The following is a 69,013-nucleotide window of genomic DNA, read 5'->3' as shown; positions in this document are numbered from 1 at the left end:
TAAAGAAACTGGTGTACATTGTCCTGTGATGATGGGATGGTCTCCTTAGGGATGAGATGCCATCCTGCCAGGGAAGTCTGAGTACAAAGCCACTTTTAAGAGAGGGGTAGCACAGGGCAATCCAAAAAACACCCTAAAAGTGGAAGCTGAACGAACCACATCCCAGCTGTAAGCTAATGGTATCCTTTGGTAGAATGCCATATAGGATTCAGGGCAGAGCCCAGACAAGGATAACAGAGCTCAGCTCAGGGTAATGTTTTGTGCTTCACAAACCCACAGATTTCACCTGCTAGAAGGATGAAAGAGTCCCAGCCTGCCCTCTGGGAGCCAATGTAAAGCTTAGAGAATCCAACCCCTTCTCACTGAACCTAAGCAAAGTAAGAAACTCTGATGAACGAACACACTAGTTGGGAGAGTAAGAAAACAAGAATGCTTTACTTGTGTTCTGTTTCAAAGGCTGTTCTAGATAAAGTAGTGCTTGTGCAAGTTTGCCCATTCGAAGCCCTTTGCTTTGTTGTTTGGTTGGATCTGTGAGATCCAAACCTTTAGAAGCACGCTGCTCTCCCAGGCTCCACAGACACAGCAGTTGCAAGGCCAAACACCCAGTCCTGTGGTCAGTGTGCCTCACAAGCAGCTCAGCTGGATGCTTCCAAGCCCAGGCTGCAACCTCTTCTCACATCCGCTTCTTCAGCTGAAGCAATCCTCGTTTGCTTCTTTGGGGGAAATGGTTGACTTTCCTTCTCTTTCCCTTTTGTCTGGTGTCATAGAGCCAAGGTGAACAGAGATGGGGAACACAACAAGCCCCAAAAGGTGCTGCAGTGCACAGAAAGTGCTTTGCAAACCTGCTGATGCTGATCTGCTGGATGGGTCCACCCACTGAAGCTGCCATCTCTAAGAAAGGAGATCTCTGTGCAGCACCAATGGCACTAGGAAACCACTCAGGAGAAGAAAAGATGAAAGGTTAAAATGAATATGAAAGACAAATGTAAAAAAAAAAAAAAAAAGAAAGGAACTGGAGGAAAACTCAACGATCTTGGGAGACAACTGATGGAACAAACTGCAGAGGACATCACTAAGCACTTGGGGGTCTCAACTTGCACAGAGACTGTCAGCAGAATGCATGGCTAAAAGAGACAAAGACATTGTCCTCTACTGTACCACCACCACTCCTTCAGTCATCACACAAAGGTAAATATGTTCTCCACATTACAGCAGCTCATCATCATTTTGTGTCTCCTAACCGCTCTCCGCTTCCAACCCAGAAATTTCTACCCCTGTGTGTAGTTCAGTACTGATGAAATGAAACCAGCAAGCAGCAGCCCTACAGCAGATTGCTTGCAGCCCCTGCTCAGTCTGAAAGCAGTGCCATGTCACAGTTATGAGCTGATTACAGAGATGCTAACCAGGTTTCCTACTATTGTTCCCAGACAGATAAAGTAGGGTCTTTCCGCACAGCGTGCTAACTTGCATTGGGTTTTAAACCTCTTCCACCCTCCCATGGTAACATCTCCTAATGGAAAGAACAAGAATTTACCTAAAAGAAGGCACAGTCATTCCAGACAGAAACAGTTCCACATTTCTCTGCTGCAACTTTTCAGGTGGATACCACTGCAAATCTTGACACTTCATCATTAAACAGCCTAATTAACAAAAGCTGCCGGTGGGTTGCTTTGCAAATGTCTCTGGATCCCAAGCATCACAAGAGCCAAGTTTCTTAACTATGGGTGTATCTGTCCTATGCCTCCTGCCAATGGGAGACATCTGAACCAAAGACTTTCCCACTGAAAGCACAGTATTTAAGGAGGAGAATTTAAACTGCTTGTAGCTGGCAACATTTACACAGCGTTGATGGCATGGGCTGCAGCTTTCTGCTTTAAATCAAGCAGATCCTAATAACCTTAGAGAATACACGTTGCCTCAACTTGCAGGCAGTTTGCAACATGCCTTTTTTTGCTTCATTAGTCGGTGCCTGTGTGCGAGCAAGGGGAGAATAACTTGCTCACAACCTCTTTGCAAAGTGACGCTGTGTCTGTGTCATCCCTCCCTCATCAAGACCCAGGAGAGAGGAATTAATGGAGTCATATGCCTTATTGCCAGCTCGTTAAGGCTCAGCACTGCACGCAGTGATGGGAGAGAAGGAAAACAAAGAGAAAAGAAGCGAAGTCAAAACTTCCAGCACGAGAGGGTTAGAAAGGTTTAACTCATCAGCCCCTTCCTCCCCAGACAGAATGGGTTACAGCACTGCGTTACCTGGGGATTAGTGGTAGGTTATGCTGGGGGTGACCTCGGTGCTCAAGTTCTTCTTTGGGGCTGAGCTGTCCGAGTGGTCCCCTCCGCGCTGGGAAATATCCCGCAGCCAGAGGAATACGCTGCAAGGAGCTGCTGCTTCCTGGCAAATTTCACTGGAGTTCGACAAGCAAACCCCTCCCAAGACCCAACCCCTTCAGCCTCGGCTCATAGCGGGTGATATCATGGGTTGTCCTGTAATCTGAGCGTTGCAAACAGGAGGGGAAAAAAATCTAGGCAGGATTGCAGGGAAGGAGGTGGGATAGGAATCTGAACGGCACATCCTTCAGAACCAACCAGATCCACACCGAGAGTTAACCCAAGCCCCTCAGTGTCCTGATCCTAAAGGCAATTCAAAACACATTTTTTCCTATTGTGAGAACAATGAGAAAAGTGCTCTGCAAATCTGTTCCAGAAAACACCTTGAAATTATGTTTTCTGACCCAAGTCTGGACAGCAGAACGTTCTGAAACGTCAGCATTTCCCAGTGAATGGAAATTTATTTTCTCCCCCAAAGTTTCAGCCATGTATACTTGAATCTGTGCTTAATGGGATTTCCATCCATCTCCAAGTCAGCAGAAAGTTGATAGGCACAAAGGTATTCACAAAAGCCAACGTCAGGGAAAATATCACCATTTGGTTCACTATATTCCCAAATGCAATGTAAAACTTCTAAAGGACTTTCTAGCAAATCCTTTATTTTGAAAAATTAAAGTGCTTTATCTCCACCTTTGGGTATATTTCCAGCATTTTAACACCAAACACTACAAGGACAAGTCTGCCATCAGACTTCTCCCATGTTTCCCCATCACTTCCTAAACTCTGCTCACCCTCCTGCTCAAAGCACAACCCCATTTCTGATCCCAAAACACAGGAGAAGCTGCATTAGCCCTCATTCCCAACTTCTCAGGCACTGATGTGCAGAGCTCCCCATTTTCTGATGCCACCATTTATGAGGAAAGAATATTTCAGTGAGTTGGGTGCCAGCATTGGAGGAACCCACAGCATGTCAGGAAGAGAAAGGAATCATATCATAGGTTATCCTATCCTAAGGGACACATAAGGGTCGATGAGACCAACTCCTGGAAGCTCAACTGGAAGTGTATTGGAGCAGTGTAGAATTTAAGCAAGGACATAAGCATCATGGAATAAACTGACAACACTGGAGGATCCTTCCTGCTCCCTATTGTGTTAAGCTCTTTGTGGAATGGATTGGTCCCTAACTGAGGATTCCTAGAATCACAACATGGCTTGGGATGGGAGGGACCTCCAAGATTCAGCCCAATACAAGAACAGTCTCATTACTTGCTGGCACAGCAGACTCTGAGATGACATCCACCAAGAAAAACTGTCAATGTGGGCAAGGAGATGCCAACCACATTCCCATGAGTTGGCAGGGCAGCCCTCCAACATCCATCGCATCATTAAACAAATATTTAGGGGTTGGACTTGATGATCTCTGAATATCCAGTCCAACTGCCACGATTCTTTGATCACAAAATAGGACAGTTGGCTTCTTGAAACAACTTCTGGAGAATAGCGAGATGTCAAGGTTTAAAGTTAGGAAACCATTCAGACAGAGCTTTGTTCTTCTTCCTAGGGAAACCAACAGCAATAGACAACGGGAGCAGTCCATCGTGCCCTAATTTTCCTGTAACAAAAACGCCACGAACGGTCCTCAGCAGAGCACCACCTGATGAGTCAAAACCTGGGGACACCAGGAGCAGAAACTCCACCAAACAGAGCTATTTCAGACCAGCAGGAAGCTGAAAGCAGTTTGGCAAGAGGAAGGAATGTGTGAGCGTCTGCCGATCAGGGCACGGAGAAACATGACAGCCTGCAGGAGGAATGCTCCCTGGATGCCCAGGTCGGGTAAGGATACAAGCAGCAAATGCCATGGAGGCTTCCAGCTGATGGAAGAGCTTGTGGGTTGCATAAAGTGAAGCGTTCGGGAGGAATTCAGCAAAGCATTTTAGCTGGATTCAGGGAAATTTGCTGCCCCCTTCATACCGCAGGAGGTTAAGACTAGAAGGCGAGCACTTCAGCATAAAGGTAACAAATAAAATAGGAAACCTCTCAAAAAAAATTAAGAAAAAGTCAGTCTATGGAGGTAAATACTGCTTAGATTGGATTTGCATCATCTGATCACATGCACAGAAAATAAGAGAAACCAATTAGACTTTCCCAAGTTGTGTGGTGTCCCTTCCAAGGATCAGCAACCCCAAACCCTGGCTCTCTTCTTACTGAAGAAACTTCTCCTAATACCCAAACATGACCAATTTCAGGGCCGTATCCTCAGGCCTGCTGCTTCCTCCTGTATCTGCCTGCAGCATACACCTTGCCATAAGGATAAGTCAAGACTGGATTTGACCACGCAGTCACAGTCATGGTCCGTGCCTCCAAAAATTAGGTATGCACTATTAGGTTCTATAATCTCCTCTAATCTTCAGTTCTTTTAAAAAGGGAAGGCTCATTGCCTCCACAAGCCTTATGCTTTCACCCTGTAGACTCTCTGGAGCCATTGGTCCAAATCTCACCCAGGTCAACTCGACCTTCTAAACACACAGAGCTCCATGAAGGTGCAGGCGATATCTGGGGAACCAAAGGACCCGATGCTCTCTGAGGTGTTAACAACACGTGGCAGCTTTCACACCCGTTGGCCCCACTGGAATACTGCTGCCACGTGTAATTGCAGAGGCAGAGCTCTGCTTTGGTGCTCACCACGTGGTGAAGAAACACCAGCGACTGTAGAGAAGTGAGAATACACATCTCACAATGAGGAATAAACCAATGTATTTTAGGTGATGTTTAACCCCTACTGGAGTTTCTGTGATGTCCCCATGAGACACAACAGTATTTATGTAGCAGGCACACACAGGAGCTCAGAAATGACACCGTAGCTCGATGCTTACACGACAGCTGCTGTTCTCAAGCAGTTGGAACAACAGAGCATCACAACCACAGAGAAAGCACGTATCTTTCTTCTACTTCTATCCTTAACCATTCAAAGAAAGTGAGAGAGACTAGTTAATACTGAAATTCCCAACTGGAACGGTAGTTACTGGTTTTCCTAGGCCAAGACTCAAGCACAAGGCACTCTGCAAGCGCTTCTCTTTCTTTATAAGAGAGATCCTAATTGCTTTTGAGCTCTGATTCAAGGATTCAGCTGCTGAAATCCAGCTTTCCCCCAGGCAAAATCCTTCCTCATACGTATGGGTTCTTGACAACTCTGTGCTACTCAGCCATTCAGGAAGAGATGGAGGTAGAGGAGAGCATAAGGAGTTTTGTCCCTAAAAGACATAAAACAAGTTTGAGAAGTTGGCTCGAGGCAGTGAGAGCGTGGTGGGAAAGCAGCAAGAGCTGATCCCACACGTACAGCAGAACAGCTCCTGCAAAACAAATCCAGGAAGGTGGGATGCACTTTGTCATCTCATCCTGGGGGATGGCAAAGATCCTCGAGCTTACCATCCCTTCCCACTAGATGGCAAGAGTCCCCCTTCTAGTAGGGGAGCACACACTTCTGTATGCAGAGGTCAAGGGCCACAGAAGGGACTGCTGGCCATAAAGAGCTCTGAGCAGGCAGAACTCATCTGCCATCCTCCTGCTGAAGAATTCATTCTAGTGTGACTGAGATCATATATCCAGAAGAAAGGGAGGAAGAAAGAGGAACTGAAATGAACAGAATAAGGCTGTTAAAGAGCATAAAGGGCAAGGATGCTCAAGAATGCAACATACCGGTCTCCACTACCCCTGTGCAAATGCAGCAGCTCCCTCCTCATCCTTAAAAGGCATCGTGGAAACATTTGTTTTTGTGCCTTTTATTTAAGGACAGAGACTGCAGCTGCTGAATTTGCAAGAGGGCTCACAGTAAGAGCAGGACAGGGCTGCAGATGGGAGCATCCAGGTAGGAGATGCATTACATACCAGGTCCTTAACCTCCTTCACACCTCTGCGGATCAGCAAGGAGCTAAGCATTCTGTTTTCACACCAGGAGGACCTGGATGTTGCATTTATGACTTCAGTGCATTTGCAAGTTGTCTGATACGAGCATGCTGAGCACTCCCTTTTGAAGCTTAGTGCCCTACAGAATGTTTCCAGTTCAGCAACATGAATTGCTCATCATCCACGAAGACACTGTTAACCCAGTCCCAGGCAGTTTCCTAGCACCACTTCCCACTGACCCAAAGATCTTCAAGCATGGGTAAGAAAGTCATTGTCATCCTTCCATTCTTTAAAGAAAAAGAGGGTGGCTTGAAAAACAGCCAGAAGGACCCAGTCCCCTGAATGCTACACACAGTAGCTAATGCTCAGGGAGAGGGACACAGCAAGCCCTCACGAGGCTCATTTCAGCTTTCAATGAGCTTCATGCGTTATTTGGTAGCAACAATGGCAGAAACAATGGGAGAAGAACAAGGTGCCCGTGATCAGGTCTGCCATCGAGTCACTGCTGTTGACTGTCCCCTTCACAAAGGGCTGCAGAGGTACAGAAAACCCTTTTGTTTCCACATTGGAGGAGCTGTAGGCCTCTTCCCCTCCTTACCCCAGGCTCTACATCTCTCTCCTGGGTATACTCTTGTCTCCAAAACACTTCTTCCATTAGGGGCCACCTCTGGCCCTGTTTGGATGTATTTCATTGCTGTGTTTTTTGTGTATAAGATGATGAGTGATGCATCTAAGAGGATGCAAAGCCAAAACCTTCAGCATCACACTCCTGCCCATTCCAGGTCAGTGGGGAAGGTCAAAGAGCAGCACCCTTGCCTCTCCCCTGTGCTCTTCTGCATTCTTACAGGCCCTAAGTGCACCTGGAGAAAGGACAAGGTGAATGGGAGAAGCAGGAGAAAGAAAACAAAGCATGTTAATGCAGAAACAGACACAAACAGATAAACATTACCATTGTGACTTGGAAACCTGAGCCCAGGAACAGGTATTGAGTGAAAACAGGTATTTCTAAGGCTCTTAAAGGAATCATGTTTCCTCTCATGCTTGTTGTTTAATGTAGTCTCTTGGGAGCAAGCTTGTCCAGGAGCAGGATGGGAAGGATTCCTCTTTATTTTTTCCTAAATAGTTTGGAACTGCAAAATAAAGTGGTTTTAGTCTACAAGTCACAAACACGTAGCAAATTTCCTCCTCCTCAGCCCCTGCTGCTCCATCCTACAAATCCCTACAGACAATGGGGAAGAACAAAACAACCCCACAACAGACACTAGTCCTAAGCACGAGGACCCTCCACGCCAGATGTTACAAAGGTAAGAGCTGAATTTGAGAACACTTGCCACAGGAACATTCAAACACTAAAAAGCACAGCAGCCCTGTAAACCCAGGATGAGGTTTGGAGCCCAGCTAGCTGCTTTTGGAAGTCAGCACCTCCTCCCTTGTGCTAGGTGGGCTTTAAGCTCTGTAACATTTAAAAGTACCCCCACGCCTGCCCGGATATTGCCATATCACACCCTGATACTTCCTCTCCACTTTAACCCTTTAACATCAACCCTTGGCCAAATTGAGGCTGCCTTATCTAAGCATGCAATTAGAGGCTCTGTGCTCAGTTTTAAGCAGCTCAGAAACAGGAAGCACAGGCTCTGTAACAAGCAGCAGTGTCAGTTTCCTGATAAGAATTATCAGCCTATGAGTGCCAAAAAGTTTGCAGCACAGTTCCAGATGTCAGAAGTGAGAGGTGTATGCAGTTCTAACCCACATCTCCTTTGCAGTCCACAGCAAAAGACATAACAAAAGGAAACAACAAAACAATTCAAAGCATCTAGATCTTTAGAGGAAGAAACTGCACCTGAAACATGACAAAATTGTACCAACGTCTCCAGTTCTTCAGCACTGAAAACTGCATGCTTTCTTCCTGCATTTTCACACCTGCTAAAAGAGAAGGAAATATTGCCACCTGGACACAGACAGTGAGGACAGAAGTGACTGGCACTCAGCAATAAAATACCTGCACACCAGCAGTTCATATAAATCCCACTTTTAATCATGGACAAATTTACTTTCAAGTAAAATTAACAGTTTTAAATAAAATATAAATTAACAATTCAGAGTACTTAAAAATAAAAGACATTGTGCAAGTCTACTCTAGCAGAAACAAAAGCCTAGGCATGTTCCAGTTCTTTCCACCATACTGGAGTTTTAGGGCAATCTCTGAATGACTACGAAACAGAAAGAAAGGATTAAAAAGTGGTGACTTGTGCCACGATGCAGATATGCATCCCAAGATAAAAGGGGAGACCGTCACATAGAAAACAGTTGTAAGCAGTTTTGTGGAAGCACAGCATCGAGTGCAATAGATTTTTCTTCTCCATCACAGTACTTATTCTAGAATATAAAACTGGAAAAGCTGATCTAAGAGATTGTTTTCTTGCTGCTTTTGGAAACCCTGCACTTTCCTCTGATTGAGGAGACTCAGCATTGAGAAATCAAGCAGTATGAATCCTGGAATCTGGAAAAAAAAAACCAACAAAACTCATTCATCCTAACTAACAGAATCTCTCACAATCTCACCCACAGGATGAGAATTCACACTCACTCTCTGATCAGACATAGCTTAAGCTGCTGCTACATACTGACAAGTCTTTCCTTGCCCTGTTACACACCAAAGTGCATTAATTAAAAAAATAAGGAATTTTTGGCAGATACTGTTTCATGACACTAAGACAAATCAACCCCACTTCCCCAGATTTCCAAAACCTAGCTGAATTCCACACTCTGGGCCAATTTGCTTCCTCAATGACCGAAAGGGGGAAAAAAAATAAAAATAAAGGAGAAACCCTGAGGCAAAAATGGCTTTTTGTGTAGGAAGTCCAAGAGTTGTCCTCCATCACAGCATCTCATAAGGCTGCAGAGATCTTCTGTGGTGGGAGGCCCTCCTCAATCCAGAGGGAAGTGGATGAGCTGTTACGCAGCATTCTCCTGTGGATCCTCCTGAGCCTCAGCAGGTAAAGCAGGATGGAGAGCAGCACGATCAGAAAACAGACAAAAAACAAATAGTGATTGTAAACAAAGGAGAAGCTCCTCCAGTGGGAGTGACTTCCACGGAAGTTTTCTTGCTGGATGTCTCTGAAAGGAAACAAGGAGATAACACAAGTCACAAACCAAGCCTTGCCACCAAAGCAAATAAAACAGAACCCATTTTAGTAGATGTGCTTTATCAAGCATTACTCGAGCTACTTCAAACACATCCTCAGGTTGCATACATGCACTAGAAGCAGCATCTTGTCTCTTTCTAACTGTCAGAAGCTTTGCTATCACTGCACATCTTCTCTTGCAAAAACCCCATCACTTCCACCCAAAAACTGTCCAGACCTTGCAGAAAGCCAGCAGTACCTCAAAGGCAAAAACCGTGTTCGGTACAGAATGGCTCCCAGTGTCCACTGCACCTCCTTGTCATACACCTGCAGAGCTGTTTTCAAATTGCTGTAGCTTGCAGGAAAAGAGAAGCCACTGTGAAATACTTCATATATCCAGGCAGACTTAAAACACTGGTACCTACAAAAAGAAAAAAGTGGCACATCATCAGGAATTCAATTTCTCAGCAGTTACAGAGTCCCAAAGGGCTGAGGAGCACATTTAGACACAGGGATAGCAGCACCTTTTATGGCTGATGCAATATTTAAGGTTAAACTCACACTTCCAATGATTTCACTAAATGGACCATTTGGACACGACCTCTTTCTGGCAACTCTGCATGAATGGATTTGCTGTACAAACACAAATACTTACTTCAATCTGTGGAGATCAGCATGTGATGCATAAAGACCACGGTCAAAACGCTCCCGTAGGACAGACCACTTAGTGGCACAATAATCCTTGAAGAAAGGGGAAAAAAAAAATGCCACTAGGTGAGATGCTCTGTAAATACCAAAGCTATATATAACAGCATCCCTTGCATTACTACCAAGTCTGACCACAAATTTCACTGTGTTTTGTGTACAGCCATTTTGATCCTTACATTTGGGGTTACACTAATATCAGTGGCACTTAAATTCTTCAGTCTTACACCTGGACATTAAACCTACAAGTCATATTCCTATAGGGTACACTGCAGCATGACCGCCCCCAGCAGACTGATTCCCTGTGAAACTGGCACAAAACACAGAAAGCAAGTGGAAAACAAATTCTTTTAAGCCATACAGAAAGAGAAGCAAGAGGCAGAAGAAACAAGCTCCAGTATCACCTCTTTTCTGCAATCTATTTCCTTTGGGGTATACTTTACTTGGGGTGTACTTTACTATTGTGCTTCAAAGCTGTATTTTAAAAGAACACCCAATGAGGAAGCAGAGATGGCTCATGATAGGCTATTACAGGATAAAAGAAGATTGAGATCCTTAAAGGAAGAGTCATGCTGCAAGATTTTCAGAATAAACCACTTCTGTAGAGCAGTTGTTTCAAACTAGAAAGAGTTTCACTGGAGAACATTTTACCTTCGCAGCTTTAATGAATTTAGCAGCATTGTAATCCCCTCCCATGCGTAACACGTCCTCAGTGCTGTAATAGAACTCTGAGAAACCATAGAATTCACTGTTCTGAAAGTGCACAGCAGGCTGGTAGACACCATTCAGAGATGTCTGAGTCTCATTGGTCTTATTCATGAAGGGCTGGATAATCTCACGACACAGATTAAAGTCTCCTGTTCCCCGCAAATACATTATCTGCCCATTCTGGTGGATCTCATCCTGAGCATCCACAGGCAGGCAGGGATCGAGGTATGGGGAATCCGAAGTCATGCCAGTCTGTCTGCCCAGCAGTCTGTTTAAGAAAAGCAACAGCATAAGATCAGAAACACCAAGCTCCAAGATATGAAAGCATCAAAATGAAATCCTTATTTAACGAAACTCCAACGTTGCACGTGGCACGCTGTATAAGCTAAGTTCTACATCAAGGCACTTGACTCAACACATTTGAGGGTTACAGAAGCTGTACCTCCAAGCAATTAAAGCCAGTTACCCATTTTTGAGTGCTGTGCTGGTAAATAAGCTGTTCTCATATCTCTGGCGTGCTGCATTCCCTCCAAAGCCAAGGAATGTTGCAACGTAGACTCTATACACGTGCTCAGTTTGATGAGCATCACAGCCCAGGTTGAATTCTGCAAGTAAGTTCTTGGCAACTTCCTCCTGTAGGAACACAAGGACTAAGATTAAGTAGGAACCACGTGAATCAGAACTTGAAGACGAGCACTTTGAAAAAGATGTCCTTGACATCTTTAAACATCCCTCCTTGTGCATCTGTTTCCTTTTCACAAGAGCACGTCGCTTTCTGTTAGAGCAAAGCACACTGCTTTCAAAGCACTGAGCTGCTATTGGTACTTCAGGAAATGCATAAACCAGGAGCTGCTATGAATAACACTGAGGTGTCTTTTCCTCTGGGAAAAGATGAGAAACAGCAGGAAGACTGTAAATGCCTGTTGCCCATTCTCTGTTTAGGAACCTGGAGAGGCTCCACACCAGAACACCTGCTTTGTATTGATCTGCATTCAGATAAAGCCACTCAGCCATCATCATCAGTTGCCTGCCACTCTTCCCTTTTCAAATTCACACTCGATTGGGGCAGTTTGTTCTGAATCTGAACGCTCCAACTTTTGTTTAGCAGTCCAAACTATTTGCTACACCACCTGTCTGAAAAGCAGTGTGGTTATTAAAGCCTGTTATAACAAAAGGCCATCATGCCTCATTACAGCAGTGCACTGAGACTCAAACCACACAGCTTTTACACTACTCCGACTTCAGATGATTTCTCAGTGATGTCAGTGGGAGGTTATCCAATCCTAAAGCTTCAGGCACTACTCTAGAGCTCAGTGGACTGCAATTAGAGCAAGTTACATTCCCTTTAAGCCTTCCAACAAAGAGATTTGCATCCTGTAACAGATGAACCGTAATGAAGGAGATAGTTTAACAAACTGAACTGTTACCCCCACGTCCTGTTAACTCTACCAATCCAGCTTATGAAGGAAAAAACCCACATCTTATTCTTAAGAAAGAGCTATAAAAATTCCATCTCTGAACTACAGAAGAGCCTCTTAGTACCACACATTTAAAGACTGCACAAGCACACATGCACAGAGAAAGAAAGCAGATCCACTTAAGTTAGTGACATGTTGTGCTAATTGAAATCAACTTTTTGAATGAAGAATGAAATGAAGTGCTTAGCTGATGAAGGACTCGTATTTGCCATCTTCTCTTGCCCGTGGTTTGGATGTGATGTAATGAAGAATAAGACTCAAAACAAAGAAAACGAGGAAGAAAAAAAAAAAGAATATGCATTAAAATAAACCAAAATGAAAAGAAGAAAGTTGCACAGATAATAACCTGCTGTGAAGAGGCAAAGCTTACAGTTTTAGGGACTTCGTATGCTATCTGAGTCGACACTCCACCCATGTCAAGAATACCCACTGTCCTCTTACGGAAGATGGCTTCCTTGTTTTCACTGCCTGGGATGTGCACCTCCACAATTGCCTCATCCTCTGGATAAAACAACAAAAAGCCATTGGGAAATGCATTCAGAATGGGCAGAATGCAACACTACACTATTTCTGTTGAACATTTCTTTCTTTGGTAGCAGTGCAGATCACCAAAATTTCACATCCATCTTAAGCATCAGCATCTACACATTGTGGTTAATTAACATCTCACACCATCAACCGCAGTGGCACAGCAATGTACTTTCACCCTTCTTAAAAATCACATTCATGGTTACATACCATCATCTGTATGTTCAAATCTTCCAAGAACAAAGTTGATGCCAATCCATGCATACACTCCTAAGCACACAGGGAAACATTTGGAAGTTCCAGGAATATTCTGAGTTAATACAACACATCACCACTCACATTTTATACAGTTCTTAAACATTCCCAACGCATTACTCCATGCCCACCTTGCCAGGTCAAGATTCAAAGAAAAATCCTAATTCAATACATTAAAAACAACTTCATGTCTGGATTTCAGGCCAAAGCAAGCTCCTATAAAGCTAATTTAAGACTCCAGCAAGCCGAGCAGAACAAAGCACTGCTCCTCTAGAAACCATTTTTCCCTACTAATGTTCTTCCATCATGAATGCTGTGTCTCATCCTCCTTCCTAAGCCAGAAATAGGTCTAAAATCACTGCTCAACACACATGAGTTATCATCACCACTAATTAGAAAACGTTTAGACAAGCCAGGAGATTGCAGCAGATGATTATCTCCACACTCCCATCTGTTGCCACTGAGGAATAATCCCTTACACCCAAAACAGAATTTTAAAAAGCAGGAAATAAATAAGATTCCCCCAAGTTGTACAACAGGAGTAATAAAGGTCACAGAGGTTGTGACTGCTTTTCTGAAATGCACCTACCTTCCTGTTTCCCTGAAATAACTTCTGCATGCGAGTCCGAAAACAGAAAATCAAAATGCACAGGGATATCAGTGACCAAATCTTCAAGTATTGCCTTCTGCTGGCTGCAAAATAACAGCACGAGCAGTTAAAAACAGCCAGAGACACCAGGCCCACTATCCTGAATGCAAAAACGAAGAGAGACAACGACCTTTCTGGCAGAATCCTCATTCCTGCAGTACACAGGATATAAAGAGGAGTCTCTTTGTGTTTTGTGCGGGGCACGTGTTCAGCAGCAAAGCTGAGAAGTGGAAAAATGTAATCGCTGACCTTCTCAGGAGAGTTTGCAAACTCTGAGATGCCTAGAGAAACAGAGAAATGTGAAAGTGAAGCAACACAAGGTTTGGTGATTTCCTGTCTGGAAAAGTCTCAGTGAACAACACACAGAGGAGAAATAACAACCCAAAGCAAGGGAATCAACTGAGGAAATAAGAACCTGATAATTGAAGCTAACACTCAATCATCCTCCAGACATTAAGCAAAAATCTGCATTAGAGACATCATCATAATCCTACAAGGAGAGGGAAAGTAGAGTGGTAATAGTGGAGTGGCAAAAGTCCTAGGCTGCAGCAAATGAAGACAAGCCTAAACGCAGCAACCGTGGACACAGAAGTGAAGGAGGAAAATGTACTTACCTTTTCAAGCCCTCACGTAGGCAGGGATCTCCAATGAGATGCCCCCACCTCCCCTGCCAGGCCCTAAATGAGGGCTGGGAAGGGATGGATCCTGGCTCCAACCCTTCTGGTCATTCATTTTGCATTGCATGCACCTGAGTTCCCCTGGGTTGGCCCTGCCTTCCCACCAGATGCTTAATTACTGCTTCAAGCCATGACTTAGCATTTCCTGCTACAATTACCTATTTAAATAGGTGGATCAAGTAGAAAGCAGATTATTTATTCACTAAATAAAATAGAACCAAGTTAACTGACAACTGAACCAGCAACTGTCTTAGCAGGCAAATCTCTCCTTCCTGCCCATCAGTGTCACATTGCAAGCTATAAAGATGAACAAAGCTCTCTGCAAACAATACCCAAAGAAAACCAAAGGAGTACCACACTGACACATGTGTTATCCACAGACACTATAAATGCTGGTTAGAGAAAAGCCACGTTTGGATACAAAGCTATCTAGACAAATCACATCTCAAAATAATAAATTTCCAGTACCTGGTTTAATTTTCATAACCACTGGTTTTCTATCTTTGTCCCTCATCTGTTTTATGTCCAACAGGTCGTGTGGATTACCATTGTGTCTAGGCCAACAATACACAAAAATCCGAGAGCCACTGCTACCACAGTCCACAACGATCCCGTAGTTCAGATTGGGGTTGTTTGTATCTGTAGCTTCAGTGTCTGTTACCCGGGCAAGATACCTAGAAGAAGACTTAGCATTACCACCTTGCAGACAAGCTCTGTGTGCAAGTATCACTTAACATCAGACTCAAAACAAGACAATGCTTTCCATCACAAGAAGCAGAGTTATCAGTATGGCGCTGTCAGTGAAGAGAAGCACTACACATAAAAGCTGAATTATTGATAAACTGAAAGCAACTTAGATAAGGAAAGCTTCAAAAACAAAGCACGGAGTTCACTCATTTTGTCCACCATTTATTTATTTCATCCATTCTATTTTCTTCCTGTCGATCTTTGTCTTCTGTGTCAAAACTGCATTTCTTTCCTTCCACCACAGCCTTTCTAAATCTCACCTGTGAAATCTTCTGTCCCTGGATGCACGCCCATACTTATTGCGGATGACTACCAGTGAGTAGTAGAGCAAAGAGACAGCAGCAGCAAGTATTCCAATTACCACAATCTGACGCAAAGTGGTGTTGAAAATACGTGGACATCCTATTGGAGAAATGCTGAAGTGCCAAGAAGCAGGAAGCAAACAAGAAACGCCAATCCTAAAATTCAAAGAGGATTCTGTAAGGCCAAAAAGATGCAGTCTGAAATGAGCCAAGGATAAACATACGCTCTGTAAATTTAGTTTGCTTCGTTCTAGCCCTGTTCTGCTCATGCTCATTGATACATAGTCAAGACCACATCTCCATCTTTTCATTCCTCACTAGGCACGGTGAGCAGGTAGCCAGCTCTACCCTCAAATGGGGTGTGAGCAGATTCCCAGCCCTTCCCCCAAACAACAATTTGACACACTTCCTTTGGGATTCTTACCTCCCCATTTTGGGAGAGCCAGCAGACAGGGAGCAGCTGGTGTCCCACAATCAGCCAGTCACATCCAGCTGACAAGGAACAGCCATTCTCAAAGACATTGCTCTTCCCTTCCTGAATTAAACAACAATAAGAGACACATAATAATCCAGACAGCACTGTAACAATCTGTACAAGCCAGCAGACCCTCCCCCACCATTCAGCGCTGGCAAAGCCACAGTGAAGCACAGAGTGCAGGTCTGAGCTCCCCATAATAAGACACACACACAGACACTGGAGATCACGCAGGGCCAAGGAGAGCATTAGTCCTGAAGCAGGGCTGAAAACTGAGAAAGCTTCGTCTGGAGAGGCGACAGCCCTGACCAACGCGTACAGATGTGCAATAGGAAAAAGAGGTGAAGAAGAAAGAGGCGGGCAGCCCCAGGCCCCAGGGCCCCCGCCTCTCCTCGCAGCTGAGGCCCGGCCCACTCCCAAACCGGCTCCCTAAGAACCGCACCCCCAGAGGCTGAAGCCCATCCCCGATCACAGCAGCAGCTCCTCCACCCTTAGCTGCCCCGCTCCTGCCCTCGCAGCCCGACCCGGACCACCTCACACCGCACCTACAACCGCACCGCCACTACTCCGCCGCATAGCAACCGGCAGCGCGTCGCTTCCGGGTGCGCCGCCGGATGTGACGCACGCACGCACACACGTGGCGCCGAGAGAAGAGGAGGCGGACTGGGAAGGGATTTCCCCGGGGGGCGTGGCTAAATGCGGTTGGGGCGTGGCTAAATGCGGTTGGGGGGCGTGGCTAAGAGCCGTTTTAGTGCACGGGGCTGATTGAATCGTTGTGCGGTTGTGGTTGTGCGAATAAAACACGGGGACCTGTAAATCTGTACGGAGAAAAACGTGTAACTACGTGTCGGATGTAATAAGTATTTATAGTGCTAATAATTCATAACGCCGGTATGGGTACAGCGACTATCCCAGGTTTGCCTTTGAGCGATCTGCTGTGCTTTGGGGTTTGTTATCATCACCCGCCCCGAAACTGAGCTTTGCTGAAGAGGTGGGAAATGGGGAAAGTGTATTTGGGTGAGAGCAAAGCGGTGCGAGGCGCTGCCGCGGAGTGGCGGTATTGTTCGGAGCGTCCGGAGCTGGGATGCAGAGGATGCACCTATAGCAGCCCCGGGCCGAGCTTTGCACACCGAGTTTTGCACGTTGGATCGTGCATGCCGGGTTCCGCCAGGCTCTGCACGCAGTGTTTTGCACAGCAGCTTTGCACGCTGGCTTTTGCACATTTGCACACCTGACTTTGCACCCCGGGTCTACGCATGGAGTTTTGCGCACCAGATTTTGCCTGCCAGGTTTGCACGCTGGTTTTGCATGCTGGCTTTTGCACACAAGGTTTGGCACATCTGTTTTGCGTACCAACTTTTTACCTTCTGATAACCGAGGTGGGGGTTGGGACTCTGCTTCCCATCCGGACTCCCCAAACTTTGCCACTTTGCAACGCACTGGGAGCAAAGTTCCTCATCTCAGAGTGTTCATCCCTGTTAGCTGCAGTGCTGTAATCCACTGATCACAGAAGCAATGCAAAGTCCTTCTGTCTGCTTCCTGCATGCAGATGCACTGCATCACAGCTGCAGCAACACCTTGCACTGGGTGCAGTGAGCACTTGGAGCACTGCAGCCATGCTGTGGGTGCACAGCTCTGCAGGACTGCCAGAAATTGGACTTCTTTAGAACGACTGCAGCACTGCAATCCTTCCTGCGTGGTACCTACCCTCGTTAGCTGATGAAAATACACAGAGCTGCCAATGCAAGTGGGCTGACAGAGCCTGCAAGCAGCACAAAATGGAGGCCCAGGAGGAATGCCGCATTGCTTTGTGCCTGCTGATTACTTCCAGATGTATGGGCTCTGCAGCAGAAGAAGAAAATCTTAGCATTTTGTGACCATATTTTGTGGCATTCCTTTGTGCCCGGAGCACACAGCACGATGCAGACCTGGGGAGGCAGCTTGCACTAGAACACTGGGGCATTTGCAAGTTCAAATGGAAGAGTTGGGGGGGAGACTGCAGCCCACCAGGTGCATCCCTATCTGGCAGCAGCACAGCACCCACCCTGCCCACACCCTCCCCACTATCATCCTGCAGCAGCAGCACCAGGGCTGCCAGATGTGGGGCTGCTGATCAGCTCCAAGCAGAATTCAGAATTCTTTTGGCATTTTTGTGGGGGATCTTTTTTGTTGTTAAAAATCCCTCTTTCAATAAACAAATAAGTAAATAAAACCCCACTCCAGCCGGCTTTCTAGTTGCTTGCCCATTTGCAGAGCTCCCATCTCATCCTCTGCAGCTGAATGCCAAGCGTTGCACATCTCAGTGACAAAGCTCAGGCAATGCAATGCAAAGAGCTGGTGGCAGAGCATTGCCACCTCTTCGGGTGCATCCCACATCCTTTCATTTTGCAGCTTGCCCAAAAGAAAGCAAACAGCAGAGCTGTGCACAAAGCCAGCAGCCCCCCTGTGCTTGCTACCGCTTGAAAACCCTACGAGCATGGCACAGGGCTGAGTGTTTCCCATTGTTTCCCAAGGGCTCCAAACCAGAAAGGCGAGTTGGTGAAAAAGATTGGGTCCAGGAAGTAAAGCAAAAAAGCCTCAATTATACCCAGGGACCGCCTCTCCCCGCTGCATTAATCCACTGAACGAGGTAAATTAGGTCAGATTATGGGAGCGCTGAAATAAAACCCATAGGCCAAATTCCTCACATCCACACCTCCCAGGCTGCAGAAATGCGACTCTGCCCATGCAAAGATCAGTGCCCAGAGTGCTTCGTTTTCCATTGCTCACCTCCCCGTAGCTGCAAATACATTGCACTGATGCTTGAATAAATGGGTCAGCCCACTCTGGAGACAAAACAATCCACTTTGCTTCATTTGGTCATTGAGATAACGAATAACAGGAGTGCATTGTGCTTGGAGGGTGAGCATGGCACAGAAAGTTCAGGTTTGATGCAGCACAAAAGTGCTCTTATGACCCATTTTGCCCACCAAAGGGCAAATCTACAGAGCAAACTCAAAGAGGTTGATGCAAGTTTTGCATCTTTTTAGGAGGAGCAAGGGTGAGAATCGTGAGCTGATGGCAATTTGTCTGTCGTGGGGAACTCACAATTCCTGTTGGCACTGCATCTGCAGCATGCAGGATGGGGAATGGCAATGCCTGGACAAAATGCCATGGGAGTTTCTTGGTGCTGGACATGAAGCTCAAGCATTGCAAATAAGAGTGCAAATGAGGTCCATTTGGTTGGATCCTTTTTTTTTTTTTTTTTTTGTACTGCACTGCTACAAGGTGCCTTTTCCTTGCTGCAATTAGAAGGCCAATTACCTGCACTTCATCACTCCAATTAATAAAAGTGTCCTGCAATGTGCTGCTGGAGGGCAACTCCCTTTGCCAGGCGTTCCCTGCCCACCCTTCAGACAGCACTGGACCCACGGTAGAAACTGGGAAAACACCCAAAAAATCAATAAAAAAAAATATATATGTATCTCTCTGGATCTGGTAGATAAGCCCCAGTTTCAGGTTCCCAGAAGGTGCCCGCCCATGAGTAGGACACTCCTGTCTTATCTACATGGGTGCATCTGCTCCATTCTGCAGCTCCAGCCCCGATTAGCACCCTAGTGGGCTGGGGGGGGGGGGTCCCACACTGGGATGGGAGCATCGAGGAGCATGTCACTCTTGGAGGATCATTTATTTCTTACTGAATGCTGTTTCATAGCTGTGGCAGGGTGCAGAGGCCCCATACCCGAGGTCAGCAGGAAGAACTCACGCCTTCTGGGGCTGAATCACTATGGCTGTGTGATGCAACGTGCGTGCAGATTGCAGCTGTGCACTTTGCAGGGACCCACTGGCTCGTGGATGAGCGTGCCCCGTGCAAACTTTCAGCCAACCTGAGCTTTTAGCAGCGTGGGAAGCTTCACCCTCTGCTTGTGCGCTACGCAGGCAGCAGAGCTGCTGCAGAAAGGATTCAACGCTGCTTGAGATTAAACTATAACCTGGAAACTGCTCCGTATTTCACTCTGATTCATCCCGTTTCTTATCAGGCAGCAAAAGCGAGGGCTGTAGGGGAAAGGGCTCATTATGGTCAATGACAACACAACTTCTCCACCCTGCAGGACGCACCGGGAACGGAGCACCTGTGGCTTACAGAGCACCAAACCTTAAGGGACCACGTGCAGCAGTGCGAGGAAGTGCTCCTGCCGAGCCCCACCTCGGCCCTTTCCCTGCACGAGGGCCGCGCTACAAGAAGGAAGTTCAGGAGCCCAGCGTTGATTTACGGCCACGCCTCGCCCTGCACACACGGGGTGATGCCGAGGGCACGCACGTGGGATGCGATCTGTGCTGGAAAGCAAGGAGGAGGGAGCAGCAGCGGTGCAGGGCTGCCTGTTCCCGCTCTTCCCGCGGCCTTTCCCTGTTCCAGGGCGCGCAGGACCGTGCAGCACGCTCACGCCAAGGGCTGCTTTACTCTCAGCAGCCCCATAAGTTTCAAAAGTAACATAAAATAGAGGACATCGATGGAGGGCCCGCGGTCCCGGCCCTCCCCCACACCGCATGCCCATAGGGCGCCGTCTTCCGCGAAAGCGCGCGCTGGCACGCGGGAGGTGCGCCGCATTCCAATCTCATCCCACCCCTCCTCCCCATTCGTCCGTTGCCCTGTCAATCTTTCCGGGCTGGCCTCTGTGTGACGTCACATACCTTTGCCCGGCTGTTCCCTTTACCCAATAGGAAGCGGCGAGCGGCGGAGGAGCGTTCCTATTGGCCAGCGCTACGCGGCGCAGGGCGGGGCGCGGGCGCGGCTTTAAAGCAGGGAACGGGAGGCGCGCGTTCCCCGTGCCGCGCTTCCCCTCCCCCCTCCGTTTCTCCGCCCCTCCGCGTTCCGGGAATCTCTTTTCCCGGTCCCTGCTCAGCTCCGAGCGTATGGAGCTGAGCTGCTCCGTGGGGGGCAGCACTGCGGCCCCCCCGGGGCCCGGGCCCCCAGGTCTGGTCCCTGCCCCTTCCCCTTCTATGCCCTCCCCGATGGAGGGTGAGGATTATGAGAGTTTGCCCAGCGGAGCCTCGCTCGGCACGCACATGTTGGCCGGAGCCGTGGCGGGGATCATGGAGCACAGCGTGATGTACCCCGTGGATTCCGTGAAGGTGCGTGGGCTATGGGGGCGGGGGCGGGGGGAGGGGAGTGGGAGGTGTCCTGGGACTGTGCTCTGTTTGCTGCTGGGGGATGTGCGTGGGATTTGGGGGTGCACAGGAGGTGTGCGTGTGGGGGGGGGGGGTTAGTAGTGCAGAGTTTGTTCGTGGGGTGTGGAGTTGTCAAAGTGGGTTCGTGCGAGGGGTGTGGGCGTGCGGAGGGGGTGTGTGATGGGGTATGGGTGTGCAAAGGGGGCTTGCGCGTGGAGAGTGGGGATGTGAGGTGTATTCATGGGGTGCAGAGTTGCAAAAGGGATCCATGCGTAGGTTATGGGGCTCCTGTGGGGGGTGGGCTGCATGCCGGGAGGGCAAGGGGGAGTCCTGTATAGGGTCTGGAGGGCTGCGTTCCTGGAATGCATCGAGTGGATGTGCACGGGGTAAGGGAGCTTGCAGGCAGTGCAGGAAGAGTGCGTGGACGAGGAATGGGTGTGGAAGGCAGAGGTGCATTCTTGGAGAGAGTGTGTGTGTGGGGATGTGTGTAAGGATCACGGGAGTACATGCGTAAGGTGCTGGGGGGGGAGATGGTGTGCAAGGAGGGGAGCTTAGAGAGCAAGGAGGGGAAGTTCCCTATGGGGAGTAGGGCTGAGTCAGGCTGTGAGCACCCCAGGGTGCTCTGCTGAGCTGCACTGTGCTGTCACTCCTCTCTGTCATGATATGGGAGCTGCACAGAGTCCTCCTGGGCAGCCCCAGCACCCCGTGCCCGCTGGCTTTGCGCAACTACAGTGCAAAGGTGTTGCACTGTGCTGCACTGTGTCCAGCTGTGGTGCAGCAAAGCAAAGTCCTCGTGTGTGAACTCGGGGCAAGATGCCACTGGGGAAGTTGCAGGAGTTGTGCTCCTTCTCTGTGCGAGCTTTCTCCTCCTGTAGCTTTGCAAACGCTGTGTGGTGTAAATATGGAGGTGCTGCTGGCTTGCAGCAAAGCTCTTTTTTTCCCAGCAACCTGTGTGCCTTGGAGTTGGTGGAAGCTGGTGCCTGCGGTGAGGGCCCCTGTTGGATCCTTGCACTCTGCGAGGAGCTGAGCCTAATTAAGCTCATTACAATGTCTTTCACTTTCTCAATGTCTCTCTTTTTCTTCCAGAAAGGAAGTTTGCTGTCCCTGCTCCAGGTGTTACTGGGATCAGGGCATGGCCAAGCAGAGCCTATGGGCGCTGCACAAAGTGGTGTCTGGGGCGCTTGGGCTGCTCAATGGCCTCCAGGAGGAAATGTTTTGGTCTCAGCAAGTTGTTTCCTCTCAGAGAGAAAAGGAAAATATTACAATTTGGGGGAATTGTTTGCTTCAGTTATTTGCACAGTTCCTGAGCATGACGTGCAGCTGTGATGCTGCTACCCCTCTGGGTCACCCCTCAGAGCATTACCTGGGGTCTGGAGCTGTGTGCAGGTGTTCCTGTGCAGCACCCACTGGGATCACCCCACTGTGACCTGCAGGTCTGCTGCTCTATGTGCTTTGGCACTATGTGAGGCATCCCAGCACTGTGGCTGTTTGTTTTGGGTGGGAGATGCAGTACTGGTCGTGCTCTGCCAGCTGGAAGTTGGGAGACCTGTGGTTATCGGGAGTTGGTTGGTGTCTGTTCCTTTGCATCATTTTCCTTCTCGTGGTACAGGAAGACCCCACTGCAGCTTGAGCCCTGCTGCAAGAAGCCGTGGGCATGCAGTCTGTCCCCAGGGCAGGAGGATGAATGGGTGAGATGGGGTTTGTTGCAGGGATGGAGCAGTTTGGGGGCTTTTCTGCTCGCAGCTCTGCTCCTGAAAACATGCACCTGGGTTGGACTGAGATCTGTGCTCCTGTAAACAGGTTTGGGATGTTTGGGTTTGGTGGTGAACCCATGGGTATCAGTGCATGGCCAGAAAGAGCAGTTTGTCCTGTTAGGGGGTGGTGTGGGTGCTGCCAGTCCAGTCCAACCTATCACCCCTCCAATGGTCACTTTGCAGTCACGTGTGGGGACCAGGTAGTGCTTGCTGGGAGCTGCTGCAAAGCAGAATGGGTAATTGGGAGCTGCTCTGTGTGTCTTGGTGATGCCAGCTGGTTTGTGCAGTTGTGCATCAAATTGGCGATGCTTTGCAAGGAAATGCAGAACTGAAGAGGTGTCTCCTGTTAACAGAACACTTGGCAGAAATCTGTCCTGGCCCCATGGCTTGTGCCAGCTGGGAAACTTCTGGGAAATGCATCTGCATAATGTCTGTGCTGAACTTTGTGCAGAGAGAGCTAGCAGCAGCACAGACACCAACTCAGTGCTACTGCTGCCTTGGAAGGAGCATTTCAGAGCTTTGTTGGGTGTATTTCAGCTTCTTTTCATCACACTTAGTTGCATCTTTTGGGGTGCAATAAGGATTGTGCTTAAGCATTGGGTTCCCTCCTTTAGGGAGTTTTGTACTGTGCTATGTGATGTGTGGGTGGTGGTAAGCACAGGAGCAGCTGCTCCGTGGGGATGCCATGAATCCAGAGCTGGGACTTTTGCTTTTGCTTCTGGTGCCCTTGCCACAGGTAGGGCTGCCTGGATGCTTGCTGCCTTACGCAACAGGATTAATTGGAGCATTTCTGGGCTGTTTAACAACAGGGGTGTGAACTCCTGGAGGAGCTTGCAGGCTGCAGATAAGTGTTGGGAGGGCTGTGCAGCAAATCAACTGTTCACAGCCTTTAAAGCTGCAGCTCTGATGCTGTGCTGCTGCGATAAATCTATCCTGGATGGGGGCTGGCATGCAGCTGGGTGCTTAGGGAAAACTAAGAGGTGGTTATGCATTGCTATGTGGAAGCAAGTGGATGCCCAGCAGGAATGTGGAGGTGCTTGGGGTGCTGCAGTATTGCACTTTGCTTGGGTGCTGTGCTGCTGTATGGCAGTGTGTACTCCCAGACATCTCTGATGCACCAGCTGCAGGTGCATGCTGCAGTTGCACTGGTTCTGAATGCATCCCAGCAATGCACTGGGCTGGGATCGTGATCAGTTCTGCAATGTGAAGGTGGAGCTTTGAGTCTGCAGCAGTGCACAATCCCAGCTGCAGCTGGTGGGTGCTGCTGAGTCACGGTGACAGCATCATCAGGACCTCGTGCGTGCAAAGCAAAGGATGCAAGCTACTCTACATTCATTCTTTAGGCACATAGCAAGATTCACAGCTATTGTTTCTTTCAGAGGAAAACTTCTGAGCTTTTTAGGTTTGTTTCTGGTGTTGCAGTGTGCTCTATGCCAGGAAGCTTTGTTTGAAGCAGCGAAACTCCATTCCTCTGTGCTAAGGGCTGTGGCCTTGGAGCTTTCCCCAAACACAGAGTTTGTTTTGCTGCAGCTGTGCAGCTCTTTGTTCACCTTGTGCATACTCAGCTGCAGCTCTGCAGGCGTCTGTGCAATGGAACCTTGACTTTTGCATGCTGGGGTAATGCATCTTCAGGGAAAGGCAGAAAGAGAGAGTTCATTCAGTTGCAGTGGTGACCACTGATGCTTGCAATCTGCATTTCACTTATCTGCTCACTCACCTCACTTTACAAATGTAATTCTTGTGCATTTTCTAGAATCACTACAGATGCAGTAGCTTGTGTTATCCTCACTGCTTTATTGCTCTTGTTAATAGCTTGGCTTGTGATCCTGGGTTAAAGTCTGCAGTTCAGCCTCGATCTCTTGATCTCAGAGCAGTGGCTGTGGAAGTGCCTTTCAGTTTTCAGCAACCAAAGGAATCCAAGGTCCAAATCAGCAGCACTTGGATTGGTGTGATCTCACCTGGAAGCTCAGCCCTGGGAGTGCTGCTGGTTAACTGGACCAGTGACTCAATGAGTCCTTGTGTAGAAGCATGGAGGGACATGGGGGCTGGGGGGGTCCTTCCTTCTGGGGCTGCTGTTTGCATGCCATTGCTCTTCTGCAGAGACAGAGGCATTAAAGCAGGGATTTCCTCAATGCTGGAGGGATTACTTGCAGCCCTGCTTGCTGTGTTGTTAATGCAGCATCAAATACTGAGTAGAAAATGGCTGATTTTCACCCCCCAACAAAATGGGTTGAGGTGTGAGGTTGGTGCAGTGCATTTCTGGACTTAAACTTGGTACAGAAGCAAAGCACTGGCTGCAGTGCTGAGCTTGTAGCAGCAAACCTGACCTTTGGGGCAGCCTGCTTGCTTATCTGCTGCTTATCACCTTGTTCATGAACTGCTCTGACCCTAAATGGAGGAACTGGGTTCAGCGCAGTGCAATGTGTCTGGGGGCAAAACTTTGCTTTGAAGCTAGAAGGTGTCCTGTGAAAGCTGATGGCCTCTTCGGAAAAGCAATTAAGAGGAAGAAAAGCTCACTGAGGAGTACTGAGGAAAGAGGCAGATAACCCCAAACCTGTGCAACTGGTGGCTGACCAGAGGGCAGATGTCCCCAGCAGCCATCCTTGGGTCCCCCTGGGGTCAGGGTGGGCTTCACCCACAGGGTCTCACCTTTGTGCCCTTCGAGGAAATCCATTTTCCAGTTGTTGCCTTATAACTCCATGTGGGTATCAAAGCAGTGAGCAATTGCAGGAGGAACACGCTGGGGCACAGACAGAGTGTTGCAAGCAGGAGGCAATTAGAGCCCTGGCTGTGTTTCTTCACCTTTGTCTTTTGAACAATTGCACTTAATTCCCTGTGCATAAACAAGAGCAGAGGTTACAGATCCACCACTGGACTTCTAAACGTGTTGGTGTTGCAATGGGAGCATGAACATCGTGGGGTTGTTCTGGCAGAAGTGTGAATAAATGGGACGTGGTTGCCTTGGGGTTCTGTGGGTGCTTTGGGGGCCCTAAGCAAAGAGGGCTCAGCAGTGAGCTAAAAGGAGACAGGACTTTGGGGTGGGTCCTGTGTGGAGCCGGGAGTTGGGTTCTTTGATATGTTTGGGTCAGTGGGGGCCCTTATGGGTCTGAATCTTGGAAGCCTTGCACGTTGCATTGAGCACAGGTGACTGAGACCTCTCCCTCCTGTGTGCTTTGTTGCAGACACGGATGCAGAGCCTGCAGCCTGACCCCAAGGCCCAGTACCGGGGTGTGTATGAAGCCCTGAAGAAGATGGTCCTGACTGAAGGCTTCTGGAGGCCTTTACGTGGGATCAATGTCACCATGCTGGGGGCTGGCCCTGCCCACGCCATGTACTTTGCTTGCTATGAAAAAATGAAAAAGTCTCTCAGCGATACCATTCAGCATGGAGGCAACAGCCACTTGGCCAATGGTATTAATTTATTTTATTGCATTAAAAAAAATCTTGCCATTTTCCTTCCCCTCATTTGCTTTGCACCAGGTCATGACATAGAGCTGTAGCAACAGGCACCATCCATTGAGGCATCCAGACAAGTTGAAGAGGTCGTGCAGAATATGCTGTTACCTCATGAGCATCCAGCCCATCCGCTTGCCTGGGCCACGTTGATTGACGAGGAATTATCTTGGGCTGCATAGATCTAGTTTGCACTGAAAGTAATGCCTTCTATTTATTTCCATGGAAACTATATCAGCTACAGTGAATGCAGCAGCTCTGCTTGATAGAGCAAATTCTTAGCTACAAAACAGTTTTTTTTTTCAACATAGTCACCACCAACAGTTGTGCATTTTCACCAGCAGTGATTAAGTGGTGCTCATCAGCCAAAACCTGCACCAGTGGAGGTGACTTTCTGTTGCTGTCCAGTGCTGAAGTGCCCCACCCACCCCTCCCTGTGCTCACACCCTGTTTGGTCTCTGTAGTGTCGATGGATATCAGTTAGTGCCTATTTTTTTCCCACTCAGATGTTGTTTTGTCAGACTGCTTCTCTGCTGCCATCTGTCACACAGCAATAAAATGTAATGGGGCATTGTTGGGAAGGTTCAACCTCTAGTGCTGTACCACTGATGTACACCTCTGATATTGGGAGCCAATGTCAGAAAACAAGAGGCATTACTTTTGGAGTAGCCCCCATAAAATATGTTTAATAAAGTCTATTTTTTTAATATTAAAACAGTAAGAAATAGTCAGTGAAGCCAGAAAACCAGCAGGATGTTTGAAGCTTTTGTGAAACCTATGCGTCCATGTCTGGTTTGATGGCAGTGATTTCAGTTCTTTGTAAGGTCTCAAGAGGTTCGTTAGAGGTTTTTATTTAATTTTGCTCTTCCTGTGCCTCATCCTTGACAGTAGTTATTCACAAATGTCTGTGCTGCCAAAAGTGATCACATGAATAAGGCAGATTGTGGAGCGAGGGATATTTTTTTTCCGTTAAGAAGTCTGGTAAAGAGACCAGATCAGATTTTTGAGTTGAATATCTGATTGCAACTCTGTACATTCTAGTTGAGAAAACATATATTTAGGTTAATAAAAATGGGACTGCAAGCACTGAATTTTTCTTTGCAGTCTTGAAATGAATTCACACATTCCTTTATCAAAGCTGGAAGGATGGCTGCTTATTTTTTGCTGTTCACCGGACTGTGTTTAGGCAGTGTATCAAAATGCATAATGTTATTTGCTGTGGCTTGAGTTGCTGTGATGTGGTGGCAGCAGTCTGCTGCAGGACCTACTTGACTTGACCTGACCAACTTAATAAAGAGCAGAATATCCTTTTTCCTTGTTGCTTTCCTGTGTCTGCCCTTCAAGTAGCTACAGGCTTTTGGTACCCATGGGAAAGCTGAGCCCTGCATTAGTGAAAAATGACTGAAAGTCAATGGAAACTTCAAAGGAGAAGGTGTGGCTCGAGGCCGTCCTGCAGAGTCATTAATGGCTGGCTAGATGTTTGCAGAATCTGTGCAATTAGTGCTTAAATGGCTGAAAATGCCTAATTAAAGATGAAGTGAGCCAGTTCTAACCATTGCTCATTCTTGAGTCCAGTGTAGGCTGAGTAAAGCTGGTGGTGTCTTGTGTAGGCAAAGCCCTGTGAGTTGTTGGGAACAGCCAACGTGACGCAGCTGGAGCTGGCTTGTGCTGGGCTGCCCTGCTCGGGTTTTTCCATGCTGGAAATCAGCTGTGTTAGTGAGTGCTGTATTACAGGTGCCCCCCTGCTCCCCAGATTGCTGAATGATGCTTTTGTCTTGCAGGTATAGCTGGGAGCGTGGCCACGTTGCTCCACGATGCGGTGATGAATCCGGCTGAAGGTAACAGTGACCCTGAGCAGCCTCAGAGCTGCCCCAGCCCTTTGCTTTGGGGCTGCTGCCCATTTTCTGAAAGGGAAAAATCCTGCCCAGGGCTGCCTGGCTGCTTTCATTGTAAGAGCCTGAGTCACACCATGCCCTGCCTGTAGCAGTGGCTGTGGTTTTTCAAAAGCTCTGGGCAAGCAGAGCAGAGCTGGTCATGCTGCCCAACCAGTAGAGCAGTAAAGTTCTACCAGCTGGTGGTGGGGTTTGACCAGCTGCTCTCCCTTCTTGGGGGATGTTGGTTCTTCATGTAAAGCCAATCAGCTGGACTGCTGTTGGATGTTAGTGTGCTCAGCTCCTGAGCTGGACCTAAAGCAGTGAAAAACTTCAGAAGAACTGCATAAAATCCTTTAAAATTGGAATAAATAGCCTTTTACTGAAGTCAGATGTTGCCAGACATGAGTTCTGCATTCTCATCTATCTGTCTTAATGCCTTTATAGGCCTGACATAATGGCTTCTTAATGAGGGCTGGGGAATGTGTTGACCCATGACCATGTAGAGCTATCAAAAAAGGGCTGAGCTGACCTCTTCCTATGCTCCCTGGGTTTTAGGGCAGGGGATGCAGAGAGCGTGTGGATCCTTGGGCTAAAAGTTGGCATACAGGGTGTGGATCACTGCAGAAATCCTTCTTCATGGGTTTGGAAGGGGACATGGGGTCTGCATGGCTGGTGCTTGGTCAGGGTGTTGGGATATCCATTGTCAAGGCCCTCTTCTAATTAATCTTTATTCCTTTGGTGCCGTGTTGGATGTTCCCTGGAGCAGTGGTGAAGCAGCGGATGCAGATGTTCAACTCCCCCTACAAATCAGTCTGGCATTGCGTGAGGACAGTGCGGAAAACCGAAGGCTTTGGTGCCTTCTACCGCAGCTACACCACCCAGCTCACCATGAACGTCCCCTTCCAGGCCATCCACTTCATCACCTACGAGTTCATGCAGGAGAGGGTGAACCCACACAGGGAGTACTACCCGCTGTCCCACGTCTGTTCGGGGGCCGTAGCGGGGGCTGTGGCTGCTGCTGCCACCACCCCGTTGGACGTCTGCAAGACCTTGCTCAACACCCAAGAAAACACAGCGTTGAGTTCACTTAACATCACTGGGCACCTCTCGGGCATGGCCAATGCCTTTAGGACTGTCTATCAGCTGGGGGGCATTGCGGGGTATTTCCGAGGGGTGCAGGCACGTGTCATCTACCAGATCCCTTCAACAGCCATCGCGTGGTCGGTGTATGAGTTCTTCAAGTACTTTCTCACAAAGCACCAGCTGGAAAAGAGAACATCCCTTTGAAGGACATAATATCTCCTCTACGTGTGCCAGGAATGCATCAGGTCCTCCTCTGGGGGGAGGAGGAAGGGGTCACAGCTGATACCTCTTCTCCATGGTCCTCAGCCACGTGTTCCCCTTGCAGCTTAAACAATAGTTTATGAAATACTTATAATAATATATATTTAATAACTTTATTTTGGAGAGCTGAAATAATTGATATATTTTTTTTTCTCTAAGCTTGAAGTTGTAGTTTACTCCTCACCAGAAATCTAGGTTGTACAACCTAGGCTGTTGTTTATTTTTTTTTTTACAGCAAAATACCCTATCATAGAACTTTTATATAAATATTAAATAGTTGGATAATGTTTATCCTTTATTTTTCTATATAGGTATTTGGTTTTTGGTCTTTTTTTAAAAATACAATTACAGCTAGATGCTGAGCTGCTTAAAAAGGGCTAAATTCTTCCATCGTGTGCAAGGAAGACATGAAAGCATTTATTTTTATAGCCAGATTGGCTTTAATTACACAGCATTTAGTCCTCAGGCAGTGGTATTGTGTGAGTGTTGAGGGACTTGGGAGCCCCTTGAGACTTTCTGAGGACCTGGGGAGAAGGGATGGGGACACCCCTGTGGGAGACTGAAGGACACCAGGAGGGGCACCCCAAAATACCTGGGGTGGAAAGAAAAAGAAATGATTTTATTTTCACAAGGAGACTCCTAAAGATGCAGAATATAAAAGAAGTATATTTTTCCAATGCTTTTCTAAGGGTACATTTTTATGGTGTGTGATAGCTGGGGCTGGCTTTGGTCCTCCCTTATTTGTATTTTTTTTTCCACTAAAACTCTGATTCCACTCACACGAGGGTGGGTTTGGGTTTGCTGCTGCAGAATGCTGGGATTCATGTTCAGCAATGTTGTGCCTGCTCTGAAGGGGATCTGCCTTATTGCTCTTCCCAACACATCCTTTGTAGAAATGCACATTTTTGGAGTACGGCCCTTGTGTGGGAGTGGAGAGCCCCAAAATTCCTCTTTCCCCCTTTGACAGGACAGCTCTACTCCAGGTTGGCTTCTCCCAGCTTGGTGCAGAGAGTGGTTTTTTTGGCTATCTCAACCTGTTCTCTGGGTCATCAGCAGCTGATGACAAATCCAATGAATTTGAGGGATTGGAGGACACCACTTGGCAGAGCTTGGTTGTACCTGGGGAAACCTCAATTGTACACGGAGCTCATCCTCCTGCAAGCAGCTGATGCTTGGGGCTGGTCCCATCCCCTCACCACTATGCCAGTGGCAGCTTCTGCTCTGCCACGGGTGTGTTTTCAGCTTGCTTTTGACTGGCATGGGTCCCATCAGCCAGGATGACACTAAGCAGAGCCAAACCTTCCTCTCTGTTACTTGGAGAACTTGCATCAATGCACAGCTCTGTGAGCAGTGCTGCGTGTGCCTTGTGTAATTACCATTACCTCTGTGCCAATGACACAAGGAGGTCCTCGATGCCTTTTTGTCACTTATGCTGAATGAATCACTGTGTTGAACTCACCCTTTGTCTTAAAGTGGAAAACTTAACCTCGATTTGTGAGGTTTTGGCTGGTGAAAGCCCCCAGCCCTCGTGCACACCAGGGTCCTCCAGGCTGGAGATGTTCCAGCCAGATGTCAGGTTTGCATGTCTTTTTTTTCCTTCTTTTTCTATTGACTTTAGAAACTGGAGAGTCGCTAACAGGAACCAGAACTGCATAACACTGTCTGTTGGAGGTGGGGTGGATGAAAATCTTGGGTCACTTTATTGCTGATTGTGGCATATCGTGGAGATTGACAGCTCTTTTTGAGCAGCTTTAGGTGGCTCAGCCCACAGTTCTTGATGCATCATCCTCTTCCTCTTGGGAGAGAGTTGTGGGTTTGAGGCTGAGCTCGTTGCATTGACTGTGTGCTGAGCATCCCAAAATGAGCTATCCATGTCTGTCACTGTCCAGAAAAATGTGAGCACGTCTGGTTCCCTCCCAAGTGCTGGGCAACCAGGTTGTGCTGGGAGCTTGCTGAGAGCAAGGAGCACTTGTATGTTCATAGATCTCTGCAGATCACATGGGGTATTGGGTAAAACCAGTTGGAAATGGGACAGCTGTGCCCAGTTGGCCTAAAAATTGCAGAAATTTAAGGGTTTTCCTGATGGATCCCTGCATTAAAGCCCCTCCACTGAAGCTCTTCATCTCTCCTTGTGTTGTTTGAAAGTTTTGCTGTGAGTCTGAAGTTCTGTTTTAACCTGGTCTGTGAATCATGTACTGCTGCTTTATCTGCAACAAACGCACATATATTTAAGGGAGGATGAGTAACTTTGTCTGCAGTTTTGTTATTGTTGGTGGGTTTTTTTGTTTTTGTTTGTTCGTTTTTTGCCTGCCTCGGAATTTAATGTGTTCTCTCGATGCATATTTAACATTGCAGGAGTTCATCTGTGAGATGCTGCTACAGTTGTATCACTGGAACTCAAGGAAATAATAATAATAAAAATATATATATTCTGATCTTTGTCCTCTGCTTGGTGAGTGTGGCTGTTCTTAGCCATGTGTGGGGAGCTGCTGCCTTCTAGTGGTGTCCTGTGGTGTAAAACTTCACTATAGTGCCTTCAAGGAAGCAAATCCCATGATTTATTTATTTGTTTGACCATCGTTTTGCAGCCTTAGCATGTGTGTGTGTGTGTCCTGTGGGCTGGTGCTCCTCTGGGAGCTGCTGGAGGGTTTGGGAATGGGGTTCCTCCTGCTGTACAGCGGGCTGCTGAGATTTGCAGGGCAGCAAAACAGAGCAGCTTTTCCCACGTGCAAGAAAGCAGATGGGTCAGAGGCACTGGGGAGCTGCTGGGTTGAAGGAACATCCATTTCAGTGGGGAATGTGTAATTTGCAGGGCAGTTCTTCCCTCAAGAAGATGGAGAAGATAAATTGGTTGGTGCTGTTTCTGTGACTCACTGTCATGCCTACACCTCTCCCCAAGATGCTGCTGTTGGTGATCTCACTGTGACTTCTAACCATGGGTTTGGCTTTTGCTGCTGTTTTTCAGGCATGGGAGGGCAGCTTTCATTTTATTTTTAATTTTAATTTTTTAATCTTCAGTGTAAATAAAGGAGGTGCAGCATCCCAGGTGTCCCAGGGTGGAGATGTGCTCATGAGACAAGATGGAAAGATAAAGTGCTACTGTCGCTCAGCAAGATGTTTCAAACTGCTTTATGTTTCTATTTGCATTGTAGGGTCAATATTGAGTCCCCTTTTCCCATGCATAGTGCAGTGCTGAGAGGTGAGGGTTTGGGTTTTGAAGAGCTGGTGGTGGTGGATGTTGAGATTGAGTTGGTGAATATTGAGAAAAAAATAATATATATGCACGTGTAATTATTTAGGAAGGTGGGAGATGTTTTGGAGCTGAGTTTTCTCTTGCAGCTGCAAGGAAGGGGCTGACAATTGATCTGATTCCACTGAATCTTCTCCTATACTTGGAGGAAGTATATCTTCAAACGTGCTCAAGTACAGCTGAAAGCATGATGGGTCATTAGTGAGACAAAGACAAAGCTTTTTTTTTTTTTTTTCCTGTAAAAAGTTGCATGTTCCAGAGAGGATTTGTTTCCCTAATTGACACTAATGGTTTATTTGGAACCAGTACAGATTATTGTGTAAATATCCTTTGAGGGTATTTTTGAAATACGTGCTATTTATCCAGTAGGCTGCAGCAATCCCTTGAACTTGTAGGATTTCCTGCAGCAAGGTGCCATAGGGTGGTGGATATCTGCTTTGCTCCATCCTTTCATTACATGGAAGCGTTGGGTGGGCACCAATAAATAAATCCCTTCCTCCTATGCAGTCTGTGTTCTACAAACTCCCAAACTAATGTCTTTTTTGGGGGTCTGTAGGTATGTGAGATAAGTAGAAAAGGAGAAAACTGCAAAAAATATCAGCTGTGATATGTTGGGTGATGGTGATGGCCATGGCCATGTCCCTATTGGGTGAAGTGCTTTGTGCCATGGTGCTCTGTACCCAAAGTCGTTGGGGTTCTCACTGAAGTCATTTGATTAATCCAGGATCTAGGCTGTGTTTGTTCACCGCGTGTGATTATCATCTCGTTTGCCCGATGCTTTGTTTCTCATCAAATATTGTTCCTGCTTTAAAGGGTAATGAACATAAAGGCAAATATCTCACCTTTTCCCTCTTGAAATCTCATTAAGCTGCGTGTTTACCTTGGATGACAAGATGCAGCACACGGACTGAAAGGTTTTCCGGCCACACCTTCCCTTGCTATCTTACTCTGTGCACAAAAGGAATAAAAACATTTGTATTTATCCACCAGACTTAACTCCTTTCAAAGCGGGGGGATCTGTTTTAAAGCATTTTCTGCTGTGCTCAATGGGTGTAAAGGTGTTGTAGAGCATTGCCAAGCCCTGGCTGCAGATGGATAAGGAGGTGATAATTAATTTCAGCCCCAAATACTGACCAATTTTGGTAGGTCATCCACCATCCACATACACCCCCCCAGTGCAGCATCCTCACTTTGCTTCTCTTACTAATGGAGAGAGACTCCCAACATGAGTTGTGTTGATGGGGGGCAGGAATTTGGGTTTTTCCTATTTTCTTTTGAATGTGCTATAATTTGCACAGCAAAATCTGGCTGAAATCCCCAAAAGTTGGAGGTCTGCAGTGACTGCCATGGCCCATGTGCTCTACAACACGTTGGGTTGAGCTGCATCTTCCAGAGGCACCATGAAGGCTCCCCTGGAGCTCCTAGACTACCGCTATGGTTGAAAAAGACCACTAAAATCATCACATCCTTCCACCAGTTCTCACTTTATTAATTACACATAACATTACTTTCCCCCCCCCCTTTTTATGTTTTCCCATTGCCTGTTCTGATGGGGGATGAGGTTGGTTTTAGGCTTCAGCTCTGGGTCCGAGAAGCATTGCTGTTGGCTGCAACGGTGACCACTGTCAGTGCCTTGTTTAATTAAGCTGATTGAGTGGCTGGTTTTGGATTGAAGTGGGAAATGATCTGAATTGTGCTGGATTTGGTACCTCTTCATGCTTGCGTCATCAGTGACATCATGTCGTCATTTTTAGTCATGGAACAAGAGGCAATGACTCTTAAGTTGTGCCAGAGAAGGTTTAGATTGGATATTAAGGGAAATTTCTGTTCTGAAAGAGTGGTAATGAATTGGATCAGGCTGCTCAGAGAAGTGGTAAAGTCACTGTCCCTGGAGCTGCTCAGGAACTGTGGAGATGTGGCACTGAGGGGCATGGTTAGCATGGTGGGATGGGTTGGGGTTGGACTTGGTGTCCTTGGAGGTCGTTTCCAACCTTAATGACTCTGTGACGCTATGGACGTGATGGAGATGGGGTGACAGTTGGACTTGATGACCTCAGTGGTCTTGTCCAGCCTTTATAATTCTATGTTTCTCACATATGCAGATAACCATCAGCCAGATGCGAGATTAATAATATCTGGTTGGTGTAAATGGAGCCCATGCTCTGCTCACTTCAAACCCAGTGGGTAGAAAAGCACGTTCGATTACAAAACCTGTTGCTGGCACCGCAGTGTTTGCAAAGCTTTCGGACATCCTCCCGCAGAGGAAGCTGCACTGGGTGGACCTGAGAGCAGTTCTGCCCTGTGCAAAACCCACAAATCTCCAACGCAGCGCCCGGCAGCCCTGGCTGCCCCCACCCAGGCTCTGTTTGCAGAGAGACTTGTCCTAATCCCTCTGCTTTCCGCCACGGCACGAGGAGGACCCCTTTGTGTTCACCTGCAGATGGGTGGAAAAGTACCATGGGAAACTGCAGAGCAAAGTGGTTCCTTGCTTCTAGCCTCAGTTTGTGCTCATTCCCAGGGAAAACGGGCTGACTGAGCCCTCAGAGGTTGCACTGCCGGGAGCAGTGGGATGATGAGAAGTAATCTGCTTTACTTCAAAGCTGCTTGCTGCAAAAGGCTTTGAGTGCATGGAGTTGGTGGGGAGCCCATGTGTGGTGCTGGCTCTTGGAAACCCTGATCAGGGCAATGGAGAAGGAACAAGTGGGAAAAGAACTGAGCCAAAGCGGCCACTGAAGCAGTGTAAGCATCACCTTATCACCTCTCCTTGCTATTAGGCTGTGACTTCTGCACAGAGCAGACAACATTCTGGCTTTGGGATGTTTATGAATGAAGTGCACGGATGCCCTTCGAGGGATTTTGGGTGCCACTGTGGTTTGGGGGTCCATGATGGGGCTGTAGTGAGTTGACACACTCCCACGTTTTTCTTTTTGGGATAACACAACAATCCAGGCTCCAAGTACATGGATCTGAAACCATTTTTTCTTTCACTTTTCCTCCAAATCTGGAGCTTTCCAACCCAAACATAACCCATTTATGTTCAGACCATAACAGAAAAAAGAGGAGAAATGCACCTTGGATGCTTTATTGTGAAAGACAACAATGGAGATCCACAACAGGAATGCCATGGGAGCCAAGCTGTGTTCTGCCACATCTCAAAGGGCTTTAATATTCGTTTGTTCATTCATTCATTCATTCATTCATTCATTCATTCATTCATTCATTCATTCATTCATTCATTTATCTATTTTCTCTCCCTCTCAGTTCTTCATCGTGATGAAAATCTCCATCACTCACCTGGATCCTTGCAAGGTGCATGGACCACACATAGACCATGCATAGTCTATCCCTCTGGGCAAGCTGAAATCCCAACACAGCGGCCAAAACTCACACGTTGGGGTGATTAGCAGTTTTCATTACCCCAGGGCAGACAGAACCAGCACATCCCATGTTCTGGTGGCAGTGATGGCATCGCCTGGGGTGGCTGCCTTGGGGCAGCTCTTAGTGTGGGCTGCGTGGTGCCCGCCACGGGACACCCTTACTGCAGAGTGGGATTAGAAGGAGATTAAGTGTTTCCTTGGATGACAAGAGCATCCAGAGTAAGAACAGTAAATATTGAATATCCTCAAAGGTTTAGAATATCCTCAAGGGTTTTGAAGAGCTCTAAATCCTGGTGCTTTGTGGGTTTGCTTGCCTCTCTGCTTGGGGAGCATCCACACTTCCCAAAACGTTTGCTGTTTTCCCCTCTAAAAGCACCTTCCTTACTTCTAAGTACTGAAACTGGGGGAACGCTGCTCTGACACAGCTCTGGGTGTCCTTGCATTCTGCATCCCCTGCTCACAGCTCCTTGAAGCAAACCCATTCCCACTGCTCTGCTTTGCAAATGTTGCGTAGGTCAAGCCGAAGATTCTTGTTGGCCTCAATCCCACGCGTCCTTGCCAAGTATGTGGTTTATTGCATGCAAATGTTAGTCAACAGTTACATTATCCAAAGGCAGCCCTATTTTTTTTTCCTTTTTTTTAAATTTTTTTTGTAAGCTTTAATAAATGATTTGGCACAAAGGAGTGAAAATGTTATGTCATCATTAGGCAGTGCTTAATCTTGATGGATATGTTTGCGGCGGAGCGTGATGCTAATTGACAGATGTTAAATGATGCTTTCTGTTTCTGGCCATGCACAAACAGGAGTTCTGTTTCGTTAGGGCTGATTAAAACTCCGTGTCTCCATTGGTTGGGTGGGATTTTTCTTTTCTCTATGGATCAAGGGGCTGGTTATCACCAGGAAACCTTCCATGGCTGTCCCCTTGGTGTTGGTGCTTGGAGGCTCGTGGGTTATTTGGCCATCAAAAGATTACGGCCCTATGGGGTGAGAGGTAATGGCCTTAAGTTGGGCAGGGGAGGTTCAAGGAGCCATTGGAGGCATTCAGGCACTTGGGGACGTGTTTAGTGGGTATAGTAGGGGTGGGTTGGACTTGGGCTTGGGGATGACCTGAAAGGTCTTTTCCAACTTTAACAATCCTATAATTCTATAGGCACGGTGGGGCTGGGCTGATGGTTAGACTTGATCACCTCAGTGGTCTTTTCCAACCTTAATGTTTCTGTGATCCCTATAGTTTGTCTTACTTAGTGCTGGGAAAGAAGGAGGAAACCCAACTGCAAGACTTGGGCAGCTCCCTGGTGTTGCTTTGGGCTTTTAGGGGAGAAAGCAAACTTGGATGCAGTCCTCTGGGCAGTGCCTCAGGGCCAAAATTTGGAGGCCATGGCGATTAGGATTAAACTGTGATATTGCAGGAAAAGTGGGGGTGATAAGAACGTGTTTCACTCTTCCTTTTGGACGAATGATCACTTGTATCACAATCATCAGATGGATGGCAGTTGGAATTGGAAAATGGATGAGTGATGTAGCAGTGTTTGGTGCTGGGGACATAGAGACAGTGGTGAGCAGCGAGATGCTAACAGGGACATCAGTGCAACATTCACAATATATATTTGTTTGAGAGGATGGCAGTGATTTCACAGCAGAAATAGGAACTAGAGAAAAAAACCCAAACCCAGAGCAAGAAACCAACCGAGGCAGCTTGTTGTCAACAAAGATTCTGAGCTCTTTATTCTAGGGGACAACGCACACTGGATAAAACAGTATCAAAAAATATGTACAAAAAATAGCAACTGTTTGCGCCAGCAAAGTTAAGTATGAAGCATTTCGGTGTTGAAGCAACAAAGGGATGTTTTAAGGGGCTGAAACCATGAGTGGAAAAAATAAAAATAAAAAAACCAAAACTATGGCACAAAAAGGACAAAGTTTTTCCCAAAGACCCATTCAAGAAGCTGAGTTTCAATCGAATTTTCCCAGCTATGTAGAATGGGGTCAATTTGGTCCTTCCTTTCCAGAACAACAGATTTTTTTTGCTAAGCAAAGGACGCAGTGTAACCCCATCCCATTCTTTCTACGGCTGCAAGCATCATGTCCCAAGTTCAGCAGCATCCCAGAGTGGATTCTGCAGGATGTCCTCCCCTCGAGGAGCATAAGGACTCCTTTGTTCCAAGCAAAGTGGATAAGAGCAGGGCTGTGTAGGAGCCACATTGCAGCACAGCCTGAGAGCAGGAGCTGGGAGAAAGTGTTATCTGCAGATAGGAGTGACTTTGGGATAGCTGAGACCGCTGTCCTCCAAACAGAGCCAACAGCTTTTATGGCACTGGCAACTGAGTATCCACTGCAAAGCTTTGCTTTGCACATTCCCTGCCCCATCCTCCTACCCCATAGCTCCGTATCTGCTACGTCTGTGCAAGCAGAAGTGTCACCCTGCAGCCTTGGCCCTGGGAGGTTTGTAGAAGTTGAACTCTTTGAGCTGTTGCTATTTTAACCCGATTGTATGTGAGTGTTCCAGCAGTGGCAGCACCCGGATATGCAAAACCCGTCTGTCACTGTGCTATTGTCCCCGTTCCCAGCGCCTGCTGGCACAGATTCCCACTCTGCAATGGCACCGTTGGCATCAGGTGGCCCCAGCAGCAGCTCTGTGCCCATTGGGAACCCGGGGGGTTTTGCTGCTTGCAGCAAAATAAGGCTGAACACCCCCCAAACCCAAACACACGTGGAAACCTTGGAGAAAATGCAGTCCACGAGTGACTGTGGGATTAAGTGGTGGAAGTGCTGATTTTTCTGTTGTTTTGCTTTTTTTTTTTTAATGTTGACAACTGAAAATCAGGTGTTTTATCACTGCAGATGCCATTAAAGGCTTTGGGGAGGTTTCGTTTTTAGGGCTTTTTGTTTCTCTGACTAAAACCTGGCAGTGAGAAAGGATGGTGCTGCAAGCAAAAGAGTGATGGGCATCGCTTGGGATTCTCTGCTGCAGACCAACCCTTGTAAAAGCTTTGGGAATTAATTACTGACAATCATTATAGTAATAACAATAATCTGGATTTTTAATTTTTGATAATTTCTTTGGCTAAAATCCTAGTGATGACAGAGGCTGCACTACAGGACACGGAGCATCACTTGAACTTGACAGCGCATCTCTGAATGCGACCGAGGGCGACGTGGCACTGGGGGTAGGAAATAAAACACCCTTTGAGGGGAAAACACGCCACGCATGAAGCTCACCACGCAGCAGGGCTCCAGTAACAGAGGCAGGGCAGGCAGCGAGCAGTCCCATGCAGGGCCAGCAGTGGGGCTGGGGGCAGAACGGATGCTTTGTGCGTGGTCCCGACCTCCAGCCCGGAGCCCCCTGCTCTTCTCTTGGTCTTGTAGCGGCGGTTTTGGAACCAGATCTTCACCTGCGTCTCGCTCAGCTGCAGGTTCTGGGCCAGGTGGGCACGCTCGGGGGCTGAAAGGTACTTCTGGCGGCTGAAATTCCTCTCCAACTCCAGCACTTGGCTGTGGGTGAAGGCTGCTCGCGAGCGCTTTGCTGGCCGGGGGGGTCTGGGCAGCGCCTTCTGGGGGGGGTCACGGCCGCACGGTGGGGTCTCAGCATCTGCAGTGGGAGAGGGCTGAGCATCACCCACCAGGAGCCTGCTCCGACCGCTGGGCTGCATGGGTTTCCATCGCCCAGATCGCTTCATCCCTCAGTATTTTCACCACCCAGTCCTTCTATTTCCTCACCTCTTTCTTTCTAATCCCTCCCCATAGAGCGAAGTTCACAAGCCACTTTCCTCCTTGCTTTCTAGTTGCTCAAACCCCTCATCTCTCTGCTTTCAATTGCCCAAATCACTGATTTCCTTGATTTTCATCACCCAAATAACTTCTCTCATTTTTTTCCATCGCTCATTTCCTCACTTTTCTCCTTTTTCCATTTCCTTCCATAGAGGAAAACATTCACAAATCATGTTTTCTTGTTTTTAATCACCCATATCACTTATTTTCTCATTTTTCCAGCACCTAAGTCTCTGATTTCCTCACTTTTTTTTCTGTCTTATCCCTTCCCATAGAACAAAATATTCACAGATCACTTATTTCCTTATTGTTTAATCACCCAGATCCTGTTCCCAGATCACCTGTTCCCTCCCTTTTTAATCACCCAAATCATTTATTTCCCCACTTTTTTTCTTTCCTATCCCTTCTCATAGAGCGAAACATCCCCACTGCTCCGGTGATCCTTCAGTTTAATACAGTGAACTCTCTGCTTGATGGAATTAATCTCATCCAGAGGAGTTGTTTTGTCCCAAACATCCCCTCTCTCAGTTCCTACAAGGAAAAACCAACCCCTAAAGGGCTATTTTGCAGTGATGGTGTCATCTCGAGGCACTGCTGTTGCATACAACATGCCATTGGGATTTCTACAGTGTCACCTGTAGCTGAGCTAACACCTCCAGCCCTTTATTTATGCCATAGCTCTTTTCCTTTCCCCTTTAGTCACTTCTTTCTTAAGAAGTGAACATAACTCTCGAGATGGAAACACATAGGGCTGAATTCCAACCCCACTGAAATGCCTGAGCTGCATTCTGGGAGATTTCCAATGGCTTTTAATGATTTTTCTTAATAGCCATCTGGGTGGATGTTTCAGAACTCCCCTTTTTTTTAGGAGCTTCTTTTAATAGAAGTGACACAGAGCGCCCAAATTCCCCTGGCAAGGTCTCTCTTTGCAAGCTCAACTTTGCTTTTTGGATGTCGCAGCCCAGCTGACTTCCTGCTCCCGCTGCACAAAGCTGCATTGCATCCGAGATTTCATGCAATTACATGCACTTTTCAGCACGCTGCTTCTGCAAATTGAGCCACTGTGGGCTAAAAGGAGGTGCACTGAAGGGAATCTTAAGCTTGCTATTGCAGAAATGCATCCTCTGGGCTTTTTATTAATCAAAGTTGCAGGCAGCTCCTCTGCTCTGAGTTATCTGAAGTGCCTGAGGGAAGTTTTACATGCAGTTGCTGTTGCTCTCGATGCTCCTTGCATTTGAAGCCTGGGTAATTTGAGTATGCACAGATTATTTGGGACAGGGGAATATAAAGCTGAGCCCTCATCCTGCCCTAAGGGTGGGCATCCTGCAACCCCCCCTTACCTGGATTCGCATCATGGGGCTGTGCTGGGGATGCTCCAGGGCTGTCCTTCTGCTGCCCATCCTCTGGTCTCCCACCTTGATCCATCCTTGCTCCCCTCTCCACCCCATCCCATAGGATGTCCTGGATGAGGAAGGATGTCCGAGGTCTGGACGAGGTCTTCTGGGGGCTGCTGGGAGCTCTGTGCCCCCCAGGGCTCAGCACCCCTGTGCTCATCCTCCTCCTCTTCCTGCTGCTGCCCGCGGGCTCAGTGCCTCCCCACCCTCCAGCTCAGCATTTATTGGGCCCATGGCCAAACCTCCGGGGCCTGATTGGAGACTGGGATGTGTCTACGCCCTTCACTGGTGTCCCAGCTCCGCAGGATTTCTGCTCAAACACAGCAAATCCCTGCTGCTGCCTTGCTTGGGACTCCCATCCCCATTGAACCCTGCTGAAATTACCCCGTGGCTTTTATTATCCTCTTAATTCCAAGAGCAAGACACCCAAAGGGAGTTCATCTTTTTGGGGGTGAACGTGGTGTTTCAGGGGTCAAAATAGGGTTGTTAGGATATGATGGTGCCACCTCGGATGGGTTCTGTGGGTGAGCAGAGCACCTTTTGCATCCTCACCCCAACCCCAGGGGGATGATGCTCTGCGTGCTCCATTTCTGGATGTGATTTATGCCCAGGGCAAACCCTGGAGCTCAATGTGTAGTGCTGATTTTATGGAAGAGAAAAAGTGAAGAAAATAAGAGGGTTTAAATTTATTTATTTTTCCCTTTATATTTTGGGAGTTTTCTTCAAAAACCCTTTGGAAAAGAAGAAAAGGAAATCAGGCTTTGCAAAGTGGAGATGCAACAGAGCAAAAACCTCAGACTGATTCCTCATGGATGTGGACCATGAGTTGCAGAGTGCTGCTGATGCAAAATAAATACCATGGCAATAATCATAATAATTAAAAAGCAACAGAGCAAAAAGCTCAAGAATGGAAACTCAGTCGGTTTGCAGAATACTGTGCAGTGATGTTATGTGTTATTATATTACGTCCTGTTGTTGGGTGGCCCTGTGTGAAGCAGGGAATTGGACTCAATGGGCTGTATGGGTCCCTTCCAGCTTGGGATATTCTATGACATGGTTGTGTGATACTGCAGAACACCCAACTTTTCACAAACACATGAACAAAACACGTGAACCACGCAAAAGCTGGGCAATATCCTTACGCTCCAGTGAGTCCTTTTATTCCAGTGTTGCTCACTGCATTCTCCTGCAGAATGGAGCTGAGTTGTTGCAGCTGAACCATGATTCCTGGTGATCCTGGAGCTGTCCATGTGCTCAAACCATCAGTCCATAGGTCTGTCCTCATTTCGTGGCTCTCAATCCTCTTTTCCTTTCAATGCTGACTGCAGAATAACCCATAACACTGAGTGATTTGTTCCAAAAACAGAGGTCCTGGGGTTGCAGCGACAGAGACCCCATCTTGACCATTCATTGTGTTGAATTTTGGCTGATTTGAGTTCTGTGGGAGAGGACTGCCTCATTTTGCAGCAGGCAATTTCTAATTTGGGCAGAAAAAAGGACAAATTCAAAGCAACATTCAATGTACCCAACAGAGAAATCCCACAAACATTGGGATTTTAAGCATCCCCGGCCTTGGGCTTTTGGAAAACCACTCCAAAGATATAAAGGACTATAAATGACATCTTAACACTTTATAAGTCCCATTCCCAGGCAAAGAGAGATGTATATATCAATGTACACATATGGTCCTTTGGTCCATCTAAACATTTGGTGCTGATGGGTTTGGGCACCTCTTGGCTCAGCACCAACAATTTTTTGCTCTAGATCTGATGCTCAGATGCAAATTGTGGCTGGAGAGGTTAAAATACCGAAGGGGAAAGGGTGAGAGAGGGGAAACACATACTCTGTTTTTAATTTTTTTTTAATTGCGTATGAATAATCAAGACAGAAATGAACACCTGCGCTGGTAAGTCATTAAGAAATATGTATTAATGTATCCCAAATGATGAGAGAAACTCAAAGCCTTAAATAGAGTGCTAATGGAAAAGCAAAGGCACAGTGGTGCACACAGACCCTGATTCCTTAGGAAGAAGAGCAGCATCCCATCCCTATGCATCCCACAGGACCATCCCTATGGGGCGGGATGGGATGAACTCTGCGTTTGTGTCCAAATAAATAAATGCCCCTGGCACTGGGGTCCCCAGATCTGCAGCACCAGAAGTCCCTTTCCTTGGGCTGGGTGGTGGGGATGGATGCATCATATCCTGCTGTCCATTATGGCTTCAGATGCCCCCATCCCTTTCCTGAGGCGCATCCCAAGCTGGTGCTGAGCCCAAGCTCACAGTGTGAGCACCCCGGCATATCCCACCCCATAGCTCACCCCATAGGCACCATAGTAGGTGCTATAGGAATAGGGGCTGACGGTGACCCCATAAGGAGCCAGGTGGGGTTGGGATCCCCCAAAACAAGGCTTGCCATCTCTGACCAGCACTGGAACAGCCACTCTACGTGGTGGCAGTGGGAAGGCGGCCATCTCCAGGGATCTATCCTGCCTCTGCCTCTTGCATTTGTAGCGCCGGTTCTGGAACCAGATTTTCACCTGGGTGGAGGTGAGTTGGAGCACGTTGGCCAGGTGTTCCCTTTCCAGAGCAGAGAGGTATTTCTGCTGCTTGAATCTCCTCTCCAGCTCCAACACCTGAGTTTGGGAGAACAAAACGCGGGCTTTGCGGCGCTGCGGTTGCGTGGGGCGGTGGCAGGGGTCGGTTTGCTGCTGCTCTGTCTGCAAGGGCTGGGAGAGCAGACACTGTCCTGCAGAGGGAAAAACCCGAAGCAAAGTGAGATCCCAGCGTGGTCCTGATGCCAGCAAGGAAATAAATTGGGAATGGGGCCCCCGAAACCCAAAGTGCACTGAGACCCCCACCCTCTGCTGCCTTTGAGTTTCCGAAGAGGAAGTTAAAATGGGAATGGGGCCCCTCAGGATAACTTAAATAATTATTTTTTTTCCTGTGATGTTTAGTGGAAATTCAAGAAGAAAAAAAAAAAAGAAATAAAAGTTTTATTTTTGGGATCTGTTGCATGAATTTTGGGTAATGTCTCATTTCTGTCTTTCTTATCGATGGGTGATGCACCCATGGGAGCCACAGCACAGGGAAGCACAGGGGACATGGGTTTGCTGTAGGACTGTGCACCCCAAACCTCAAATCCTCTTTCTCACATCTTACCCATGGGCATGGAAGCACCCATAGAGATGGAAACATTCACAGGGATGGAATTACCCACACGCAGCCTTCACCTCCAGCACCCAAAACCACGTGGCTCTCCGAGTTTAAGACAAAAGGGGCTGGGGACAAAGAAAGAAAACCTCAAATATCTACAAGAAGGTGGTTTTGTTGGTACTATTATTATTATTATTATTACTATTACTATTGCTGTTATTATTACTGCTATTATTTTGCTGCTTGGTGATTGCTGTGCAGTGATTTCTCACTGCTGGTGGGATGTGCTTGGATCCCTCGCACACTGTATTATGGTTTTGAGAGATTTGGGGGGAGGCATGGGCAAATGGGGTGCTGGAGTGCCCCGGAGACCTCCCCTGGATGTTCCTACTCTCCCCAGCTATCTGCAGCCTCATCCCATTGCCTCGCAGTGCTCGAGCTCTGCTCTTAATGGTTTTCCCGTTAATTCCACTCTGCAGCCGCCTGGTTTTAGGGGCACACGAGCAAAGGAATCTCAAAGTCCGATTTAGTCAGAAGGGAACGGGTGTCCTCATTCGATGCCACCCCCCCCCCCGGAGCCCGCAGCCGCCTCCCAACAGCACAGGATGGGGAGGGAATACCTTCGTGCTGTTTTCCCTTTCTCCCCGCGGGGACAATTTAGGGCGCATCGAAATAAAGGGTTGTGTCAGAACGAACCGCCCCGAATTGCGATTTTTAGGGAGGATCAACCCCCGCGCTGCCGACCCGGGGGAGGTCGGAGGGTCTGGGCATGCGGGGGTCCGGGGAGCGACCCTTCAGTGGGGGAATGGGACGGAGAGAGGGGGGAAAAGGGTGTTTACGGCCCCCTTAGGGAAAGGGATGGAGATGGGGCGGCTTTGTGCCCCCTTCCCGTGCGGGTGGTGCGCACCGGGAGGGAAAAAGATCTGATAGAAAAGCCGAAAGAAAACCAAAGGGGAATAAAGGAAAAGGTAAAAGCGGGAGAAATAAAAGAGGGAGTGAGTAAAGGAGGAGGGGGAGGAATAAAAAGGGAGGTCAAAAGAGGAGAAAAAAAAACGGGGGGGGGGGGGGGGGAAGTGGGTAAAAAGAAAGGGCAAAAATACCCGAGAGAGGGGGGGGGGGTGGAAAGGAGGAATGCAGAAAACGCCGTATCTCCCACCGCCAGCACCGAGCGGTGCCGCTCCGTTGGGGCTGAGGTTCCGTTGCCCTCAGTTTGTCCGCTCCGGGGGTCCGGGGGGGGTTCGGGGGTCCCGCGGCTCCCACTCACCCGACGGCGGCTCCTCCTCCCCGGAGGGGCTGCGACGGACCCCGGGGGCTCCGGGAGCGCTGCTCTGCTCCAGGCAGAGGATATCCTCCACGGAGAAAGGGGTGGGTAGCATCCTCTGGGGGGGATCTGGGAGCTCCCTGCCTCTGCCCGCCTGTTGCTGGGGGTACTGAGGCTGGGGGGGGTTAAAGGGAAGGTGGGTCGAAACCTTTGGGGGTGGGGGTCAGGATGATCTAGCCCAAGCTGGGCCCCCCTTTAACCCCTTTTTACACCCCCCACTCAGCTGCGTGGGGAGGGAAGGAGCCAGCCCCCTTCCCCTCTGTATTTCCAAAACAAGGGGAAGTGAGGAGGGGCCTGAGCTGCAATAAAACAAATCGAGGCGATTTGAGCTCCATTAAGGTCACATTAGCGAGCGGCTCAGGGAGATAAGGGCTGATAAGACGGCGGGGAGCAGACCACCTCGATCCTGCTGGTGGTGAAGGGAGGGGGGATGCTGTGTGAGCCTCAACCACTGCCAAATTCCCATGCACAGCCCCAGTGCCTCCCAGTCCGCTCCAGTGCTGCCCCAGTGGGTTGTCAGCCCACTCTGGGTACAACATGAGCTGTCCCATTTCAGGGATCAAGTCCAAATCTTACCCCATGTGGCAATGGGATAATGCTTGGCCTTATCTGGGTGTCCAGCTCTTTCAATTAAAATTCCTGGGGCTGGTGTTTGCTGATAGCCCTGACAGAGAGGGTGGCTGGGTTGGGCTGGTATCTCTCACACCCAAACCTGACTGTTTAAAGGGGATGAACAAAGAATGGCCCCAGTGCAGGGCTGGAACAGGAGGGAAAATAAATGTAGTGGGCTGGGGGAGAGAGAGGTGACACAGGTCCGTCCTCAGCTCTGTGAAACACATGGCTTTGTCCCATCCCTCAATCAGAGCTTTGCATGCATCCATCCCCATGGGACATCCCACCACTGCTCTACTTCCCAGTGCAATGGAAAGGTTTGGACTGGATCTACTGGGGGTCGGCTTCTTGTGAGGATTTGGTAGTGATAAACACTGGGAAATACCTGAAAATACTTGTCTCTTTTTGTTTTGGTTTGGTTTTTTTTGTTCATCAACATCCCAAATGCTGCCATCCATTTCATAGCCTCATAGAATCATTAAGGTTATAAAGACCACTAAAATCATCCAGTCCAATCATCAACCCATGCCTACAGCCACTCTAAACCTTTACTTAAACCAATTGAAGCTCCTCTTGCTGGGGCATCCCCACGTTGTCCTACCCATGGTACCCACAGTCCAGATTCGCTGCTGCCCCATCCCCTTTAACCCCAGGAATGACCGCACTCATTGCCACGTCTAAATGGGACCCAAGGAACACCAGCAGGCAGAGCAAACAGGCGGTAACACTACACCTTGACTTGTTGATGGCAGGAGGCAGCCGGCGCCAAGGTAAAATGCTTGGCTGAGAGCGAGACGAGCAGGAAGAAATTGGGGGGAGTGCCTTTATCCGCCCCTAACGACAGCACGGACTGATGGTGCTTGGCTGGATGCACTCTCAGGGCTGCTGGGCTGGGGCAGAAGGAAGGAAAATGGGGCAGGATTCCTGCTCCCCATCCCGTTCCATGCCGAATGAACTAATTTCATTGCATCCATCCAGGGATATTGCCCCTTGTTAAGTGAAAGCAGGAGGAGGATCCTTCTGGCTTGTCTGAACTGGGTTCCTATGGTGGCTGCTCATGTGGTTTCTGCTTTCTGGTGTTATCACCGGGCTCATCGAGGTCCTGTTGTGCTGCTGGAGTGTCTGAGGCTCTGAAAATGTGGCCTTGAATGAGGCAGGAGGGTCTGTGCTCGGAGCAGTGGGGATGAAAAGCAGTCTGCACACACAGAGATGGCACAGAGGTCACTATGGGCAGTGCTAAGAAGTTGGTCAGTGCTTTATTGAGCTTGGAAGTGGTTTCTCCATCCTCTCCCTCTTCCCAGCTCGATTCCATCCCCATTTTCATTGGTGAAATAATAAAAATAATTAAAAAAAAAAAAGCAGAGAAAAACTAAAAATAGAAGTGGTGATGGAAAGCAAATAGCAGAGCAGGTGATGAGAATCGGAACTTCTTAATAAACACAACTGGGGGGGGGCAGGGCAAGAAAGCATGCTTTTTTAATATTATTATTATTTTCAAAGTAAAAAATAACATTGAAACTGTAGAAAGCTTTCTGTGGGCTGAAACCACAGCTCCGGGTGGTGAAATGTGGGCAGGAGCAGTGCAGGGCTGAATGCCCTCTAATTTATCTCCTTCACGACCCCTCCCCCCCCCCCCCACCCCTCCTTAGTTTAACCAACACTTCATCTCCTGAGCCAAACCAGAGTTTCTCTGCTGCTCCATGGGGCCGTCACTCAGGGGCTGCGGGGCTGCTTCTCATCACCACCCTTTCTTTTATCTATCCCTTCTGAATTTTGGGGGGACCTGTTGAAATCAGCGCGATTACGCAGACGGATGAGTTCCTGGAGCTGAACTTTTGGGCAGCAGTGCCCTCTGCTTGGCCGCTGGAGAGGTGCAGCTCCAGCCCTGCAAGAGCTCAGCACTGAGCAGAGAAGGGAAAGGGGAGCAAAAATACCCTCCCCCAACCCCGGTACTCCTTTCCCTGCAAGGGATGGGGGTGCGGGGTTTGGGAATCCCCCCGCCGCACTCGGGAGATAAAAGCACTGATGGATGGATATCCCATCTCTGGGCAGCGAGATGTATTTAAATGGGATGTTTTGGTGTTGGCGTGAATCCAGTGTCCCCGTGGATGGAAGGACTTCGAGCTCCCCCCTCCAAAAATGACATTTTCAGTGCTTGTGAGATGAGCAGAGAGCAGGACTTTCTCACCTTTGCTTTTGCTGCGGTTAAGCCCAGTTCCTGAGGATGCTTGAATGCGGTGCAGGGAGGGAAGGAGGCATGGGAGCTGCAGGGTGCGAGCAGGGCTGCGTGTTGCAGGCGGCCTGCAGTCGGCAGATGGCACAAGAGCTGTGGCAGAGCGAGTGCGGCAGTTCGGGCAGAGCCCGCTGAAAAAGGAAAAAAAAAAAAAGGGGGGGGGGAGGAAGGAAAAATGGGGAAACAATAGGAGAAAACGGGAGAAGATGAGGGAAAATGGGGAAAAATGAGAAAAAATGTGCACGTCCCCGAAGCTTGCTGGAGTTCACCTGTGATGCTGCAGAGCTGTGCTGGTGAATCTCCATCCATTACTTGTCTGTGATACAAAACCTCTCAGTTTTATCTCTGTGATGCTCCAATCTCTGCATCCTCACTTATTAACCTGCGTACAGATTTACCCCGGCGGTCCCCATGCATTCCCATTTCTCCCTTATCCCGTGGTTTGCAACCATCGAGTGTTGCACAAAGTGTTTATTATTATTGGGGTTTGCTCTCTGCTTTGGAACAATCGAGAGGTTCATCACATGTGTTTGGTTTTCAGGGCGTTTTGCTTTATTTTTTCCTCTTTTGGTAACTGGGGATATTGATTTAGATCCAGAAGAGAGCATCTGTGTGCTGAACCAAAAAGCAACTAAACTAAGGAGAACTGCTTAATTCTCTCTCTGATGTCACCCGTGGAGCCCACAGTGATGACAGCACTGAAGTGAAACTCTGCTTCGTGTAATTCACAGGGCAGAGGGAAATGCATCATGCATTATCAGCTACTACATGTCAGAGATTTCCTCTTTGTCGCCCTACCCACCCTTAAAGCACACAAAGTGGCTGTGAGCAACTTCCTATGGTGCTGGGAATGGGTGAATCCCTGCAGCGTGGCTGTGAGGTGCTCTCCCTCGTGGCATCCTCTCTGCGATCCCTTTCTAATTGTTCTAATGGTGATTAACAACTTGACCACCAGCCATGCCTTCTTCCATTCTCAGAGACAACGGCCGACAAAAGGAAGAATCCTTTTAGGAGCCCAAGTATGAGGATTGTGCACTTTGGAAGTTCCTCCATATGGGATTTCTGGGAGTGGAGGACCAGGGATGCTGCAGATCCTTCAGGGTAATGCTTCCTACAGCAGTTTCACTGCATTTAATTCTGCTTTTCCCATTTCTGTGGCCAGGGGAAGGCAGTGGGGCCAGGTTGCGGGATGGATCCTTCAGTGCCCCACAGATCTCTCCCTCCGAAAAACCCACTGGGACAACTTCTGAGGGCTCAGCTGACTTAAAAGACTTTTAAAAATATGACCAAAGGTTTCTTTACATTATTTAAAAGCCTCTTTAAAGAGCAGCTGCCTCCTATTAATACCGCTTGGGCCGATAATCTCTGCTCGGATCTATCTTTAGAGCGCTGCCAGCATTAATGGGGGCTGGAGGTGCAGCTGAACACACAGCAGAACCTCCCAGGGAGGATAAGCAAAGAGAACCATGGCTTTTGGGGTGGGTTTGGAGAAATCAGCCCTCGGGTTGCACAAGGAACCCCTGGGAGTAAAGATGATCAATGGATGCCACAACTTCCTCCTCTTTCACAGGGTGTGTTTTTGGTAGGAAGTAGTGACGAGCTAAAGGAGCAATGCTCAAATCACGAACTTCTTGAGATCTCATCAATAATTGTCTTAACACCAAATTACAGCAGAGCTGGAGAGCTGAAATGCTATGCAAGGAGAGAGCAGAGGCTGAGCCCATCACCCAACAACCATCACCCATTGCCGTTGCCCATCACCCTATTTTCTTTCCTACAGTTCCTTAAATGAGTTCCATCCTTGGCTTGGTTTGGCTTGATTACCTTCATCCCAAGGGCAAAACTGGGTATTTAGGGAACTCAGATCCCAAATGGGCTTTGAAATGGACATGGCAAGGAGCTGTCCCATGTCTCCGAGCACTGATCTGCACGGCTCGTGGACACACCTCTGTCCATTGGCTTCTCTGCGTGGAAAGAGCTCGTTACCACGTTAAAACAACATCCACAGACTGTGTGACAAGCAGCCAAGCACATCCAGGAGCACGTGTTAATTTAGAAAACCATGGCATTATTCATCCCATCATATCTTGCCCATCAGGGATGCTGGAAAAGCTCAGGCATGTCACACCAGGTCCCAGCTCTGCCTCCAATGCCTGCTGGAACTGCACCATATAGGGAAGATTTTTTTTCTCTCCAGATGGCAAACAATGCAATTTTCCAGCAGTTTGAATGCAGAGAGCTATTTGCTATGCTTATGGCGGATGAAACATTTCAGAGGAAGACCTTAAAGATGAGCCAGGAGCCAACACATGCAGTACTTCCATGGCACGATAGTATTTGGCAGTGATATCTGGGAGATGCTGGCCCTTGGCAATGCCATTGTGAGGAAATGGGATGGGGGCAGTCATTGCAGTTGGCTTTGGCCAATGTGGGTTTGTTCTTTCAGTCTTGCTGTATACCTGTAGGCTGAGGATTTGCTTTCTTCATTGGGAAAAATCTGGTGTATTTGTGGCAAATTCCTCTGGGTGCTGTCCTCAAAGACTGGTTGTCTTTGAGCAAAAGGTCTAATGTACTTGACCCTGATTAGTGCTTAATGATGGTGCAAGATTCAAGCTCCCAAGACAGAATGTGGCTGCACAGTGCTGGAAGCAGAGCAGAATGCCTTTCCACACCAAAGGAAAAACCAACGTTCTCCTTTTGGTAATCTCATTTTTTCAGCCAGCCTGTACCACTCCCCATCCTTAAGGGAAATTTACTCCCTGACCTGGGAATCCAGCTGCGGGGTCGTGCATCCTCAGGGGTGGATCTATCCTCAGCTTTTTCCTCTGATGCCATAATTAAAATTCTGCTTTCTGTCAGTCAGAGGGGCTGCAAGGGTGCCTGGCCCCAGTGACGAAGAGGAAAGGGCTTGTGCGTCGTTGGGATGCTTCTGACTCACTGATGGCAGCTCCACCTACATGGTCACACATTTTCCCATAGAGATTCGCAATGGTGAGCAGAGAACCACTGCTCGTCATCGGTCCCTCTTCCTGAGGATGGTGCCTCTACTCAAAGGAAGGAAAGATTTCCCCCCTTGGACAGGAAAGATCCACAGATTCATGGCAGGATATGGCGGGCTGAGGGGGGAAGGAAGGGGTTTTCTTTGTGAAAGCAGTGAGAATGTGACAAACCTGGGCTGAAATTGTGGCTTTTTGGTCTGCGGTAGAGGTTGGTGGACAGGTGCATGGGGTCAACCTCACATATAGTCCTTGGCATGGGAGCAATGGGTGAGGATATAAGGAGGAGGAATAAACCCCATAAAACAGCTGGATTTCTCTCCTTTTGCTCAATGATTGATTCTTTAAATTGGTGATTTTGGGGTCCTTCAGTGCAAGGCCATGCTCTTCCCTGTGGCTGTAGGGATAAGGGAATATACAGAAAAGGGTACAAAAGGCCTCATTTAGGTCATAAGCCACAAAATCTGATCTGCCACAAATGTGAACTGAAAGCCTACAGATACCTCATTGTCATCAAAATCATGGCCAGAGAATATAAATGAGGCTGAGAAGCACATGTGGAGCTTTAGAATACAATCCAATCAGGTTTTATTATCAGCCCAGAAATAAAATAAATAGCCATTTAGACTGACTCCCTGCCTTCCCCAGCAGAGAGGGAAATGGTGTTGGGCTGATGGCTCCATGGTGCCCTGAGCCAAGGATTCTGTCCGGCGTGGAGCAGTGATTTTGTTGTGCAGCAAGAGCAATTAAGCTCCAAGACTTCAGATGAAACAAAGCTCCAAAGGGAACTCGAAGGAACCAACGGGAATTTTCTCCTGGCTGCCATAAAATGGGATTTTGCTTTTAAATAACCATTGTGAGCAGCTGTCTTTGTGCCCAGAGCTGCAGCACCTATCCCATAGAGGTCCCCCCATGACCTGGCTCCTCACCCAGGCTACCCTGGCATCTCAATCTGCCAAAAATATATATATATTTACCAAGAGCCAAGGAGGAGTGAAATGAGGAAAAAAAATTCCCATCTGTGTGAAAATAATTACATCTCCCCCATGAGCTCATTCTGGTTTTACTAGTTTTTCCAGCTGTCAGCAGGAATACAAAGCCTGTGCCTATCTCAGGTATTTTCTGCCTCAGGTTGCAGTAGGGATCCCTCTGAATCATGGAGATAAATGAGGTTTTACACCAACATTATCTCTAATGGCAAACGTAGTGTTTTCAAGGAAGATGCCAGGATTGGAAAATAGAAGTTTGCAGACTGTGGGCACGGTGAGGAAGAGATGTTTTGGTGGAAAATGCTGATGTAGTGAAGAAAAGTAATCTGTGTGAACAGCTTATCCTGATGGATATCTCTATCCATGAGTTTGAAGTGCTGTGTGTCCCCTCCCTCCCACCTCACCATGGAAAGAGTGGGATTCCAAGGGGACGTAATCCCCCCAAATCCATCCCCAACACTTTTGCACTGAAATACATAAAAATAGAAATCAGGTTCATGTAGCTCAGCCATGCATTTCCTACTTTAACCTGCAAAGCCTGTATCCATTTGCTTTCTTCTGCCTTTTCCTTCTTCATCTAACCTTGCACGATGGGAACAACCAGTTCAGCTCAATTTGTTTGAACTTTGATTATATTTTTAGCATCCTACTTCTTTCATATTCCCAGTCGTACTGGCTGAATCACGATGGCAAAGACAATGTCCTTTATTATATTGTGGAAGGGTTTTTTGTGTGGGTTTTTTTTTTTTCTGCTCTTTATTTTTCTAAGTTCACAGGAGGCAGGAAGTTCCCAAATTTCACTCCCAGCCGCTTCTTACGGTGTCACTCCAAGTGCCAAAGATCACACTCCTTCTCCTCTGCTCTTGGTCTTTCTTTCTCTCTCCTTTCTCAGAACAGCAAAGCAGGAAGGGTGAGGGCTAGGAAAATCTGAAATGATTTTCCCCTTGTTCTGTAACAAAACTTAAAAAAATAAAAATAAAAGGACCAGACAAGAACATCAGTCAATCATGTACCTTGGTCCTTGGCCAAACCAAATTAACTCCTGGGCAGTTTGTTCCGTGTGAAGATGACAACAGGACTTCCATGTGCTACACTCACCATCGCCATGCTGAGATTTCCTTTCCTAGGATCCATTTCTGTGCAGAATTTCCACCACTGTGATGACTTGGATCAGACCCCCGTTGCTGGCAGCTCTTAAAATCAAAGCTCTTGGTATTCACACTGGCCTAAACATACCATTTATTTATTTATTTGAGTAACTTGTGAGAAGTAGTTGCACTTCAGAAATACTGTCACAGTTGGGGATAACAAGGTAGAAATGTCCCATGAAATGAAATTTTCAATAGTAACAATGATAATAACAATAGTAATAATAAAAACAAAAGTTCAGACAGTTTGATTACCCCTTGATTCTTCAAAAGAACTTCACTTGACTGATGTGTATAAAGCTGCCTGCTGAGTGAATGAACTGTAGACATTTTTATCTATGGGATATGTAATCCTTCCAGAAAGTTAATCTCAAATTTAGGAGGAGAGAGGAAAAATTGTATTATGGTGCAGCAATCTCTTATGGAGAACAGAGGATCGTGATTTGAGCCATGCTGGAGAGCTCGTATGTAATCCACCTCTTCCATCTGGGGCTGGAGTTTAGCACTGATGACATCGGGCCCTCAGTGTTGCTTGAAGCCTTCCTGCTGCAAGGGGCAATTATTGAAATAAGAGACTTCCAAGCAGAATTTGTTGTGTAGGGTGACTCCATCCATTCAGGCGAGGTGCAGTCCCTCTACAGTCTCAATTCTCTAGGAACAATTTCATTTATGGATGTGGTTTGTTAATGAGAAAGCCATGCAGGCTGAAATTTATGAACACTCCATAGGAATAGTACTCAGTATTGACAGTAATTATAATGCTTATTAATTATAAAATAGCTATGAAACTCAGCTGTTAAATGTAGTATCTGTACCACTTCCAAAGCTCTCTTGTTTGCAAGAGCAGAAATGGGAACTGACTTTGTTTCTGGAATCATATAATTCACTGTTTGTCTGCGATTTTTTTATCCAGTTCAAATTGAATGCTGCTTCCTTTGTTACTGGGATCCTAGAACATGGAATGAGTGGATTTGTTACTCAGCAGTTTGGTGGGTCAGTAGGTGCGTGTGTTCAGAAAGTGATTTGGGGATTTCTGCTTATGGAAAAGCAAGCCAGAATGTCAGATAGAGTCATTCAGGTTGGAAAAGACCTCGATGATCATTGAGTCCAACCATCACCACCATGCCCACTCATAGAGTCATTCAGGTTGGAAAAGACCTCGATGATCATCAAGTCCAACCACCAACCTCCCCACCACCATGTTCACTAAACCATGTCCCTAAGGTGGTGACACCCATCTCTATGCCCTCTTAGTGTGACAACCAAATGGCACTTGGACAGGTAGGTACAAAACAGTGCACTTGCTGGGCATGACCACAATCACAATGAGGTTCAATGAGACAGACACAGAAAAAAATCCTTAAATTTGACATTTTATTTCATTGCAGAAGAAAATCCAACATAGGCCTCATTATGTTATGCATCTTCAATTATAAAAATAAGCAAAGAAAATAACTTGCATCTTTCTCATTACTATGATATGTTTCAAATAACCTTTATATGAACACACTGAGCTTTAAAAATGTAATTTAAACAATAAATAATGACATATACCAGATATGCTCACTGTTTATTCCAGTACTCAGCAAAAACAAAACAAAAACAAAAACAAAACCCCAAAACTCTCTCCCCCTTCTAAGTATCTTTAAATTATAAATACATAACGCAAATTTATAATGGCACAAAACATCTAAAGTGCAAACAAATCACAATGAGAATCATGCAAACATTTCTAGGTAAGCCCCTCCCCGCCTCTGAGAGAAATCATTTCTGCAGTGAACGCAAGATTAAAAAAATAAAGCATCAGAGATTAAATAAACTGTGAAATAGCTGGACTTAGTGTTGAGAATCATTCCCCATCTCCAGGGGGATTTCTCTCACCTAATTGAGACCATACCCACAGGGCACTGTTCCCAGTCGATGGGAAGTGCCACCATGTCCCCCTCTGCTGTCAAGGGAGAGTTTAAGTGACCAGCTTAGGCTAAAAGTTTGGCAAGGTGAACCCCAAGTCTTTGGATTTAATGGCTCTGTGCTTGCAGCTTACTCACTGAACCATAAAAGGATTAACATTGGAAAGACCACTAAGACCGTCTCGTCCAACCACCAACCCATGCCTGTGACCTTGTGACAAAGTCAAACAAGCTTAAGTTCCCATTGAAAAATCAAAGAAAAGCTAGAAGAACCCAAAAAGATAGGGTTTGGGCTCTTGCTCCCCAACCTCAAGTCAACTTCGTAAAGCTTTGGGTATTCATAGAAGTGCTGCACAAAGCAGCAGAGAAGCCAATTGTAAACCAGAGCATCTAGATGAGCTCACTGAGCTCTAGCATCAGTCCATGGGGACCCCAGCTTGGAGCTGCTTCCCATTGGCCAGAGCCGTCCTGTTGGGATACTCCAACCAAGTAATGCTTTTTTGGAACAACTGCCCTCAAAAGAAACATGCACTCCATGCACTGCCCCAGCAGATCTCCCTATTTTCTAACATACCCAATGGTGCAATGCTGCATGGTGCACAGCTCCAGGAATTAAGTAAAAGTCAAACTTTTGGGGTCGTGATATTCAAAGGGACTTCGGTTTTCACCTTGCAAAACTTTATGGTGTCGGACTCTATGCACACCTGACTTTAAGAATGAGCAACATTACATCTTGGTTGTCCTGGACTGCACGATTCAGAGTACTCAAAAACAAAACAAAACGAAAACCCCAACCCTCTACCATCAGCAACATTTTTTGCCGCTTACAATTTCATGACAGCACTTTTGGGCTACATTTAATGAAGACAGCAGTATGAGAAATGCTGCCACTGCATCTGGTTTCAATATATTAGCAGCAAGTTATTGTTTAAAGGCTTTGTGGTTTTAAAAAAAAAAGAAAAAAGAAAAAGAAAAAAGAGGAAAAAAAGAAAAAAAGAGTTATATTGCTTTAGATTTCAAAAAGAAAAAAATAGATACCTCCTTTATTAGCTCTCTAACTAGTTGAGCAAGAGTCATCCACGCCGCAGCCGGGCTCTAGCGGGACAGATTTTGGAGCTGGCCGTGCTGATCGTGTGCCACGCTGCGGCTTTTTTTGGCTCGCCGAAGCCACGAAGGGCTACTGTGCAGAGAGCGGTGTCGGGGGAAGGCCCCCATCTGTGGCTGTGGGAACGGCCCTGGTCCTGTTCGTGGAGGCTGCGGGAGAGATGGGTGGGAGGAAAGGCAGGTCTGAGAGCTTCATGCTTTGCTGCAGAAGATATTTTCTCAAGAGTATTTTTTTTCCTGCCTTTCCCCAGAAGTTGCCTTTCTATAGGAAGTTTTTTGCCTTTGGGATCCCGGAGAACTGCCTGGCATTCCCCCCAGCAGCTCTCCAGCAGCCTTGGGTACAGCTACGGCCACTCTGAGCTCGCTGTTCCTTCTCAGTTTGCTTTTTTTTTTTCCCCACTTCACCTATGAAGAGAGGTTTGTTTCTGGCCAAACGTTTTCTCTCTTCCATTATAAAAAGGCCACAGAGAAGAAGGTGAGCTCTTGAATATGACAGAGATACTATTTCCAGAAAAAAATAAAATAAGCTAAATTACAAAACTAAGTTTATGCAATAAAGTTATTATATTCTGCTCCTGTCAAGCAGACTCTCATGGAATTTATGTACAGTACACGACAGATTTTAAAACTATTTATACCACAGATAGAGCAAGACCTTTAATACTCTTGTCTTAAGACAGGGTTTGTTTTTGTTAACTTCTCTTAAAGCTTTAGACAGTTAAATACAGTACATAGATGTTAGCTTTTAAATACAATGCAATATTATGTAACCTTCTGACTAGCTTTCACCATAGACTGGCACCGCTTTTAATCATTTCCGTAGTACAAAATGTTCCTTTCCTGATTTGCTGTGTGTCGGGGAAGGGGGGGTCGTTTGGGCTCATTTTGCACTTTGGTGCCAGGTCACAGTATGGAGAATCACCCACAGCTAGCGAGTTTGATAAACCAACCAATGGCTTCATAAACCAATGGGTTAACAGAGCTGTGTTGGAAGGATTAGGATTAGGACTGCATGACGCTAAGAGACCAGGAATATGACATTCATATTCGTCCATGGCCAGCACAGATTCATAACACGAATTCCACTGACATCATTAGGATGTGCAATAGTTGTTAGTGCATCTATCGTCGCCTACCAGCTTGCTACGAGCGAGAATCGGTGATTCTCGTGGGTGCCAAATCTTCAGACCTCAATGGTGTTAGTGCTACAGTACTTTAGGGTTTGGTGTCTGAAGGCCTGACTGCTGCGCGGTTCTATTTAAGACTAGGATCGCTTAGGATCACTTTTTGTGGGGAAGAAAAGAGAGATGGAGACATTTTGACGGCGGGAAAGCTGAGACACTGAACACAGACCCATGCAAAAGTTGGTTGGAGAGGAATAGAAAATATTAATGACTAAATCTAAAACCAGTTCCTAGTTGTTATTAAAACTAGCTACAGTACACTTGGTTTGGGTGCGTTACTCTTCTAGAAGAGAGACTTCAGCTTTGGTAGTGCTTAGCATCCCTTACACCCAAGGCGCGGCCGAGGCGTTACGCACTTTCGGCAGAGCTGCGTTTGGTGTGGGCTGGGCTGGACCCCTCACCTCGGAGGTTCCTGAAGTAGAGTTTGAGCTTCTGTGGCTCGGAGATGCGTCTCCTGGCGAAGTCCGTGCGCGGATGGCCCTGGGCGCAGTGGTCTGTCTGCAGCAGGTGGAAGAGGCTCGCCATGTTGGGCCCAATCTTCTCCATCAGGCTGTCCTTGATGGTGCTCACAGTCTCTTCGTCACACTCCAGCAAGCTTCTCACCAGCTTGTTGTAATACCTGCAGGACAGTCACCGTCCGTTACTCCGTCTCATGGCATGACCAGAGAAATGAGGTTTGAGCTGATCCTCAGCCAACAGCACTGCCCGTGCAACAGGACTATGGAAATCGGAGTTTTAAAGCAGTTCAGGATATGTTCATAGAAACACAGAGGTTGGAAGCATAGTTTTTCAGTAGTCCAGGATGCGTTCATAGAGACAAAGAGTTTGGAAAAGGATTTAAGATCATAGAATCTTTTGGGTTGGAAAGGCATCTTTCTGCAATGAACAGGGACAGCCACAGCTCCATCAGGTGCTCCGAGCCCTGTCCAGCCTCACCTTGGGTGTATGCAGAGATGGGGCATCCACCCTGAGGAACTAAGTCACTGTAACTGGCTTAAGTGTGCATTTCATTCTGCTAAGCAAGTTTCTAAAGCTTTAGAAAGAAAAATAATTGCATCTTCCTAATAGGCAGATGCTGCCAGGGTGGCCCTTCCTACCAAAGAATCCATCCCTGTGCTTCCCAGTGCCTCTGAGCAGCTCTGGCCCCATCCCCTTCCCTCCTCCTTTCCCCTCCATGCAGAGAAGGACCGGAGGAGAGAAAAGCAGCTCGGCACAAGTCAGAGCCCGACAGATGTGTGTGCTCCCTGGGGACAGATCTTTAGGACATACAATTGCCACTTGCAGCGAGCTGACCGTGCATTAAATCACACGCGGGGACCTTCTGCTTTCCCCTGTTGCATGCTTGCCTGCTGCTGCTATCTTGGCCTCAAACAAACGTTCTTTGCAAGAGGAGAGAGCCAGGAAACTGTGTTTATTTGTTTCCCCAGCGCTGCTTGCACTGAGAAGAGCACAGAGCTACGGCTGCACACAGCCCTGCATGCAACTCATGGATCATCCCCCAGCAGGCAGAAAGTTGGGAAAAGAGGGGCAGTCCTGTGTGTGCTGGGCCACTTCTGCCCAAAAGGACAACGGGGAACTTATTTTAAGCCTTTAAGGTCACCGTGACATTTTTCCACAGGAGCAGAGAAGAGAATAACCTGCAGGAGGAGGAGGGGAAGGAAGAGGGAAACGGGACTTTGCATTCAAGCTCCTTTCCTTGTGCTCAGCTCTGCCCTTTAGAGCCATCAGTGGAGGTCAGGTGAAGTTAAATTTCTCCTGCACTCGAAGTACAAAAGGAGCAGGAGCATGGCAGTATTGTCATCTGGATCACGCACAGATATCGATGAATGCATTTGTGCAAACCATACAGGGCACAAGGAGCAGATCCCACCCACAGCCTTGCACCGTGCAATCACATCTGTGTGCTTTCCACTGCTGGAGCTGCAACCTGGCAGCTGCTGATGTCTCTCCAGACTGAGAGCAAAGGCAGCAAGGCTTTCCTCCACCCCTGCCACGAGATTAAATCACAGGAAGATGCTATGACCTTTAACTACTTCCTCCTGGCGTCCCAGGCCAAGTGGCACATTCTTATTCTGACGCTATGTTGGGACAGGGGCTGGGAAAGCAGGATGCTTTAGGAGACCTTCATGTAAACTATTAGCTGGGAAATCCTGCTGCTTTTGTTACTCAACATGTCATAATATCCTTTGGCTTCGAGGCGGGCTGGCGGTGGTGGGGGAGGCGTTCCCTCTGCCTGAGGACAGAGCAGCTCTGCGTTAGGCTTGGGAGGAACATCCCATACACATGCAGCACCGCTGCTGCTCCATCTATGGTCCTTGTCCCTGTGTCCCTCTTTGCCCCACTGTCCTGCAATCCCTGGTCCAAACTGTGCAAAACGCTGCTGCTCCATGTCCCAGCCCAAATTTATTTGAGGAAAGGAAGGAGAAAAAGCCACAGTGGAGCTCCTGGCTGGTGGATAATGAATTTGGTTACCTACCAACCCCCTCCTTGTTGGAGGAATTGCCTTCCCCAGTGTATGATTTTCTGGATATCTACAATACAGTGACGAGTTTATCCAGGACAGAGATGAAACACCTATATATTATCATCCCACCTGTGTTCACATGGGTCTGAAGGCTCAGTACACTTCCCAGTGAAGTCAAACAGCCACCCCAGAGGAGCTCCAGCAGCCAGCCAACACGTTACATTGCAGCTCGGTCTGTTTGCACTCAAATTCTAAAAGCATATTTACTCAAACTGCTCAAAAAGATCCCTTTTATCCCAATCACAAGACTCAGCACTGATTGTTCCAGGATTTAGAAGAAATCCCTGCCCTTGCAGCGTGACTGCGCAGACTGCAGCAGCTCCCTGAAGCCTCTCTCTGTCCCTTGTCCTTGGAGATGGGGACAGGTCAGGTCTGTGCTCAGATAAAGCACAGAGAGCAGCGTGACGTGGCCATTCCTGCAGGCAGCCTTTGCTAGCAAGGAGGAACAGGGGTGAAACAACCCTAAAAGAGACCATTAGGAACACCAGACTATACCTAGAATATGATCTACTGGATCATGCCACAGTAAGGTTATAGAGTCTGTTCGCAGGTTCCATTTCAGCCTTCCTAACTCTTCCTATCTGGACCTTCATATGACATTTGCTAGGTGACATAAACCCAAAAAAGATGAGAGTGAAGTTGCAATAGGTCAAGTAGCTCTTATGGATGCTATACTAATCATACTGGGTTGGTATTTAAAAGGTCTGTTTGCCATTATTCTGCATTCAAACTAAAAGAACCAACATTTAAACCAGCACCAGGCTTTGAAGCAATGTATGTCCAATTAATTTTACAGTTCTCCCCTGGAGATGTTTATAAGCGTATTTACCAAAAAAGAGAAGCAGAGGGATGCTGGTAAAAATTAACAAGGATCTGAAAAGGCAGAGCATTATAGAGGCTGAGTTGCATTAGGATTCATAAGAAGTTAGAAATGTGAGCAATCAAGTTGACTTTTTCAACCCTTCCCATTTTTGTGTTGGATCACGTGACGGGTTGGGATGGCAGAGTCCTCAAAGATTACAGAACTATGGGTTGGGAGGGACCTTAAAGACCATCCAGTTTCGACTGGATTTTCGTGATGGATTTTGTGTCGCATTTCAGCCACGTACCTGTTTGAGAACTGATTTGGGAGCTGTACGACCTCCGTGATGGCTTCGGGATTCCGCTTCGCAATGCCACACATGTCCAGCTTGCTGTAGCACTCCTCCTGCACTTCGGAGATCATTCTTTGGAACGTGGAGCACCTCCGGATGGCGAGGAACACCTTGGACGTGACCCCATTGGCGATGCATTTCAAGCTTTCTTTTACAAAAGCTTTTCCCTGCAAACGGAAAACCCTTAAAATGCAAAAGATTTCATAGAAAGGGGTGTAATAACAGATGCTCTGCTATGGCTGGCTGCTATTAATTACCCTTCCTGCAATTACAGACCTCTTGGAGGCCTCTTACCGAGTGTGGCAGGGAGCTGGACCTCAAGTGCTCACCATTATTGCAGTGTAGTTAGGAGGCAGAACAGTGAGGTTTAAGCAATAGAAGAATTGGTGTGAGCAGCCCACAGCGTTGGGAGTACCAGCACCAGGGATGGACCTAATCCTGCCCTCCACTCTCTGAATGCCAGGGGCTGGACACATGGAAGCATGCACATTTAGGGAAGAAAATGATGGAAAAAGGCCTTTGGTAGAACCATAGTGCTGTGATATTCTCCTGTTTTCCCGGCTGCTGCTCCGAAGGGGCTGATCTGGCCTTGTGTTCCCAGGCCTGGAGACTTCCAATTCAAACCCCAACCCCGTGCCAGGTCCCACAGTCAGAAAACTCACTTTGTTTGAAGAACATTTATATTTCCTCCTGAAGAGGAAACTTTGCTCTCCGCCCCACTCAATGTTCCCTGCCAAGTCCTCACACATAGAGTACAGTATGTGGAAAATGTACTGCAGAAAATAGCCCAGAAGGATGCGCTTGTGGCCAAAACCCGACGCCGTGGTTCAGAGGAGTGGCCAAGAAAGGTTGGAAGAAAGCAAGGGTTAAGCTTGCACAGAGGACAGAGAAACTGAGGCATACTGTACCTGAGTGTCAAATTTAGCAGCGCTGTAGAGGAAGGACTTGCAGATGTCGTACATGCCATCCGTGTCGCACGTGGAGTTCTCCAGGCAGGCAAAGGCCCCACAGCCCACCTGGAGGGCACTGTTCAGGCAGCGAACCACCTCGGCTGTGGAGAGAAGCACAAGGGCAGTGCCCATCACCCTCTGCAGTACCAAGATGTGGGCTGTGTCATGCCCCACTGTGGGCCAACTGTTCCTTGGGATGGGGGGAAGGAGGGCAAAGAGCTGCAAAAGGCTCTGCACAGTGAGCTCAGGAGAGAAAACATGCAATTGCAAATTGAGGAATAGAGCCTTCAACTACCAAAACATTCAGTGGGTTATTGTGAATTAAAGGAGAGGGAACTGAGTGTCTCTGGGTAGATGGAGGCTTGGAGGTCCATTCAGAACTAATTCACAGTGTGTGCATTATTCAGAGCTCCTGTGGTCAAGGGAGAAGCAAGGAGAACGGACCCATGAGGTCGTCCCTACTGCCATCACAGAGTCATAGAATGTTTGAGTTGGAAGGGGCCATAATGATCAGAGAGCTGTAGGATTGGTTGGGTTGGAAGGGACCTTAAAGATCGTCTACCTCCAACGCCCTGATGTATTAATTTTCACTTGAACGAGGAGCTTGGTGCAAAACACTAATCTGGTACTAAACAATGCACAAGTGTAGCCAAGAAAGGTTATGCAGCTGAAGATTTTGCACAGAGAAGTGACATGTGGGGACAGAAAGTTAAGGCAATGCAGATGACCATGCATAATTAACATCTGTGAGGCAGGAGCTGCTCTGAGCAGAGGGGTATCCATGTCACCTCATCTTTTTTAGTGCAGATAGTATGCATCTTAACAATGAATCAGCACTATTGCCACACGATTGCCCCGAAGTTAGTAGGGATTAACCTTTTTTGGTAAGCTGAACATCTGTCTCCTTATGTGTCTGTGCAAGGCATATTCATTACTTTTGCAGATCATGTTACGAGACATTCTTTAGGAAGAAATGCAAACCCAGAGTCTCCCATTGAGATCCTAGGTGTGGGAAAAGTAAGGGCTTGCATTTAGTGGGAGAGGACACACCTTACCAAGAACTAAGTTGTAGCCTAAAGATGTATCTCATAAATAGGAGAAAATAAAATGGAAAAAAATCACCCAATTAACCCCTCCTCACGCTCTGCTCCTGCTCACATGCCCGAAGGGAGAAATATTTGGTAAGATCATCCTCTTCCCAGTTCATAACCTCACAAGTCATTCCCATAATTATGTTTCCACAGGTTCAAATTATAACTTTGCTTTCAGCAGACTTAGTATGCATTAAGCTTTTATTGTTTTAGGCACAGTGCAATAGTGAGACCCTATGTTTCTATAGCAACCAAATACAAAAGGAAATTGAGCAAACACCCTAGTATAATGCTGCAGAGCCTTGCAGATCTAAAATAAGACATCTGTTAATGAGCTCCAAATTAGAGACATAATATCTTTTCAGTATACTTAGAAGGCAGATTTTTAATTTCCATTGTTCAAGACAATGTGTCCAACTTATCTAAGCATCTACAGTGAGCAAAGTGGAGACTCCAGTGCTGACTTGCCAGCAATTTTTTTAATCTATTGTAACAGCAACTTTGCTAAATGTCACTAACGTATTTTTACAGTACCATCTAGCTGATAGCAATCAGTTTGTGAAAATAAATGCTCACGGCGGACAGTTTCTAGGTTACTGCATTCTTCAAAGTCACATCTCCCCCCCCCCCCCCCCCCTTTCAGCAGACAGATGTTTGGCAGAACAATGGTTCAGCCAAATTTCCACGGATTTTATCAACTTCCTAAAAAGCAGAGAATTTCGCTGCAGGGGAGTTGGACCAGATGACCTTTAAGGGTCCCTTCCAACTCAGTAGATTCTCTGATTCTGTGGATTTAACGCCAAAGTAGAATTGCAATGGGAGAAGAGAGAGATACATGCAAGCATAAGGGGAAAAAGTGCACAGAACTCATTTAGAAGATGGGGGAGGAGGAGAGAGAATGAATTACATCCTGCAAGCAGAGCACACGCCGGTTCCCTGACCCAGCTCTGAAAGAAGCTATGCACCAATATCATCCTCAACCAGCCCCGTATGTTAATGCTTGCTCCTACCAGTTTATATGGGAAAAAAAAAATAGCCATAAAAAAAAAAAAACAGAGGAAAAGATAAAAAGAAAAATCATCAGGAGATACATCTGAAACAGTGGAGCCCATCAGGGCTGAGGCTCAGAGTCCTTCTGGCTGTTACCTGAGTTCTGGGCTGCAACCCTGGGCTTCCTGGGGCTCACAGAGTCATTCTGTTCAGCTTCGTAGGACGCGGACGCACTGATCACCAGCAGCAGCAGCAAACCAGACTTTAGGAGCATTCTCTGACAAGTTTCCGCTAAGTGTGGCTTTTTGGCTTTTTTTTTTTTTGGTGTATGTGTTCTTCCACTCCGGCTCGAGCAAAGATGTGGAGCTGGATGGGAACGCAAGGAGCGCGCCTGGGGCTGGGGACCGCTGCCCGGCAATGCGTGGTGACCCCTCTGGCTGCGCTCAATGGGGGACCGGGAGCAGTGCTGAGGGCTTTTATAGCCGCCCTTATCGGTCCCCCGCGGGCTGCCGAGCCAATCGCGAGGCGTTGGGCAGAGCCAATGGCAGAGTGGACTCATTCAAAGCCCTCCGAAAACTGCAACTTCACAGGAAGAATATTTTCCAGCCCATTAAAAGTACCTGCCAAACAACGAGCATCAAAAAGTTCATCGGTGGGAAAGGGAAAGGGGGGAGAGGGGGAGGTGGGGGCACTTCCCATGGAGGATTGAGCTCAAGGAAATGACAGAGCGGCCCGAAATCTTCCCCCCCCTCCCCTCATCCTAAAAAGTCACCTGCCCTTTAAGGAAAGATATTTTCCCATCTGTTCGCAGTGATCCCGTGGAAAGAAGCAGGGAGGGGGCTCTGGGCAGCCCCATGGCAGAGCCGGGTCCATGGGCGTAGGGAACGGCATCGCCCAACCCCACACACCCCGCAGCTCACGTAGGCACATGCAAATACCCCAAACCCTGCTCCCTGTGTGCAGCGCTCCTTATCTTGCACAATTATGTTAATAAAATCACGCGTTCAACTCAGACCTCGGCGCGATCCTATAGCGCTATTCCTGCTTCGAAGTGAAAGAATTTTGGGGGTGTTTGGTGGTTTTCCTCCCCCCTCCCCCGTAACTCAAGGCTGTTCTTCTGATTTCATAACGGGAGGAGGCACCCTGGTGCCTGAGTTAGGCTTCGTTTTAATGGGCACATAATGAGGATTAGCACACGGCAGAACTGATTATCCTATAACAGAAAGAGGTGAAGGCTCTGAGTACTTAAGGGATGAAGGTATGAGCAGCAGTTGGGCTGAAAAGAAATCCTGAAGGTGCTCGAAGACAAATGTATAGATAAAACCGTCACAATTTCCGTCCACTTTGAATAACTGAAGGGATTTTGATATCAGCTGTTACTGATCAGAGAAAATACTCTTGTCACTGTAATGGCAATGATACAGATACAACAGATTTATACATGCATCCATGCTTAAAAATCACATTCAGCTCAGAGGAACCGGATTGATAGAGCCTTAAGTGGAGGTGCAAAAACCCTTTGTCTCATTCAGTCATTCAGGTTTACAAGCAGCTCGATTGAAAAGCCAATAAGGAAGGAGCAGAAGGGAAAAACCTGGGTTTGACAGCTCTGACCATGACAATGGGACCACTCTGGCTCCACTCGCTGGTGACATTGTTGGTGTCAGCTCCAGTTGGAATAAGAGAGGGAGTGAGGTTGTGCGCCTGCCTTAGGGTCAAAATAACAGCTGGGCCAGATGTTCCAAGAGTGCTCCAAAGGCACTGAAACAGAAGGGTTTCAGGTTTCGGCTCAGCGTTGTGACACTGAGCCAATTTCATTAAATTAAAAAAAAAAAAAAAAGGGAGAAAAAAAAAAAAACCAACAAAAACCAGCCCTGCAAAAGCACTGTGGTTTCTCTGTTTAATAGGACCAGTCCAGTTTGCAAGTGAGAATAATCCCATGGGGTTTGATTCTGATTAAATCAAAAGCAACTCTGGCATTGACTTCAATGGGGGATGAATCACCACCCTATCTAAGTCCTATTTGGAGTGGAAGCATTGCATTTTCCACAAAATTGAATTTCAAATTCAAAGCCCGATTCCTCCACCCCTTCACCCCCAAGGTGAACATTCCTCCTGGTCTTTTTCAGTGTTTTGATCTGAACTGGAATAGTTTGCAAAGCAAAACAGATACGTATACAAGCACGTATACATCCTGATTGGAGTCCAAGCTACGAAGGAGTTCCTATAGATCCCATAATACTTCCAGCACATTTTCTATTCTTTCTCCTATCATCACTCCAGGACTGACTGAATCTTTTAGGGCTCTACATGCTATAGTGTTTGTGCCTGCTGTAGATTTTCAAAGCAACCCATTCTGATGATGAATAGCAATAAAAAGAGATGAAATGCAATGGCAACAAGCACCACAAAACGCAGAAAAACTTGCTCAGATCTCCAACCTGTGAAGGCAGCACCTTTCCTACTGCTTTAAGGAAGCTGGAAAATAAACTTGGGAGTGAAGGACCCACACTGAGTTGCTGTACTTGAAAATTATTAGTGCCTTTTGATACCAGAGGGCATTTGCATTGGTTATTTTGCATACTTAGGGAAACAAGAATTACAAATCCCCATGAAAATTCCATTTTGTCAATGGGGATTGGCTTCTCTCTTGTACTCGGGGCTCCAAGAAAACTTAGGGACACAAGAAGAGTATCTATTATGGAATATTTAATTATGGAATGTTTTTTAATAGAATCTATTATGGAAGAACATGTTCCCTAAAAGTCTTCCTTCATCCTACTAATACCTGGCCCAGATCTGAGAAATATCATCAGGAGAGAAAAAGCCCCCCAAATTAATAATGAAAGTAAAAATGATAATTACAAAGGTCTGACTCATCATTTCTAAAATCTCAGCCTAACCTGCTGGAAAGATTTCCTCCTTCCCCGCCCCTTCAGGATTAATGCTGCCCCAAAGCAGAAGAATTCCCATTCTGAACCTTTGTTTTCTGCCTGATACATGTAAGGGGGGGGGGAAGGGCACTGTCAGCCCTGAGCAAAGCAGCCCCTTCGTGCCGTTCCCATTCAAGAGATCCCATTAAACTGAACAGTACCCTCCATTGTACCGCTGTTCGCCTATTCCCAAGGTGTTACGATTTTTGTCCAACCTCCCAACGAATGACAAAGGCAGGAGGGGAGAAGAGTGAAAGACAACAAATAAAAGAGGGGGACCCAAAGCCAACCCCCCCCCCCCCCCCCACACCCTTTATGCTCAGCTGCTTTGTGTAACTCGATGCCTGCCCACCTTTCAGCCCCCTCCCCAGCCCGGACCCATTGCATTCGCTGTGCTCCAGAGGGACGTGAGCAACTGCAGCACCTCGGGAGTTAGCCACGCTCGGCTGCATCTCCCCTGCACGTCGGCTCCTTCCCAGCGAACAGCGCGGTGACACTTTGGCACACACGTCCACAGTCACCCCACCCTTTCCTCACAGCTCGGCCGGCAGCCGGCTCGGTTACGGTGCTCTAGGGGATGGCTGCAAAGCCGCATCGCGCTGCGTTGAGCATGCGTCCTCTGGTTTAGATTGGATCATTAGGAGGAGTTTCCCAATGGAGATGGTGATCAAGCGTTGGAATGGCCTTCCAAGGGAAGTGGTGGAGTCTCCATTCCTGGAGGTATTAAGGAGATGTGTGTATGTGGCACTGGTGGACGTGGTTTAGTGATGAGACTCAATGGGTCTCCAATGAGGTTCCAACCATCAGCTCAGTTGAGTCACCACCAGTTGAGTTCCCTGTCTTCTTGGTGATCAAAACAAGGCAAAAAATATAACCCAAACTGGGCATTTTGTTAAATAATGGAACTCCATGGCACCCAATTTTTTTTTTTATTATTTTTTTTGCTCCATTTTGGCCGCCAACTCAAGCTGATGGTTGGAGTCTCACTGGAGACCTACTGAGTCCAACTCAAATTGATGGCTGGAGTCTCACTGGAGACCTACTGAGTCCAACTCAAATTGATGGCTGGGGTCTCACTGGAGACCTACCGAGTCCAGCTCGAGTTGATGGTTGGAGTCTCACTGGAGACCTACTGAGTCCAGCTTGAGTTGATGGTTGGATGAGGTGATCTGGAAGGTCTTCTCCAACCTCAATGATTCTGATTCTGTGCACTGAACCTCATGGGAAAGGAGCAAACCCCGGGTCTTGACAGCTCGCCAGCCACCCGTACACATCTCGCCAGACCAGCTCCTCAACAGGTGCACATTAGGCTAACCGCCGAATTCAATATTCACCCTTCATCTGTGCCATCCTTCTGATGCGTCACTGCATGCTGTCTGGATGCGATTCCTCGTTGCGGAGTTATAAACCAGGAGTAGTTTCAATTACACGGACAGTATAAAAGCAAAGTAAGGGAGAGGCTAAGCAGAACCTTTTAAT

General features: G+C 47.4%; 5 protein-coding genes across 7 annotated transcripts; 1 reads left to right on the top strand and 4 right to left on the bottom strand.

Moving 5' to 3' along the window:
• Positions 1-8,903: 8,903 nt before the first annotated feature.
• On the bottom strand, positions 8,904-16,369 carry ENTPD4 (ectonucleoside triphosphate diphosphohydrolase 4). 2 transcript variants are annotated; one of them, XM_065745039.1, is made up of 13 exons: positions 16,320-16,369; positions 15,827-15,928; positions 15,361-15,558; positions 14,822-15,027; positions 13,807-13,957; positions 13,617-13,720; positions 12,983-13,042; positions 12,591-12,745; positions 11,233-11,399; positions 10,710-11,034; positions 10,009-10,094; positions 9,613-9,774; positions 8,904-9,345 (listed from the first exon to the last, which is right to left on the bottom strand). In XM_065745039.1, the coding sequence occupies exons 2-13, from the start codon at positions 15,832-15,834 to the stop codon at positions 9,117-9,119; spliced, it is 1,851 nt and encodes a 616-aa protein (XP_065601111.1). In that variant the 5' UTR covers positions 15,835-15,928; positions 16,320-16,369; the 3' UTR covers positions 8,904-9,116. The 2 variants fall into 2 exon arrangements, with proteins under 2 accessions (XP_065601111.1, XP_065601113.1); XM_065745041.1 differs by having other exon boundaries at positions 12,615-12,745.
• A 4,351-nt stretch (positions 16,370-20,720) lies between these two features.
• On the top strand, positions 20,721-29,739 carry SLC25A37 (solute carrier family 25 member 37). Its single transcript, XM_065745099.1, has 4 exons — positions 20,721-20,989; positions 25,962-26,190; positions 28,014-28,070; positions 28,873-29,739. Exons 1-4 carry the CDS (start codon positions 20,771-20,773, stop codon positions 29,391-29,393), a joined length of 1,026 nt encoding a protein of 341 aa, XP_065601171.1. The 5' UTR covers positions 20,721-20,770; the 3' UTR covers positions 29,394-29,739.
• Positions 29,740-38,962: 9,223 nt separating this feature from the next.
• On the bottom strand, positions 38,963-41,400 carry NKX3-1 (NK3 homeobox 1). The gene is made up of 2 exons (XM_065745072.1): positions 41,187-41,400; positions 38,963-39,667 (listed from the first exon to the last, which is right to left on the bottom strand). The coding sequence occupies exons 1-2, from the start codon at positions 41,398-41,400 to the stop codon at positions 39,294-39,296; spliced, it is 588 nt and encodes a 195-aa protein (XP_065601144.1). The 3' UTR covers positions 38,963-39,293.
• Positions 41,401-43,339: 1,939 nt separating this feature from the next.
• On the bottom strand, positions 43,340-45,851 carry NKX2-6 (NK2 homeobox 6). The gene is made up of 2 exons (XM_065745083.1): positions 45,660-45,851; positions 43,340-43,988 (listed from the first exon to the last, which is right to left on the bottom strand). Exons 1-2 carry the CDS (start codon positions 45,769-45,771, stop codon positions 43,519-43,521), a joined length of 582 nt encoding a protein of 193 aa, XP_065601155.1. The 5' UTR covers positions 45,772-45,851; the 3' UTR covers positions 43,340-43,518.
• A 10,299-nt stretch (positions 45,852-56,150) lies between these two features.
• STC1 (stanniocalcin 1) lies at positions 56,151-65,405 on the bottom strand. Of its 2 annotated transcripts, XM_065745075.1 has the most exons (6): positions 65,374-65,405; positions 64,758-65,221; positions 62,479-62,621; positions 61,526-61,737; positions 58,294-58,511; positions 56,151-56,858 (listed from the first exon to the last, which is right to left on the bottom strand). In XM_065745075.1, the coding sequence occupies exons 2-6, from the start codon at positions 65,158-65,160 to the stop codon at positions 56,782-56,784; spliced, it is 1,053 nt and encodes a 350-aa protein (XP_065601147.1). In that variant the 5' UTR covers positions 65,161-65,221; positions 65,374-65,405; the 3' UTR covers positions 56,151-56,781. The 2 variants fall into 2 exon arrangements, with proteins under 2 accessions (XP_065601147.1, XP_065601148.1); XM_065745076.1 differs by having other exon boundaries at positions 56,770-58,511.
• Positions 65,406-69,013: the final 3,608 nt, after the last annotated feature.

This window comes from Cyrtonyx montezumae, unplaced genomic scaffold (assembly GCF_038088225.1).
Source record: "Cyrtonyx montezumae isolate F1298 unplaced genomic scaffold, pur_monq_1.0 scaffold_33, whole genome shotgun sequence".
NCBI classification, from domain to species: domain Eukaryota; kingdom Metazoa; phylum Chordata; class Aves; order Galliformes; family Odontophoridae; genus Cyrtonyx; species Cyrtonyx montezumae.
The sequence above is the reverse complement of the archived record's forward strand: the minus strand, read 5'-3'. Positions and strand labels throughout refer to the sequence as shown.

Excerpts from the sequence above, each read along its gene's own strand:
- ENTPD4 (XM_065745039.1), bottom strand. Across the intron at positions 13,958-14,821 it reads GGTTATGAAAATTAAACCAG|GCATCTCAGAGTTTGCAAAC; the intron begins GTACTGGAAATT and ends CTGTTTCTCTAG. Across the intron at positions 13,721-13,806 it reads ATGAGGATTCTGCCAGAAAG|CCAGCAGAAGGCAATACTTG; the intron begins GTCGTTGTCTCT and ends GTTATTTTGCAG.
- SLC25A37 (XM_065745099.1), top strand. The coding sequence starts at position 20,771 with ATGGAGCTGAGCTGCTCCGTGGGGGGCAGCACTGCGGCCCCCCCGGGG. Across the intron at positions 20,990-25,961 it reads ACCCCGTGGATTCCGTGAAG|ACACGGATGCAGAGCCTGCA; the intron begins GTGCGTGGGCTA and ends GCTTTGTTGCAG. Across the intron at positions 28,071-28,872 it reads GGTGATGAATCCGGCTGAAG|TGGTGAAGCAGCGGATGCAG; the intron begins GTAACAGTGACC and ends TCCCTGGAGCAG.
- NKX3-1 (XM_065745072.1), bottom strand. The coding sequence starts at position 41,400 with ATGAGCACAGGGGTGCTGAGCCCTGGGGGGCACAGAGCTCCCAGCAGC. Across the intron at positions 39,668-41,186 it reads GCCCCATGATGCGAATCCAG|ATGCTGAGACCCCACCGTGC; the intron begins GTAAGGGGGGGT and ends CTCCCACTGCAG.
- NKX2-6 (XM_065745083.1), bottom strand. The coding sequence starts at position 45,771 with ATGCTACCCACCCCTTTCTCCGTGGAGGATATCCTCTGCCTGGAGCAG. Across the intron at positions 43,989-45,659 it reads GGAGGAGGAGCCGCCGTCGG|GACAGTGTCTGCTCTCCCAG; the intron begins GTGAGTGGGAGC and ends TTCCCTCTGCAG.
- STC1 (XM_065745075.1), bottom strand. The coding sequence starts at position 65,160 with ATGAGTCCACTCTGCCATTGGCTCTGCCCAACGCCTCGCGATTGGCTC. Across the intron at positions 61,738-62,478 it reads CTGCTAAATTTGACACTCAG|GGAAAAGCTTTTGTAAAAGA; the intron begins GTACAGTATGCC and ends TTCCGTTTGCAG. Across the intron at positions 58,512-61,525 it reads CCAAATCAGTTCTCAAACAG|GTATTACAACAAGCTGGTGA; the intron begins GTACGTGGCTGA and ends ACTGTCCTGCAG.